The 71350-nt window shown below is 46.4% G+C and overlaps 2 protein-coding genes and 1 long non-coding RNA gene across 19 annotated transcripts; 1 reads left to right on the top strand and 2 right to left on the bottom strand.

Annotated features, from left to right (window-relative positions):
* The first annotated feature begins 38525 nt into the window (after positions 1-38525).
* Positions 38526-55565, top strand: LOC109760183 (F-box/FBD/LRR-repeat protein At1g13570). Of its 14 annotated transcripts, XR_012188446.1 has the most exons (9): positions 38537-38646; positions 38739-38857; positions 39486-39595; positions 44855-45109; positions 45211-46587; positions 47146-49117; positions 49678-50511; positions 54841-54993; positions 55065-55565. XR_012188446.1 is itself a non-coding variant. In XM_020319018.3 (7 exons), exons 4-7 carry the CDS (start codon positions 49040-49042, stop codon positions 55314-55316), a joined length of 1317 nt encoding a protein of 438 aa, XP_020174607.1. In that variant the 5' UTR covers positions 38528-38738; positions 38818-38889; positions 39486-39595; positions 47146-49039; the 3' UTR covers positions 55317-55565. The 14 variants fall into 14 exon arrangements, 11 of the variants coding, with proteins under 11 accessions (XP_040252426.1, XP_020174607.1, XP_073358952.1 ...); XR_012188445.1 differs by having other exon boundaries at positions 38532-38857; XM_020319018.3 differs by lacking the exons at positions 44855-45109; positions 45211-46587 and having other exon boundaries at positions 38528-38738; positions 38818-38889.
* LOC109760184 (uncharacterized) lies at positions 40299-46028 on the bottom strand. Of its 4 annotated transcripts, XR_002232312.3 has the most exons (10): positions 45765-46028; positions 45419-45650; positions 45248-45337; positions 44837-45027; positions 44620-44676; positions 44471-44515; positions 44303-44373; positions 43292-44007; positions 43143-43214; positions 40299-40575 (listed from the first exon to the last, which is right to left on the bottom strand). It is a non-coding gene; the product is annotated as an uncharacterized lncRNA (long non-coding RNA). The 4 variants fall into 4 exon arrangements; XR_005763449.2 differs by lacking the exon at positions 40299-40575 and having other exon boundaries at positions 42169-43214; positions 45449-45650; XR_012188449.1 differs by lacking the exons at positions 40299-40575; positions 44837-45027 and having other exon boundaries at positions 42168-43214; positions 45449-45650.
* A 3170-nt stretch (positions 55566-58735) lies between the features above and the next one.
* On the bottom strand, positions 58736-63114 carry LOC109734882 (ankyrin repeat domain-containing protein 2A). Its single transcript, XM_020294064.4, has 8 exons — positions 62914-63114; positions 61921-62039; positions 61445-61654; positions 61197-61345; positions 60947-61118; positions 60250-60342; positions 59164-59303; positions 58736-59083 (listed from the first exon to the last, which is right to left on the bottom strand). The coding sequence occupies exons 1-8, from the start codon at positions 62948-62950 to the stop codon at positions 58984-58986; spliced, it is 1020 nt and encodes a 339-aa protein (XP_020149653.1). The 5' UTR covers positions 62951-63114; the 3' UTR covers positions 58736-58983.
* Between the last annotated feature and the right edge of the window lie 8236 nt (positions 63115-71350).

Here is a 71350-nt window from a genome sequence, read left to right as displayed (position 1 = left end):
CCTAAACATGTATCCAAGGACGCATGTATGTTTTTTGTAGCCGTTTTGGTGCACTAATTTGAATTATGCACATTAAATTAAGGGCCAATTACATTTCAGCCATTAACTTGAGCCCACTACTCAAATTTGCCCCTAATTTCAAAGTGTGCTCAAATTTGCCCCTCCGCTGTCATGTGGCCTTATAGAAATGCCCTTCCATGTTGTTTCCATGTAGTTAATGCGCTTTGACCAGTAACTCGTCGTCTTTTAGACATTTCTGCCCCTGGTGCTTACATGTGGGCCTATTTGAATCTTTCTCTCACTCTCTTCTCTTTCTTCAACCTACCGACGCGTGCACTGGATCGGAGCACAGGCGCGTGACTAAGGCGATTGGCACCAGAGGCAGCTGGAATCGACAGAGGAGTGTGATGTGCACGTCGGGCATGGCTTCATCGAGCTCATCGGCGGCCGGCGAGGTAAGTGTTGCTCATCAATTTGGGGATTTTGCAAAATTAGGGTTTGTTCATCCAAAGTGGGGATTTTTTGTTGTTTAGGTTGATGGTGTAGGCATAGTTCAGTGGTCATCTGAGTTCTTCCTCCCCGATCCAACGTTCTGTGGACTTGAGGAGTGCACGAAGCACCGCTGCCTGGGGCATGGACTCGTTCCTGCTCGCCGTGTCGCCTGGGGAGGAGCTAGTACAGGGAGGCGATTTTTGGGCTGCCAACTTGATGTAATTGATTGGGAACTTAAATTCTGTTATTAGAATTGTATCAAGCTATAATTTTGGGCCTGATTTGGGTTTGATATTGCAGTTGCCCGATGGATGCGAGTGGATTGTTTGGATTGACCCGCCTCCGTTAGATCATGTTGGTCGTGCCTTCGAGGAGATGCATGTGATAACCCACAAGTATAGGGGATTGCAACAGTTTTCGAGGGTAGAGTATTCAGCCCAAATTTATTGATTCGACACAAGGGGAGCCAAAGAATACTCTCAAGTATTAGCAGTTGAGCTGTCAATTCAACCACACCTGGATAACTTAGTATCTGCAGCAAAGTATTTAGTAACAAAGTAATATGGAAGTAACGGTAACGGTAGCAAAAGTAATATTTTTGGGTTTTGTAGTGATTGTAACAGTAGCAACGGAAAAGTAAATAAGCGAAGAACAATATGTGAAAAGCTCATAGACATTGGATCGGTGATGGAGAATTATGCCGGATGCGGTTCATCATGTAACAGTCATAACATAGGGTGACACAGAACTTGCTCCAATTCATCAATGTAATGTAGGCATGTATTCTGAATATAGTCATACGTGCTTATGGAAAAGAACTTGCATGGCATCTTTTGTCCTACCCTCCCGTGGCAGCGGGGTCCTAGCGGAAACTAAGGGATATTAAGGCCTCCTTTTAATAGAGTACCGGACCAAAGCATTAACACATAGTGAATACATGAACATCTCAAACTACGGTCATCACCGGGAGTGGTCCCGATTATTGTCACTTCGGGCTTGCCGGATCATAACACATAGTAGGTGACTATAGACTTGCAAAATAGGATCAAGAACTAACATATATTCATGAAAACATAATAGGTTCAGATCTGAAATCATGGCACTCGGGCCCTAGTGACAAGCATTAAGCATAGGAAAGTCATAACAACATCAATCTCAGAACATAGTGGATACTAGGGATCAAACCCTAACAAAACTAACTCGATTACATGATAAATCCCATCCAACCCATCACCGTCCAGCAAGCCTACGATGGAATTACTCACGCACGGCGGTGAGGATCATGAAATTGGTGATGGAGGATGGTTGATGATGACGACGGCGGCGGATTCCCCTCTCCGGAGCCCCTAATGGACTCCAGATCAGCCCTCCCGAGAGAGTTTAGGGCTTGGCGGCGGCTCCGTATCGTAAAATGTGATGAATCTTTCTCTCTGATTTTTTTCTCCCCGAACTCGAATATATGGAGTTGGAGTTAAGGTCGGTGGAGCTCCAGGGGGCCCACAAGGCAGGGGGCGCGCCCCCCACCCTCGTGGAAAGGGTGTGGGCCCCCTGGCCTTGATTCTTTCGCCAGTATTTTTCATTATTTCAAAAAATAATCTCCGTGAAGTTTCAGGTCATTCCGAGAACTTTTGTTTCTGCACATAAATAACACCATGGCAATTCTGCTGAAAACGGCGTCAGTCCGGGTTAGTTCCATTCAAATCATGCAAGTTAGAGTCCAAAATAAGGGCAAAAGTGTTTCGAAAAGTAGATACGACGGAGACGTATCAACTCCCCCAAGCTTAAACCTTTGCTTGTCCTCAAGCAATTCAGTTGATAAACTGAAAGTGATAAAGAAAAACTTTTACAAACTCTGTTTGCTCTTGTTGTTGTAAATATGTAAAGCCAGCATTCAAGTTTTCAGCAAAGATTATGAACTAACCATATTCACAATAACATTTAGGTCTCATGTTTACTCTTGTCAATGGCATAATCAACTAGCGAGCAATAATAATAAATCTCGGATGACAACACTTTCTCAAAACAATCATAATATGATATAACAAGATGGTATCTCGCTAGCCCCTTCTGAGACTGCAAAACATAAATGCAGAGCACCTTTAAAGATCAAGGACTGACTAGACATTATAATTCATGGTAAAAGAGATCCAGTCATAGTCATACCCAATATAAATTAATAGTAATGGATACAAATGACAGCGGTGCTCTCCAGCTGGTGCTTTTTAATAAGAGGGTGATGACTCAACATAAAAGTAAATAGATAGGCCCTTCGCAGAGGGGAGCAGGGATTTGTAGAGGTGCCAGAGCTCGATTTTGAAATAGAGATAAATAATATTTTGAGCGGCATACTTTCATTGTCAACATAACAACCGAGAGATGGCGATATCTTCCATGCTACACACATTATAGGCGGTTCCCAAACGGAATGGTAAAGTTTATACTCCCCCTCCACCAACAAGCATCGATCCATGGCTTGCTCAAAACAACGAGTGCCTCCAACTAACAACAGTCCCGGGGGAGTTTTGTTTGCACTTATTTTGATTTGATTTGCGTAAAGCATGGGACTGGGCATCCCGGTGACCAGCCATTTTCTCGTGAGTGAGGAGCGGAGTCTACTCCTCTTGAGAATAACCCGCCTAACATGGAAGATACGGACAGCCCTAGTTGATACATGAGCTATTCGAGCATACAAAACAGAATTTTATTTGAAGGTTTAGAGTTTGGCACATACAAATTTACTTGGAACGGCAGGTACATACCGCATATAGGAAGGTATAGTGGACTCATATGGCATAACTTTGGGGTTTAAGGGATTGGATGCACAAGCAGTATTCCCGCTTAGTACAAGTGAAGGCTAGAAAAAGACCGGGAAGCGACCAACTAGAGAGCGACAACAGTCATGAACATGCATTAAAATTAATGAACATTGAGTGCAAGCATGAGTAGGATATAATCCACCATGAACATAAATATCGTGAAGGCTATGTTGATTTGTTTCAACTACATGTGTGAACATGTGCCAAGTCAAGTCACTTGAATCATTCAAAGGAGGATACCACCCTATCATACCACATCACAACCATTTTAATAGCATGTTGGCACGCAAGGTAAACCATTATAAACTCCTAGCTAATTAAGCATGGCATAAGCAACTATAATCTCTGATTGTCATTGCAAACATGTTTAATCATAATAGGCTGAATCAGGAACGATGAACTAATCACAAAACAAGAGAGGTCGAGTTCATACCAGCTTCTCTCATCTCAATCAGTCCATCATATATCGTCATAATTGCCTTTCACTTGCACGACCGAACGATGTGAATAATAATAATAGTGCACGTGCATTGGACTAAGCTGGAATCTATGAGCATTCAATAAACAGGAGAAGACAAGGCAATATGGGCTCTTGGTTAAATCAACAATAATGCATATAGGAGCCACTTCAACAATTTAATTATGGTCTTCTCCTATCGACCCCCAAAGAAAAGAAAAGAAATAAAACTATTTACACAGGAAATCTCCCAACAAGCAAAAGAAGAACAGGAAATATGTTTGGGTTTTCTTTTAATTAATACTACTACAAGCAAGAAAGCCAACTAGCTAAACGCTACAACTAAATTTTTTTTGTTTTTCTTAAGGTTTTTCAAACACACAAGAAGAAAGCATAAAAAGAAAAATAAACTAGCATGGATATTACAGTGAAAAAGTATGAGCACCGACATCTAGTAATGAGTGTGTAAACATAAATGTAATGTCGGTGAGAAATACGTACTCCCCCAAGCTTAGGCTTTTTGCCTAAGTTGGTCTATTGCCACAGCTGGCCTGGCGGATATCCAAAGCTGTAGCTGGGGTCGTACTGAGAAGAAGCCTCGGATTACCACTGGTTGGCAATCACATCCGGATCCCATTGGTAATCAGACTGTCGTGGAGGATCAAATTGTGGTTCCGGCTCCGGCTGTGTAGCTGATGTAGGGTTCCGGTAGGCGTGGATGGCCGCTAGTGGAACGAGATACTTGCCTGCAAATAAGTCAAACAAGGAAGGAGCAGGCAAGGTAATAGTCTCAGGGTGATTTTTATCAAATAACAGTTTGTACTTAAGCGCCTTTTCCCTATTCTTAACAATAAAATCATGCGCTACCATACTCTTATAATCTAGATAAACAGGAGGCAACAACTTTTCTTCTTTCTCATAATACCTAATAGGTATGTTATAGTATGCAGCGAGGCGCGAGGCGAAGATGCCTCCCAAGATGGGGCCCTTAGTACGGTTAAGATTTAACCGTTTTGCAACAATAGTGCCCATACGAAACAAGGCATGAAACAAAATAATAATATCAGGGACGCTCTGGTTTCCATAGTTTCCGCGACCAATTAAGCACCTACTAGCAAATAATGCAAATTAACGTAAAACAGGAAAATGTATGCTAGTGATTCTTGCATCGGAAACTTTCCTAGTTTCCCCTATAGCAATTGTATCAATAAACCCCTCCACATCGTCCAGATGTGCTTCCTCTATGATGCCCAAAAAGGGTAACTTGCAAACCTCACAAAATTCACGAAGGGTCATCTCCTTATACTCATCATATAAATAAAAATCCACCGTAGGTGGTGACCTCCTAGAATGGAAATAAACTTTTGCACAAAGGTATTAGTGAGTAAGAGATATTGTTCCCGTTGGTCACGGAGGAAGTCGGTGGGGCCTGCATTCTCAGCCAACTCATAAAAATCATCATAAATCTCGGCTGCTCTCAAGAAATCATCACAAGGCCATTCACACGGCCAAACCTCCGAGGTGCGAGGCAGATTATATTTGGGCCTCTCTTCTTCTTCACTTTGCTTATCTTCGAGCTTCGGCTCGAAGAGCCCCTCAAAACTCTCTTCATCATTTTCTGAAAATTTCTGAAATTTTTAGTAACTTCAAATAAAAGTGAACCAAACTCAACAAAACTGATAGCAACTACTCCCACAAGTGCCTAGAGACTATATCATGCATTAGAACTACTAGGAACCATAAAAATTTGACATGCAAGCTCAAGAACATGGTCACCTAGGCGGCACAAATTTGCAATGAATAAAGCACTAGAACAAAAACTAATTGGACCATTAGAGGAGTCGCATACCAAGGAACAATCCCCCAAAGCAGTTTCGTGAGAGGTGCTTTGAGAAAGGAGATCAAAAATTGCAGCAAAATGAGCTAGAACTCGTGCTTGAGCTGGTTGGTGATTTTTGTGGGAGGAAGAAGGAGTGTGTGGGTGCAGGAATAAGTGGAGGGGAGCCACCGTGGGTCCACAAGGCAGGGGCGCGCCCTGGACCCTCGTGGCCAGGTGCTTGCTCCCCCTGCTGTGTTCTCAGTGCCAGATATTCTCAAATATTCTAGAAAAAATCATATTTCAATTTCAGGGCATTTGGAGAACTTTTATTTTCGGGGTATTTTTTATTGCACGGATAATTCAGAAAACTGATAGAAAATACTAATTTTACTTTATTTCAACTAAATAACAGAAAATAAAAGGAGGGTACAGAAGGTTGTGCTTTCTAACTTCATCCATCTCATGCTCATCAAAAGGAATCCACTAACAAGGTTGATCAAGTCTTGTTAACAAACTCATTCCGAATAACATGGAACCGGAGAAATTTTGAATAACACTATGTTACCTCAACGGGGATATGCACGTCCCCAATAATAAGAATATCATCTCTCTTTTTGACAGTAGGAAGAGGAAATACAAAACCTCCAAAAATAATCGATGGAATTTTTCCAATAGAGTTGATACTATGAACTTGAGGTTGTTTCCTCGGAAAGTGTACCATATGCTCATTGCCATTAACATGAAAAGTGACATTGCCTTTGTTGCAATCAATAACAGCCCCTGCAGTATTCAAAAAGGGTCTTCCAAGAATAATAGACATACTATCGTCCTCGGGAATATCGAGAATAAAAAAGTCTGTTAAAATAGTAACGTTTGCAACCACAACAGGCACATCCTCACAAATACCGACAGGTATAGCAGTTGATTTATCAGCCATTTGCAAAGATATTTCAGTAGGTGTCAACTTATTCAAGTCAAGTCTACGATATAAAGAGAGAGGCATAACACTAACACCGGCTCCAAGATCACATAAAGCAGTTCTAACATAATTTCTTTTAATGGAGCATGGTATAGTGGGTACTCCTGGATCTCCTAACTTCTTAGGTATTCCACCCTTGAAAGTGTAATTAGCAAGCATGGTGGAAATTTCAGCTTCCGATATCTTTGTTTTATTAGTAACAATTTCTTTCATATACTTAGCATAAGGATTCATCTTGAGCATATCAGTTAATCGCATACGCAAAAAGATAGGTCTAATCATCTCAGCAAAGCGCTCAAAATCCTCATCATCCTTTTTCTTGGATGGTTTGGGAGGAAAGGGCATGGGTTTCTGAACCCATGGCTCTCTTTCCTTACCGTGTTTCCTAGCAACAAAGTCTCTCTTATCATAATGTTGATTCTTTGATTTTGGGTTATCAAGATCAATAGTAGGTTCAGCTTCTACATCATTATCATTGCTAGGTTGAGCATCAACATGAACATCATCATTAACATTATTACTAGGTTCATGTTCATTACCGGATTGTGTTTCAGCATCAGAGATAGAAATATCATTGGGATTCTCAGGTGTGTCTGTAACAAGTTCACTAGAAGCATGCAAAGTCCTATCATTTTTCTTTTTCTTCTTTTTAGAAGGACTAGGTGCATCAATATTATTTCTCTCAGAATCCTGCTCAATTCTCTTAGGATGGCCTTCAGGATACAGAGGTTCCTGAGTCCTTTTACCAGTTCTAGTAGCCACTCTAACTGCAAAATCATTATTCTTACTATTCAATTCATTGAGCAAATCATTCTGAGCTTTAGGTACTTGTTCTACTTGAGTGGTAAACATAGAAGCATGTTTACTAATGAGTTTAAGTTCACCTTTAAATCTAGACATATAATCACTCAAGTGTTCAATCATATAAGCATTTTGTTTTAGTTGTCTACCAAAATAAGCATTAAAATCTTCTTGCTTAATCATAAAGTTATCAAACTCATCCAAACATTGGCTAGCAAACTTAGTAGGAGGGATTTCAGCTTTATCATATCTATAGAGAGAATTTACCTTTGCTACCTGTGTCGGGTTATCAAGGCCATGTGTTTCTTCAATAGGTGATGAATTAAGACCTTGTATTTCTTCAACAGGAGGTGAATTCTTAACATCTTCAGCTTTTATACCTTTTCTTTCATAGATTTCTTTGCCTCTTGCATATCTTCAGGACTGAGAAATAGAACACCCCTTTTCTTCGGAGTTGGCTTAGGAGTTGGTTCAGGAAGTGTCCAATTATTTTCATTTGTCAACATATTATTCAATAGGATTTCAGCTTCATCTGGTGTTCTTTCCATGAAAACAGAACCAGCACAACTATCCAGGTGGTCTCTGGAAGCATCAGTTAGTCCATTGTAAAAGATATCAAGTATTTCATTTTTCTTGAGAGGATGATCAGGCAAAGCATTAAGTAATTGGAGAAGCCTCCCCCAAGCTTGTGGGAGACTCTCTTCTTCAATTTGCACAAAATTATATATTTCCCTTAAAGCAGCTTGTTTCTTATGAGCAGGGAAATATTTAGCAGAGAAGTAATAAATCATATCCTGGGGACTACGCACACAACCAGGATCAAGAGAATTAAACCATATCTTAGCATCACCCTTTAATGAGAACGAAAATATTTTAAGGATATAGTAGTAGCGAGTTTTCTCATCATTAGTGAACAGGGTGGCTATATCATTTAATTTAGTAAGATGTGCCACAACAGTTTCAGATTCATAGCCATAGAAAGGATCAGATTCAACCAAAGTAATTATATCAGGATCAACAGAGAATTCATAATCCTTATCAGTAACAAAGATAGGTGAAGTAGCATAGGCAGGATCATATTTCATTCTAGCATTTAGAGTTTTTTGTTTGAGCTTAGCTAATAATTTCTTAAGATCACTCCTATCATTGCAAGCAAGAAAGTCTCTAGCAGTTACTTCATCCATAACATAGCCCTCACGCACAATAGGCAATTCATATTTAGGGGGAGAGTCTTCATCATCACTTTCATCAATATTATCAGTTTTAATAATTTCATTCTCTCTAGCCCTAGCAAGTTGTTCATCAAGAAATTCACCAAGTGGCACAGTAGTATCAAGCATAGAAGTAGTTTCATTATAAGTATCATGCATAGTAGAAGTGGCATCATCAATAACATGCGACATACCAGAATGAATAGCAGAAGCAGGTTTAGGTGTCGCAAGCTTACTCAAAACAGAAGGTGAATCAAGTGCAGAGCTAGATGGCAGTTCCTTACCTCCCCTCGTAGTTGAGGGATAAATTTTTGTTTTTGCATCTTTCAAGTTCTTCATAGTGACCAGCAGATATAAATCCCAAGTAACTCAAAGAATAGAGCTATGCTCCCCGGCAACGACGCCAGAAAATAGTCTTGATAACCCACAAGTATAGGGGATCGCAAAAGTTTTCGAGGGTAGAGTATTCAACCCAAATTTATTGATTCGACACAAGGGGAGCCAAAGAATATTCTTAGGTATTAGCGGTTGAGTTGTCAATTCAACCACACCTGGATAACTTAGTATCTGCAGCAAAGTATTTAGTAGCAAAGTAAATATGGAAGTAACGGTAATGGTAGCAAAAGTAATATTTTTGGGTTTTGTAGTGATTGTAACAGTAGCAACGGAAAAGTAAATAAGCGAAGAACAATATGTGAAAAGCTCGTAGACATTGGATCGGTGATGGAGAATTATGTCGGATGCGGTTCATCATGTAACAGTCATAACATAGGGTGACACAGAACTAGCTCCAATTCATCAATGTAATGTAGGCATGTATTCCGAATATAGTCATACATGCTTATGGAAAAGAACTTGCATGACATCTTTTGTCGTACCCTCCCGTGGCAGCGGGGTCCTAGCGGAAACTAAGGGATATTAAGGCCTCCTTTTAATAGAGTACCGGACCAAAGCATTAACACATAGTGAATACATGAACTCCTCAAACTACGGTCATCACCGGGAGTGGTCCCGATTATTGTCAGTTCGGGGTTGCCGGATCATAACACATAGTAGGTGACTATAGACTTGCAAAATAGGATCAAGAACTCACATATATTCATGAAAACATAATAGATTCAGATCTGAAATCATGGCACTCGGGCCCTAGTGACAAGCATTAAGCATAGCAAAGTCATAGCAACATCAATCTCAGAACATAGTGGATACTAGGGATCAAACCCTAATGTAACAGCCTGAATTTTGGCCCTTTTCTTTTTCTTTTTGATTTATTGGTTTTTGCTCTGTTTTTCTTTTAGGAGTGGTTCTGTCGCATTGTCACCTGGGAAATCATCCTCTTTTTCCTTCCCAAGTGGCTCATCATTCTCAAAACCCCACCAAGATCTTGTCACTTCACTGCTTGACCAAACCCTAAAATGTTTTTTCTAGGGAATATTCCTTTTTCTATTAAAGGAATAACCCTGTCTGCCCTAGGTTGTGAAGCAACCTTTATTTCCATCACTCCTAAGATTCCCAAATAATTCCCACAAATTGTTTGGGTCATATCTTTCTCAAATATGGCAAAATATTTCATTTGTCATGTTTATCATCTTGCTCAAATAATTCATTTCCTATTCTGCCCTAAATGGCACATTGTGAAGCAAGTGCTATTTTCCTTTTCCCAATTGACCTCAAACTCCTTGTACACATTTTTCTGTCCATATCATTCCCACATGCCAAAATGCAACCTCATTTGCCTAGTAATTATTTAATTATGATTTTCCAAAGTTTCTTCCCGAAAATAAGCTTTGTGAAGGAGGTGCAAGCTAGGCATATCCAAATGAGTTGCCATTTTGCATGATCCCTCATATCATCATATCATAGCCCTCCACCAAAGTAGAGCTCATGTCATGCCTCCATGTGAGCTCATCTTCAATTCTTTGATTCTGCCCAAAATTTAAGTTTGTGAAGCAAGTATATTTTATCTTGCTCCATTATGGCTGCCAATTTTTCTAGGCCTTCTATTATCCATATAACCTACCTCCACCCATTTTGGGCATGGTTCATCAAGCCATTATTCCTCTAGAATTTTTGCAAGTTTCTGGTCAGCAAGGATGTTTGTGAAGCAAGTACCATTTTGGTGAATCCAATTGGTATGAAACTTATACAGCATCTTTATATGATCAAATCATGAAGCCTTGCCAAACTTGAGCTCAAGTGGCCACACAATTTGAGTGCATCATCCAAATCTCATTTCTGGACCATTTTGGTCAGTTGCAAAGCAACTATGATTTATCTTGATCCAAACCCCCCCATAGTTACCAGGATGTAAGTCCTTCTTTACCTCAACCTCTCAGGCAACTCCATTGGATCCAAAACCCTTCCTGTTGATCACTAGTGCTCACCCAAGTTTACTGCAGTAAACTTCAGAGGGTTCTTACCAGTTAACCATAGCACTTTTAACCGAGCTACCACCGGAGTTGAAACCTACACTGGATGAACTCACCACTAGACAACATTTTCAAGCCCCTCACCCCCTCCGGCAGCTTCCTCACCGACGCTCGCCGCCGAACGCCCACGGGAGCACAGTGCCCCGACGTGTTTTAATGGTGCTCGGCCTCTTCCTCTGCTCTCCGGCGTCGCCTACCCCTCCGTGAGCTCTGAATCAATAGCTCGTCGTGTTCCCGCGCCCTCCCGTGCTTGCTGGCCGTCGCCAAAGCCTCGGCCGGATGTGCCCGGCGGCACCCGAGCCCATCTCCCTCGCCCGGCTATAAATAGCCATCCCCAAGCCCTCCCAAGCACCTCACCAGCCTCCACTCGCTCCACTACACCTCCCCATCCATCTGCCCGAGCCTCTAGAGCTCTCCTGCTCCACCATTGCCGCCATGGCCGTGGGCCTCCTCATCCTAAATTCGCCCGGAGCCGAGCCCCTCTCCCACTTCCTCCTCCACCAGAGCACCTACCAGACCATGGCGTACCTCCCTCGCGTTCCCCTCCTCTGCCAGAGCCCCGTAGCCTCAAGTTCGACGGCGCCCGAAGCTCTTGTCCGCCGTGGCTGAGGCCCTGCTTCCTCCAGCTCTCGCCGACGCGCGTGAAGAGCCCATGCGGATGTGCCTCCCTGCGCTGGTCATTCCGGTGGCCGGGGCGTCGCCTGAGTCGACCCGAGCCGCCCGGACGAGCGTCGACGCCGGCGGCCTCCCTCTGGTCCACGGGCGAGCGCGAGGGAGATGAAGATGATGACACCCCGCGCGTGGGACCCACACGTCAGCCACTCCGCGTTGACCCAGCCCAGCGATGACGTGGATAAGTGGCCGGCCCCACCCGTAAGCCTCACATCTCTGACCAGCCCCGGGCCCGCGTGTTTTAAGTGAAAACATATTTCTGTGAATACGTTTTTGCCTCTGGAATACGCGTTCCCATTCTTCTTCAGCCCCGAATGCGTTTTCAGTTCAGTGAAAGCGTATTTCGCTGATTGCGCTTTCTGTTTTTCTGTCCAGGCCCAGATTGTGAAGTTTTTCTTTACAAAGAGGTCCCTAGCAGAAAAACTATCATAACTTTTTGCTCGCAACTCCGTTTGAGGTGAATCCAAAGCCCACTTCTTCGTTTTGTCGAGCCCATTCTGTTGGTATCATTTTCACCATGTTCTGACATTCTGAAAATGCCCATTTTTCCCTTGCCCTTAATCAGCCACTTCTGAGAGAGATCTGTTTCCCGCGATTCGTTCCGCGAGCTTCTCGCACTTTCTCCCGGTGATTTCTTCCACCCCAGGCAAGCCACACCCTCCATTTGCATGATTGCAATGCAGTGACATGGTTTATTCATTTGAACTTGTTTAAAATATTGTGTTAGCTATGTATGATTTGTTCATGGCATTTCTCAGAGTATATTGTTTAATCTTGATATTGCGATGATATTGCTTGGAGTTCTAGGATTAATATTTTGATGATTATGTGGATGACATGTGCCTTTGGATTCTTAGTGGCTATTATGTTTATTCCTCATGATGGTATCTGGTATTATTTTGGAGTATTACTTTGGATATCATGCTGCCTTTGGATTATTAGTGGTTAGTATGCTTATTTTCATGATGCTAGTTGATGTTCGGTTACTTGGAGTATTATTTTCGGAGATGATGTGTACATGTGGATCTTAGACGAATAGCTTTATTCTTGTTATTGGAGCAGTAGGACTATTGTTTTCCTATTCATCATGATAGTAGTGTTGTGCTACCCTTGGAGTATTTTGAGATGATGAGATTATGCTTGGATTATTTGTTGGATATTGCTATGACTTGGATTATAGGTTGATAGATGATATCGGAGTATCAGTCATTACTATTATATTTTGGGGTTAAATTCCGTCATTAAGTTGGCCAGGTGCCACCGAACCAGGCTTTTTCCAGTGCAACCACATTTGCCTTTTATGGGAAGGCCCTAATGCGGTCTATTGTCGTGCCTCTCGTCGGTGCCTCCGACTAGGGAAGGTTATGGGCATGCTTACCCTGGCCCCGTAAGCAGACATAACCTTGTGTGCCCGTTGTTGTTGTTATGGATCCGGTCCCCGTGAGGGACGTTTTGGCCACGACGGTGGTCGTTGTGTCTTTGGTAGACACGGGGCCACCCAGGACTAGCCCAGTGGGGAGTGAGTCGGAGTGGCCGGGAGAGTGTCATGGCAGTAGATCAGTTTTGCCGGAACGCCGTTGGTCCACCCGAATGGGAGTGCGAGGCCATGGGTTCCGTGGTGTGGGTAAAGTGTGCTACCTCTGCAGAGTGTGTGTATTAATCTATCGATAGTCGTGTCCTCGGTCATGGGCATGGGTTCGTACTAGGTCCCACCGTTCGATCAACACTCACATGACGGAATGACTTATAGGTGATTTATATGTTGATATGTTGAGCAGTACATTTTGGCAGGATGTTGATGATGATGTTGGAGACCAAGTGTTGGTCGTGGTTGTGATCGCCGGAAAGATCACAATTTGAGACCAAGTGTTGGTCATGGTAGTGATCGCCGGAAAGATCACCGTGTGGTTTTGATCATGAGTTGATCGAGATGGTATATTGCTTGGCCAGTTAGCCAAGAGAGATATGGTTATGGAGATCTGAGATGGTGATTTATCAGCATTGTATTAGTTTCATCTCATGCTTAGTAGTTGCTTCATCATGGTAGTTGTTAATTAATTAACCTGTTAATGCTATGTTATTGTCTTGCCTTGATGTTTATGGTTGTTGTGAGCTTGCAAGTACATTCAATGTACTGACCTGGCGTGTCATGCCAGATTGCAGGTGATGCCATGATTGCTTGATTGCTTGTCGAGGTTGTCGTGCGTGTGAGCTAGATCGTGTCCCAGCCAGAGTCCCTGCGGAGTGGAGTTCACCACCTTCGTCGTTGTTCCGCTGCTAGAAGTATTCCGCTGCTACGAGTTGTTTCGCTGCTAGCATAGAGCAAGTGTAGTATCGCAGGCGTAGTGTCGCCATGCTGATGTGATCATTGTAACATCACACCCGTGTAATTATTATTCTTGTAATAAGAGCTGATTTGTTCTATGTCAAGCAGTGTCGTATTCCAGAGACTTCTCCTCGATCTCTGGGCTGGAATACGGGGCATTCCGGTTTCTCTGAGCCGGGGTGCCACAGGCTTGGTATCAGAGCAGGTCTGGCTGTAGGACGCCCTAGTCAGCATGAGCGGTAGAAACCTGTAGAAATCGGTAGTTTAGAGGTGGTCTTGTTTGTCGCATTTGGTTGCTGCATTTGTTTGTTGCATAGCATGCATGTAGCCTTATTTTTTTACTAACGGTTTAATCTGGTGAGTGTAGATGGCATCGGTCCGGATCCACTACAGCTTAGCCTTTGCATTTCTCCAGATTTCTTTTCTTGCTCATTCTTCGGTGTTTGGCGTCATTCCTGTCCCAGCAGAGTGATGCCAAGTGATCCTGACACTGTTTGCAAAAATGGTGCTCAGGTATCGCGCCGAATTATTTCCTTCAGCCCCACCTTTTGTTTTGGTGGTAGACATGCTTCTATCACGGATCGTCCTTTTTCTTGTCATTTTGGCAACCCTTAATGATCGTAGTTATCAAGAAAGGGCAATGTCAGCAGCCTCAGTTTTTCCCCGCTATCCTATTTCTTGGACGAGTACGGGTCTTTTTCCGTCCGCTTGATAATAATGTGGTTGTGACCTTCGTGTCCCGCTACATGATTACCGAGTGCGTCCTCACCTCCGAGCTAGTCCAGGCTGCTACCTGGCTAAGCTAGCACTTGGTGTAGCGCTGTTTACACCAATTCTTCCACACATTTATTCATCCTCGTGCACACCGTCACAGCATGCTAGATCGTAGAACCGGAGATCCCGCGAGATTTGTGTGCTTAAGTAGGCATGCATATTGTGTGACTAGCAGTAAAATGTGACATTGATTGTGTGTGAATTGATTGTTGTTGTGTGCTTTTGTTTAGTTGAGTTTTCTTTTGCTTCTTTCTTTTTGGGCCCCGGTGTTACATTATTTTTCCCCTATAAAGAGTTGCTCATCAACTGACACCGGACTCTAAGAAGTAATAAGTATTTCAAATATTTGGAAGAAGCTCAGCTGAACATTATGGCCTTCTCAGTCAACTGCATGATATAAGGAATATCTGCTCGGAATACCAATTGTGTCTTGGGTTGATTATCCACATCAATTCTACAGCAGTAATGATCCAGCCAGCAGAAAGACAAGTCAGATGCAAGACCAACGCTATATTTTTCAGTCAAAGGTATGGATCATAGGCAAAGTTTTGGCTCAGCAATAAATGATACTTGAAATATGTTATACTCCAAGAGAAAGTCAGGATGTGATATGCTCAAGGAAGACAGTCAAACAAATTTTCTCATGCAAATGATCAGCCGCAAAATATTATGGACGTGTGCATGGATTTCAGTCTGCATATTAGTATGAAGTTTTGGATATAAGAAACCCAGCATTATTCCACACGCTATCGGGAGAAATTTATGAGGCAAGGCTCCTCAATTTTTCCTCAGCATGATATGTGAACTATTTCCAGCCCAAGGTACCCGGTCTTTCTCAACAAGATACCTCGGTAAAAGCTTCTGACCGACAGAAATGAATTTTTCTCAACAAGCAAACCCGAGGAGAAGCTTCTCAAGTATGGAACTCAAGTTTCTCCAGCACAATAATCCGACCAAGCTTCGGGTGTAAGCTATCGAGATTTCTACTGCACGCTACCCAGACAAAAGCCTCGAGCAGAATCTAAGAGTCTTCCTCAGCAAGCTACTTGGATGGCTTCCCTCGTAAGCCACCCAGTCCACGTTAGTACCACACTATGCACCGTTCTCAGAGATTATATGATGAGTTGGCAGTATATGGCAGTACATCTCAAGGATCAGATTCGCAATAATTTTGTCAGAGGAACAATTCAGTCAAAACATATGCCTGCCGCAATAATAGGGTATTCAGTTGCATATGATTATTATACATATGGTACGCATGTATCCCGGGTTAGATCGGTCACTTATACGGGATACGACACTGATCCAGCAGATATACCTAAGAAAGAAATGAGCTCCGTACAGCTACAAACCCCGAGTATATGGCATATATGTGCGAACACAGGTCAGAAAATAAGCAGAAGGAATAATGCCAACAATATTGCACTAGCCACAGTCATGGTCATACGAAGAATCAAGGACATGTGTGGCCAAGTTATTTCAGTAAGGTATCCTGACAAAGAAAATCATGACCGTTAAAGGGTGAGACTGGCAACAAATGTATGATGTATTTTGCACGACCATTAGGGTCCGGATACCCCAAGTCAGTTGGAGGCCATAATTCCATATGGATCCACAATGACATACACCTTCAGCGGCCTACTCTATTTACAAGGATTTTCATATCTCGCTGACCGCTTGATATGGTTAGTGCGGAATATCCAAGTCTGTTCTGTCAGATCCAAGATTCCTTTGCAACCTGAACAGTTTGACCTCAACGGCAGAGTTAAAACATATCACAGCGTATTACCAAAAATGGGTATACCGACAAAATGAGAAAGTCAAAAGCCGAATAATCAGCTCAGACCCGATATACTCGCCGACAGAATCAAGTACACAGTCAGTCTGTCAGGAAAAGCATTTGTCCGTCAGCCCCTGTCGGGCAAAGTCTCAAGATATAAATATTTGAGGCTTGAGCCAAAGGAAATAAATCAAGATAAATCAGTGCACCTATGAGCAGTCAGATCCCGTCAGAAGATGGCCATGATTAATTCTAAGCATTTATTGAACCCAGAAGGCTCGCAGCAACCCCATGACAGAAATAAAAAGGTTCTCATGACCAAAAGGAAATTTATGATCAGATCCATCGGACATCACCGCAGATATGAGAAAATCAACGTCAGCAAAAGGATTCGTATATGAGCAAAGACCCATCAAATTTTGGGGAAAAGCCACCCCAGAGCAAGGTAAGTTGATCATTTGAATCTTGGGGGAACAATAAATAAAGGAAAGAGGATGCCCGAGTTGGAAACGGTATCCTCAAGTCATACTTGTTCCCAGAGCAACTAAATCTCGAGGACGAGATTTCTTTAAGGGGGTAAGAGTTGTAACAGCCTGAATTTTGGCCCTTTTCTTTTTCTTTTTGATTTATTGGTTTTTGCTCTGTTTTTATTTTTGGGGTGGTTCTGTGGCATTGTCACCTGGGAAATCATCCTCTTTTTCCTTCCCAAGTGGCTCATCATTCTCAAAACCCAGCCAAGATCTTGTCACTTCACTGCTTGACCAAACCCTAAAATGTTTTTCTAGGGAATATTCCTTTTTCTATTAAAGGAATAACCCTGTCTGCCCTAGGTTGTGAAGCAACCTTTATTTCCATCACTCCTAAACTTCCAAATAATTCTCATAAATTGTTTGGGTCATATCTTTCTCAAATATGGCAAAATATTTCATTTGTCATGTTTATCATCTTGCTCAAATAATTCATTTCCTATTCTGCCCTAAATGGCACATTGTGAAGCAAGTGCTATTTTCCTTTTCCCAATTGACCTCAAACTCCTTGTACACATTTTCCTATCCATATCATTCCCACATGCCAAAATGCAACCTCATTTGCCTAGTAATTATTTAATTATGATTTTCCAAAGTTTCTTCCCAGAAAGAAGCTTCGTGAAGGAGGTGCAAGCTAGGCATATCCAAATGAGTTGCCATTTTGCATGATCCCTCATATCATCATATCATAGCCCTCCACCAAAGTAGAGCTCATGTCATGCCTCCATGTGAGCTCATCTTCAATTCTTTGATTCTGCCCAAAATTTTAGTTTGTGAAGCAAGTATATTTTATCTTGCTCCATTATGGCTGCCAATTTTTCTAGGCCTTCTATTATCCATATAACCTATCTCCACCCATTTTGGGCATGGTTCATCAAGCCATTATTCCTCTAGAATTTTTGCAAGTTTCTGGTCAGCAAGGATGTTTGTGAAGCAAGTACCATTTTGGTGAATCCAATTGGTATGAAACTTATACAACATCTTTATATGATCAAATCATGAAGCCTTGCCAAACTTGAGCTCAAGTGGCCACACCATTTGAGTGCATCATCCAAATCTCATTTCTGGACCATTTTGGTCAGTTGCAAAGCAACTATGATTTATCTTGATCCAAACCCCCCCATAGTTACCAGGATGTAAGTCCTTCTTTACCTCAACCTCTCAGACAACTCCATTGGATCCAAAACCCTTCCTGTTGATCACTAGTGCTCACCCAAGTTTACTGCAGTAAACTTCAGAGGGTTCTTACCAGTTAACCATAGCACTTTTAACCGAGCTACCACTGGAGTTGAAACCTACACTGGATGAACTTACCACTAGACAACATTTTCAAGCCCCTCTCCCCCTCCGGCAGCTTCCTCACCGATGCTCGCCGCCGAACGCCCATGGGAGCACAGTGCCCCGACATGTTTTAATGGTGCTCGGCCTCTTCCTCTGCTCTCCGGCGTCGCCTACCCCTCCGTGAGCTCTGAATCAATAGCTCGTCGTGTTCCCGCGCCCTCCCGTGCTCGCTGGCCGTCGCCAGAGCCTCGGCCGGACGTGCCCAGCGGCACCCGAGCCCATCTCCCTCGCCCGGCTATAAATAGCCATCCCCGAGCCCTCCCGAGCACCTCACCAGCCTCCACTCGCTCCACTACACCTCCCCATCCATCCGCCAGAGCCTCTGGAGCTCTCCTGCTCCACCATTGCCGCCATGGCCGTGGGCCTCCTCATCCTAAATTCGCCCGGAGCCGAGCCCCTCTCCCACTTCCTCCTCCACCAGAGCACCTACCAGACCATGGCGTAGCTCCCTCGCCGTTCCCCTCCTCTGCCAGAGCCCCGTAGCCTCAAGTTCGACGGCGCCCGAAGCTCTTGTCCACTGTGGCTGAGGCCCTGCTTCCTCCAGCTCTCGCCGACGCGCGTGAAGAGCCCATGCGGATGTGCCTCCCCGCGCTGGTCATTCCGGTGGCCGGGGCGTCGCCTGAGTCGACCCGAGCCGCCCAGACAAGCGTCGACGCCGGCGGCCTCCCTCTGGTCCACGGGCGAGCGCGAGGGAGATGAAGATGATGACACCCCACGCATGGGACGCACACGTCAGCCACTCCGCGTTGACCCAGCCTAGCGATGACGTGGATAAGTGGCCGGCCCCACCCGTAAGCCTCACATCTCTGACCAGCCCCGGGCCCGTGTGTTTTAAGTGAAAACGTATTTCTGTAAATACATTTTCGCCTCTGGAAAACGCGTTCCCATTCTTCTTCAGCCCTGAATGCGTTCTTAGTTCAGTGAAAGCGTATTTCACTGATTGCGCTTTCTGTTTTTCTGTCCAGGCCCAGATTGTGAAGTTTTTCTTTACAAAGAGGTCCCTAGCAGAAAAACTATCATAACTTTTTGCTCGCAACTCCGCTTGAGGTGAATCCAAAGCCCACTTCTTCGTTTTGTCGAGCCCGTTCTATTGGTATCATTTTCACCATGTTTTGAAATTCTTAAAATGCCCATTTTTCCCTTGCCCTTAATCAGCCCCTTCCGAGAGAGATCTATTTCCCGCGATTCGTTCCGCGAGCTTCTCGCACTTTCTCCCGGTGATTTCTTCCACCCCAGGCAAGCCACACCCTCCATTTGCATGATTGCAATGCAGTGACATGGTTTATTCATTTGAACGTGTTTAAAATATTGTGTTAGCTATGTATGATTTGTTCATGGCATTTCTCAGAGTATTGTTTGATATTGATATTGCTTGGAGTTCTAGGATTAATATTTTGATGATTATGTGAATGACATGTGCCTTTGGATTCTTAGTGGCTATTATGTTTATTCCTCATGATGGTATCTGGTATTATTTTGGAGTATTACTTTGGATATCATGCTGCCTTTGGATTATTAGTGGTTAGTATGCTTATTTTCATGATGCTAGTTGATGTTCGGTTACTTGGAGTATTATTTTCGGAGATGATGTGTACATGTGGTTCTTAGCCGAATAGCTTTATTCTTGTTATTGGAGTAGTAGGACTATTGTTTTCCTATTCATCATGATAGTAGTGTTGTGCTACCCTTGGAGTATTTTGAGATGATGAGATTATGCTTGGATTATTTGTTGGATATTGCTATGACTTGGATTATAGGTTGATAGATGATATCGGAGTATCAGTCATTACTATTATATTTTGGGGTTAAATTCCGTCATTAAGTTGGCCAGGTGCCACCGAACCGGGCTTTTTCCAGTGCAACCGCATTTGCCTTTTATGGGAAGGCCCTAATGCGGTCTATTGGCGTGCCTCTCGTCGGTGCCTCCAACTAGGGAAGGTTATGGGCATGCTTACCCTGGCCCGGTAAGAAGACATAACCTTGTGTGCCCGTTGTTGTTGTTATGGATCCGGTCCCCGTGAGGGACGTTTTGTCCATGACGGTGGTCGTTGTGTCTTTGGTAGACACGGGGCCACCCAGGACTAGCCCAGTGGGGAGTGAGTCGGAGTGGCCGGGAGAGTGTCATGGCAGTAGATCGGTTTTGTTGGAACGCCGTTGGTCCACCCGAATGGGAGTGCGAGGCCATGGGTTCCGTGGTGTGGGTAAAGTGCGCTACCTCTGCAGAGTGTGTGTATTAATCTATCGATAGTTGTGTCCTCGGTCATGGGCATGGGTTCATACTAGGTCCCACCGTTCGATCAACACTCACATGACGAAATGACTTATAGGTGATTTATATGTTGATATGTTGAGCAGTACAGTTTGGCAGGATGTTGATGATGATGTTGGAGACCAAGTGTTGGTCGTGGTTGTGATCGCTGGAAAGATCACAGTTTGAGACCAAGTGTTGGTCATGGTAGTGATCGCCGGAAAGATCACCGTGTGGTTTTGATCATGAGTTGATCGAGCTAGTATATTGCTTGGCCGGTTAGCCAAGAGAGATATGGTTATGGAGATCTGAGATGGTGATTTATCAGCATTGTATTAGTTTCATCTCATGCTTAGTAGTTGCTTCATCATGGTAGTTGTTAATTAATTAACCTATTAATGCTATGTTATTGTCTTGCCTTGATGTTTATGGTTGTTGTGAGCTTGCAAGTACATTCAATGTACTGACCTGGCGTGTCATGCCAGATTGCAGGTGATGCCATGATTGCTTGTCGTGGTTGCCGTGCGTGCGAGCTAGATCGTGTCCCAGCCAGAGTCCCTGCGGAGTGGAGTTCACCACCTTCGTCGTTGTTCCGCTGCTAGAAGTATTCCGCTGCTACGAGTTGTTTCGCTGCTAGCATAGAGCAAGTGTAGTATCGCAGGCGTAGTGTCGCCATGCTGATGTGATCATTGTAACATCACACCCATGTAATTATTATTCTTGTAATAAGAGCTGATTTGTTCTATGTCAAGCAGTGCTGTATTCCAGAGACTTCTCCTCGATCTCTGGGCTGGAATACGGGGCGTTCCGGTTTCTCTGAGCCAGGGTGCCACACGTAACAAAACTAACTCGAGTACATGATAAATCTCATCCAACCCATCGCCGTCCAGCAAGCCTACGATGGAATTACGCACGCACGGCGGTGAGGATCATGAAATTGGTGATGGAGGAGGTTGATGATGACGACGGCGACAGATTCCCCTCTCCGGAGCCCTGAACGGACTCCAGATCAGCCCTCCCGAGAGAGTTTAGGGCTTGGCGGCGGCTCTGTATCGTAAAACACGATGAATCTTTCTCTCTGATTTTTTTCCCGAACACGAATATATGGAGTTGGAGTTGAGGTCGGTGGAGCTCCAGGGGGCCCATGAAGCAGGGGGCGCGCCCTCCACCCTCGTGGAAAGGGTGTGGGCCCCCTGGACTTGATTCTTTCGCCAGTATTTTTCATTATTTCCAAAAATAATCTCCGTGAAGTTTCAGGTCATTCCGAGAACTTTTGTTTCTGCACATAAATAACACCATGGCAATTCTGCTGAAAACAGCGTCAGTCCGGGTTAGTTCCATTCAAATCATGCAAGTTAGAGTCCAAAACAAGGGCAAAAGTGTTTGGAAAAGTAGATACGACGGAGACGTATCAGCATGCTCGGCTAGAAGCAAGCTGGCTTAAAACTCATCGTTTGGAAAGGAGGGTGATGCGTTTAACTGAGAAAAAGAAGCAATTGAAGATGAAGTTGAAGAGGAACAATGAGTTGTTGGATACTAGTGGATTTCTCATAGTTCTAGTTGTAGTTGTTTTGGCCACTTTAGTTTCTGTGTGGTCTAAGAATTCATATTGATGTAGTTGTTTTGGCCACTTTAGTTTCTGTTGTGGATTGTGGTATGAAATGAAGTTTTCATATTTCAATGTGGCAGCAGATGAACTGAGTTGTGTTGGGTGTGAACTAGTAGTAGTTGTTGTGTCCTGGTGACAAAATGAGAATAAAACTGTTGTTGTGGCATGACCAAATGACAACAATATGTGGAGAAAATGACCAAATGAGGAACATATGGTTTCACATGCCAAAATGATCATAAATATGTGGTTTGACAGGCCAAATTGATCATTCACTACACCAACATACATAATGGGGCAACATACATGCCAAATCGATCATTCAGAACAACATTTGCACAACATATATATTGTAGTGTGAACAAGCACACAACATCAAGCACAAATAACATGTTTTTCACACCAAACTTGCATATAGTGCACACCAGCACTAATAACTAGCGGTTCACACTAACTTCACATAGTTAAGAACACAATAAACTACCAGTTTGAGAACTACATAGAACACAATAAACACCAGCACTAATAACAGCAGTTTCACTGCAACTTGGCCGTCTTGCTCCTGGTGTTGCAAGCTGGGTTTGTAGATAGCCTAGAACTGCTCCTCCTATTGTTGACAGTTTTCTTCAGTTCCTTCTGAGGAGGAACTATTTTGCTGAGCTGGTTGATACCTGTAACAGAGCCAATTGTGGTCTATTTAGCAAATGAAAGCTTCTTCTTCTTTGCTGGTGATGCTCCTCTCATAGTTGGTTTCTTATAATTTTTTCTTTGGCTGTCAAGGTAAAGAAAATGATAGTTAGCAAGCAGAAATAACATGCTCTTCAGAATTTAGCATTACATGTTATACCTGACTGCACTAGCCACTGTAGTTGCATCAATTGTTGGTTCTGGTACAAGATCAGTTGCATCAGCTCCTGGTTCTGCTACGGGATCAGTTGTTCTTGGCTTTAAAAATAAGACAAATGAGAAGTTAGCAAGCAAAAATTACATGTTCTTCGGAATTTAGTAATAAATATTATACCTGACTGCTACTGAAGGTTCATTTGCAATTGTATCTTGTGCTCCTGGATCTGCAACATGATATGTATCTTCATTTGCAATTGCATCTTGTGCTCCTGTATTTGCAACATGATCTGAATCTTCATTTGCAACTGCATCTTCAGTTTCAATATGTTCTTCAGATGCATTGTCTGCACCGCAATGTTCATCTTCCCAAAAGCAGGGTCTATTGATTCTTTGCAGTTTTTGCCACGGTGACCAAGTCTGCCACATCTGTCACATTTATGTTTCCTCCCCCCAAGTCCTTTTCCATCAGACTTTGCTCTAATTCGTGTCTTCCTCGGTCTTCCAGATGCCCTGTTTTGCAGTGGTGCACATATTTTGAAACCTGGGTCAATCACATCCCATTGTTGCTTTCCCTCCATTGCAGGAAAATTGTCAGCATAGGTTGCATTGAATCTTTTAACTGAGAAATAATCATGCACATACTGATCTATTCCACTAATTGGACCTTTGATTGAAGTAATTGAAAATAAAGCATGGATGCATGGATGTCCAGTTAGTTGCCACTTTTTTGCAACTACAAGTTCTAGTTTCCAAATCAACAAGATATCTTCACTCTCTCTTTTCCTTGTCAATTGTTGTCACCTCTGCTTCATATGTGCTTCTCATCACCATAGTCATGTCTAGGTCTTTAGATTTTGCATGTAACAGCTTCATGACTTTGGGAATTATAATGTGGCCACTGAAAGTGGCAGCTGCAATTTGTTGTCTTAGGGAAAACTTCTCCATAAGATACTGCCTTATCTTGTCAAGCAAATCCACAATGTGCAAACCTTTCCATTTTTTAATCTTGGAACTGAAAGTCTCGGCTAGATTATTATTAACATAATCTAGTTTGCAAGTCTCATTGAATAGTGCCCTGGCCCACAACTTACTGTGATGTTCCTCTAGGTATTCTTTGACACCTTCCTTACTATACAACTGCCTCAAATGGTAGTTGTGCTTCTTCAAGCTATATGTCAAAGAACAAGGACACATATTTTCATCCAAGAATTTTCCTCTATACTTTTTTGGAAAAATTGCTGCCAAGTGCCTCATGCATTCTCTATGCTCTACTCGTGGAAATACAACCTCAACTGCAGTCTCAAGATCTTTACAGGCATTTGTGTGAATTACCATACCTGGTGGGTGGCCTATAAGTTCTTTTAGGTTGTGGAAAAACCAACTCCAACTTTCTATGTTCTCAGCCTCTAACACACCATATGCAACTGGATATATCCAGTTGCATGCATCTACTGCACAGGCACTGACTAGTTGTCCTCTAAACCTCCCATCAAATGTTGTGGCATCTACTGTTAAGTATGGCCTACATCCATCCAAAAAAACCTTCCAACAAGCTTTGAATGAGGCAAAAACTCTCCTAAAGCACTCTTTATCTCTGCTTTGTCCATTTATTTTAAATTACACTGTGTGCTTATCAATGTTCACAACACTACCAGGAGATGCCTTCTCCACTTCAGCCTTGGAAGTGTACAATGACTCGAAAGAGTCAGACCACTTACCATATATGTTGTCTAGGGCCATCTGCTTTCCATAGAACACCCTCATATATGGTAGGAACAGGCCATACTTTTTCTTCAGATCTTTTTTGAGCTGTGTAGGACCAATATTTGAATTTTCTTGTACCCAGTTCTTAACAGCATCTGCAAACCTGCTCTTAGCAGACCTCAAGCTCTGCCTCCTGTTCACACTTGGACAAGTGTGAGCACTTTTATTAACTTTCACATGCATACCAATAAAATGACACATAAGACAGACATAAAAGGGTAAAACATATAAGGAAATCAGACTTATATGCTACAGTAACTGTTAGTATCTCCAATTTATGCCTGAAATAATGAGCTATGTCTCATTAGAGAGGCATGCATCCTCCACTTACATCTCTTATAAGCACAATGAACTCTCGGTCTAGTTGGATCACTCTTGTCAACTTTGTACTCACTTTGAGTTTAATTTACAAAAGTTGCAAGTGCATTTATACAATCTAAATCACTGGAAAATATAGTTCCTTCTTTCAGAGAACGATCATCTCTATTATATTGCACATCTGGCCTATCATCATCTGATGATTCTGTCGGCGTTCTGGGAACGGGGGTCCCCAGACTTGCCTGCCTGCGGCCCACGGCGTGGCTCCACTCACGGCCCAGTACGGCCCACCTTCACCTGCAAACACCCAAGACCCTCGCGAGGCGGACGACACAAGACCTCCTCAGGAGTGGGCTCATCTGGCTGGCTGGCGAGAGGCGGAGAGACCAAGGCAAGGCGAACCTCGCGAGGTTCCAATGACGTAAGCCATGACGATCAAGACCAGGAGGATGCCAGCGCGCACAGTGTCCTCGCTTCCTCTTTGGTGCTAAGGAGGCAAGCACATGCAACGAGTACCAAGGCCTCAGGCAAAGGTTTCCTTATCGGTGCAACGAGACCAAGACTAGCAGGACGGTAGGACGGAGGTCACCGTGGAGCCCAAGACGGCGTCACCACCAGAGCCTTGGCAGGCGAAGACCACCTTTAGTCAGGATAGCTTGTACTAGCTGCCCCCCTTCAAATTGGCCGTTGTGGGATCCCTTCCCGCTCAATATTTGGGAAGAGAACCAGGGCCTCTATAAATAGGACTAGCCACCACAGTAGGAGGCAACTCATCTCGGACGGATTCAGATCCATCCTCACCCACACAAGTTCACCAGGCACAAGAACACCTCTCCTTAGGAGGCTGTTCTTCCCTTGTACTGTTCATCCTCAACCCAAGAGGCAATCCACCGCACCACACTGGAGTAGGGTATTACACCACAACAGTGGCCCGAACCAGTATAAATCTTGTGTCTCTTGTATTGCGAGTTCGTCGAGCTAGGCTTTGAGACCGCGGCGAGGTTGAGGGCGTGATTAGGTAGGGAGAGATCTTCGTGCGCATCCCAGTGTTCGAACCTCAAGGGTTTTGCCGGAACCCGAAATCCGACATTTGGCGCGCCAGGTAGGGGTGCGCCCGAGCTTTCCTTCCGCCACTTGATCCACCGTCACTCCGCGGCTCCAATGTCCGGTGACCCGAGGACCAACGCCGACCGCTGGGTAGCTTGCCCAAGAAGACCTCAACCCCACGCCCCAGGCATCGCGCGCACCGCCAAACACCGCGGGGTGCGGGCGACGCGGTCACGCACTGTCCGCCCTTACTCCACGACAAGCGCGAGCAGCCGCAAGGGCCTCAAGCCACATCGCGGCCACGATGCCGCACACCGACGGGAACAAGCAAACATGAGGGCCGCGCGCACGGTGGCTCGGGAGCTGCTGCGATGCCGGTTGATGGAGAGCGGCCGGGATGCATTGCTGGAGCGCGTACCACCTGGACGCCGCGGCCTCGGGAGCGCCACCCTTCTGCTCCCTACTTGCACCTCAGGCAGCGGCCGGATCGCATGGCAGGCCTCGCCGCGCCCGCGTGCCCCCAGGCGCACCCTTGGGCTTCATCGACACCGGCGTAACCAACGGCACACACAATCGCACCCGCGCCACCCCCAATGAGCGCGGGTACGAGCACTGCCACCTACGGCCACAGCGGGATGCCACCCTACCATCCCTAGGGCGGCGGGGCCGGGCAACGTGGAGCGTGGGGAACTACGGCGAGGTCTTCGAGGCAACGGCTTCGGAGGCCTACGTGCCCCGCATGGTGGACCAGGAGTACACGCTGGAAGACGACCCCAACTCGTTCCTCGAGCCGGGCTGGGAGCAGGTGGCGCTAGAAGCTGAGACCTTCCAGGAGCCTACCGGGAGCCTCACCAACCACGCCGGCGACAACAGCTACCGGGTACCACTAGTCTCTCAGGAGCAAGCTTATGCTAACCATGGGTCGTAGGAGGATCATGTCACAGCGGCGGATGGCGGCCCCAGCTCGACAGCCTCCCTTCCGCCAGGAGGAGCGCAATGGGGGCTGCAGGAGAGGGGCCGGGAGCAAGGCACCTCCCCGCGCCGCATGGAGCAAGGCGTCCCCCGGAGGTAGGCCCTCTGTCGGGGAGGCGCTGGAGAGCCTTCCCCCCGGCAGAGGACCCGTGGTCGCCGAGGGCGCCGCTGGCGTCCCCTTTGCCCCTTGGTGACATCCTGGTTTCCAGACGCCCCCAATGGTGGTCGAGGGCGCGCAAGGCGGGGCCCTCGTCTGGCGATATGAAGTAAGGCTCGCGCCTATGAAGGTCTCCGCTCGTGACACTCTCACATAATAATGAGTGGGGTTGTACACGCCCCGGAGTCTCAGGAGCGCCGCCCTCGGGCCTCGGGGGCTCCCTCCCACGTCCTAGTGGCAGCACTTAGCTCCGCGTTGGTGAGAAGACAAGAACACTAGACTAGGCGCCGGACGCGACCATTTGCTTTTAACCTCTTTTCTGTAGCCCTGCTTTCTAGCTTTGGATTTAAGTTGAAGTTGAATTTTCATTGATATGCGCGGGGGGTGCCTTTTCTCGTTCGTGCGATTTCTTGCAATTTGGTTCCTGCCTCAATTCAGAGCTTGCGCCTACTGCCTCCCCCCTCGCGAGCGGGGGCTGGGCATAGCACGCGAGCGCTGCCCGCATGCCCTGCCATGACTGGCGCTTGCTTCTCATGAGGCCCCCTCGGGCGGATCGACAAGCTCCTCACAGACCTCACGGGCCAGCTCGGGGCCTGCTCAGGATAAGGTAAATTACAACAGCAAACTCGCCGCAGGGTTCACGGGTTCATGAAGACATATATTCAGCTTGGCCTAAGAAATAGAGACAACAATTTGTTTACACGAGGGGCTTCCCCTCCCAAAATGCTCTTACAACCTCCAGGGCCGTGCCCAAGTTTTAGCATGCAGGATAAACAATAGGGAAGCACGGGTTCAATCGGACATGTCGCTCACGGCGTCCCCCGGGTCGCCTTCAAACGCGTCGCTGGCGTCGCTGTTGCCGTCGCTGGCATTCCCATCACCGTCACCAGCGCCGCCCTCGCCGTCGTCGACCACGTCGCCTTCGTCCGCCGCGACCACCACAGCATCGTCATCGGAAGTGAAGGCCCTGACCAACGCGTCCACATTGTCTTCCACCCATCGCGCTAGGTCACCCCGGATGGCCTCGGGTACGGGAGCGATGGCGGCATCAAAATCAAAGTTGGGATCGGTGTTTTGGAGATGGCTGAAGACGCGGGAGAACGCACGCCCAAGCAGGCCGCGGCTCCTCTCTTCAACAAGTTGGCGAGCTCTCTCGAAACGATTCTCCAGGCGCGTCACCACGTCGGTAAAGAAGCAGAGGTGGCTGGCGTAGTCGTTCGTGTGGGGATGAGGGGCATTCTCATCACAGATGTGGCCCAACGCCGCGTTGGCCCTGTTCCTGAGGCCCTCGAGCATGGGGGCATGCACGCGCTCCAGCGTTCGCCGTTGAAGCACCTCCTCCCTGTTCTGCTGCGCGATGGACTCGGCGTTGGCGACCCGCTGCTGGAGAGAAAGCAGCTCGGCGCGGGCAGAGGCCAGCTCAGCCTGCGCCGAGGCCAGGGCGGCTGCGGTGGCCTCCTCATGCCGTTCCGCCTCAGTCAGCCTAGACTTGAGGGCAGCAATCCTGCCCGCGGCCTCGGCTGCTACGAGCTTCAGCTTCAGGTTGTACCTGCCCGCAAGATCCGCGCGAGCCTCGGCCACACGGCGGTCGGCATCCTCCGCTAGGGCAACTTGGTGCTCCCTCGTCTCCAACCGCTCAAGCTCGAGGCTACGCTCCATGGCTTCTAGCGCCAGCGCCTCCTCGCGCTTCAGGATCTCTTCCTCCTCAGCAGGCGTCCCTCTCATCGACGCAAGGGCGGCTTGGTGTGCCTCCACCTGCTGCTCCAAGGAGGCGCTCCAGGCCTGGAGCTCCCACGCGCGTTTCTTTGCGATCTCGCGGCGGCGATCGGCTTCCCGGGCTTTCCAAGGCTTGGAAGCAGGCCTCGCGCAAGGTTGCGAGAGATGCCTCGGCCTTCGCATTGTCAAGCTCGCGCTGGTGGCGCCCGAGGTTGATGGCCACCTTCAACTTGTGCCGCTCCTCCATCAGCCGAAGACCCTCGGGCTCAAGGCGCGCGTCTACGTCCGCAAGTTCCCCGCCAAGCCGGTTCATCGCGCCCATCGCCTCTTGGAAAAGCTCGTGGCGGACGACGCTTCATTCGTGCGCAAACTTAAGCGCGCGGCCGATTCCATCCTCCACCACGGGAGCTGCCGACGGGGTCCGAAGCGGCTCACCCCCTCTCAGCAGGGGCTGGGGGCTGGCGCCCCCTCGATCACTGGCCAGGCCCCGCGAGGGTCCCGGGTAGGCGTAGACCTGCTGCTTGAAGGGAAGCCCAAGATCAAAGCCATCCAACCGCCGTCCACGACCAGAGGAGGAGCCCTTGGCACGCCGGCCGCGCTCCAAGCAAGGCCACGGAGGAGAGATAGCAAGGGCATGGGCCCGAGGCGCGTTGCAGGCAGGCTTGCTTCTCCAGCCGACCCCGCGCCGGAGGCGGCACATCGGCTTGGGGCGCTCAAGACTAGCGAGGAAGATGAGGCAAGAGGAGGTTGCTCCTCAGGAGGCTCCATGGCCTTGGCAGAAGGGATCCTGGAGAGCCACCGTCAGGAAGGGAAGCAGCATTCAGGGAATCACAAAGATAAGGTACTTACACGTCTATGGCGATGTACTTCCTATGTTTCAACGGCCGGACGGTGCCACTGCTGCAGCTTGGAGACCCCTTCCTCTTACGGAGCGCCGCGAAGTCACGCGGAACCGGCCCAAGCACTGTACGTGGCGGGCAGCGCGGTGCGCGACTGGTGAAGCGCCCAAGGAGACAACCTGAGGAGCACCAGGCTGGGGAGAGCTGTCGGGCTCCGCCTCGCGACGAGCTACCGAGGCCTCGGGAGCTTCGACCTCAGGAGCAGCGGGCTGCGTCACCCCCTCAGCTGCCGCCCCAGGATGAGAATCACGGATTCCCGAGGATGACACCTCGGGAGCCTCATGCGGCATCGATGCCTCGGCACCCGCGCCTCCGGCCTCTAGCGGTGCCTACCTCCCTACGTCCACTCTTGGGGCAAGCTCAGCGCTGACGACAAGGAGAGGAACCACGGTGACGGGATTCTCACAAGGCCCCACAAGGCCGACTGGACGCATCCCCCATTCATCGAAGGAGGGCATCTGCCCCGCGAATTCCACCCTGTTTGAGCAGTTGTACAAGCAACAACCCCCCTGCGACAAATCACCCGACGAGGGGTCACCGGCCAGGACTTTGAGCACCGTTCTTCGTGCCTCGGCTGGAAGCCCCGACTCCTGAAGTCTCATGCGATCCTGGTCGCCGGTCAGAGCCCACATTGGCTGGGAATGTCACTGGAGTGGGGCGATACGGCGCCGGAGGAACTCCTTCATCACCTTGGGCGCGGTCACACCAAGATCCTTCAGCCTCCTCAGCCGGAACCAGACGAAAGAGAGACGGGAGCTCACGAGCTCCTCATGACCCCAGCCGGAGCTGGGGACGGCGGGGGACGACGGAGGCGAGTAGGGGACTGAGTACTCCGACATCAACATACACACACCGCATCCGAAACTCGCTCGTAGACGGCGGGATATCGAAGTCAATCCCCGAGTCGGCTGTTGCCGCCACAGCCTGGAAGCTCAGGCACCCCGAGCACTGCCGGAGGTCGGTCAGGTGCAGCGAGAAGAAATGGCGCAAGAGGGCCACCGAAGGAGCAATGCCCATCATGGCCTCGCAGACGAAGGCGAAGACGGCGAGAAGGGCGACAGATTGGGGATCAAGATGCAGCATATGGATCTGGTAATGGGAAAGCACGGCATTGAAGAAGGTGGAGAAGGAAGGAACCAGGCCAGCCCACAGGGCGTCGACGAAGAACTGGACCTCGGTGGCCGTCCTATAAATGGAGGCTCGGGACGCAGGCCAGGCCAACGTCCCTCCCCATTCGTTGAAGCTGGTAGCAAGCGCATGGCGGACCTTATCCATGGCCTCCTGGTTGAGCACCCGCGATCGGCTGATGGCGGGCTCGACGGCCGGAGGTGAGCTGGCTGAGGACAAGGGCTTCTTCCCTTTCTCCGTCCGGTTCGGCGCCATGGCGATTGAGAGGCTGAGCTCGAGTCAGATTGGAAGAGGAAGCAGAGGTACAAGGAAGCGAGGAAGTTGGGGAGTGCGTTGCCAGCAATAGGGAAATAACTGTGTAGGATGTCGTGGCCGCCTAGCCAGGCGGATTTCAAGGCTACGTGGGGAAGCGGGGCCGCCCACGTCCAATCAGTCGCCATGCGTCGACCAAGGCCGCAGGCTATTGGGGCCCGCGGTGCTCCGCACTTGCCCTTTGGCTTCGCCTCGAAGCCAAGTCCGAGCGCGCCTTGGGCCCGGGGGCTACTGTCGGCGTTCTGGGAACGGGGGTCCCCAGACTTGCCTGCCTGTGGCCCACGGCGTGGCTCCACTCATGGCCCAGTACGACCCGTCTTCACCAGCAAACACCCAAGACCCTCGCGAGGCGGACGACACAAGACCTCCTCGGGAGTGGCCTCATCAAGATGGCTCACGAGGGGTGGAGAGACCAAGGCAGGTGAACCTTGCGAGGTTCCAATGACGTAAGCCATGACGATCAAGGCCAGGCGGGCGCCAGCGCGCATAGTGTCCTCGCTTCCTCTTTGGTGCTAAGGAGGCAAGCGCAGGCGACGAGTACCGAGGCCTCAGGCAAAGGTTTCCTTATTGGTGCGACGAGACCAAGACCAGCAGGACGGCAGGACGGAGGTCACCGTGGAGCCCAAGACGGCGTCACCACCAGAGCCTTTGGCAGGCGAAGACCACCTTTAGTCAGGATAGCTTGTACTAGATGTCCCCCTTCAAATTGGCTGTTGTGGGATCCCTTCCCGCTCAATATTTGGGAAGAGGACCAGGGCCTCTATAAATAGGACTAGCCACCACAGTAGGAGACAACTCATCTCGGACGGATTCAGATCCATCCTCACCCACACAAGTTCACCAGGCACAAGAACACCTCTCCTCAGGAGGTTGTTCTTCCCTTGTACTGTTCATCCTCAGCCCAACAGGCAATCCACCGCACCACACTGGAGTAGGGTATTACACCACAACGGTGGCCCGAACCAGTATAAATCTTGTGTCTCTTGTGTTGTGAGTTTGTCGAGCTAGGCTTTAAGACCGCGGCGAGGTTGAGGGCGTGATTAGGTAGGGAGAGATCTTCGTGCGCACCCCGGTGTTCGAACCTCAAGGGTTTTGCCGGAACCCGAAATCCGACAGATTCAGAGTACCCCATGTCAATGTCCTCAGCCAACTCATCTTCACCTGCCTCATCAAACATTCCTTCAGGTGGTTGAATGTAATCCCCCCACCCCCAGCTGCTTTGCCCACGGACTGCTTTCTTACAAGAAACTCTGGATAAAGCAGTTCCTCCTCATCATCAGTGGGCACATCATCAGCAAGGCCATCTTCCATGTTAGCTTCAATGTTAGAATTACCAGAATCTATGATATTACTAATGCCTGCTTGAGTGGGCACTTGTTCACTTGGACTTCCTGGTATCTGCACAGAGCTGGATGATGATTTTCTCCCCCTACATTCACTACTTCTACCTCTAGAACTGCAAGGTTGTAACCTCCTTCCTGCACTGCTTGTTTCTCCCCTTTTTCTCTGAATGACATTAATTTCCAATTGGACAGGTTTGGAATCACCATTTGTTCCAAAACATTAATGCTAACTCATCATCACACTGAACTGGGACCCAAATAGAATTAGCAATGTCACAGTACCTAAACTCCACTGCATCATATATTCCCCATGGATATATTTCGCAGATTGTAGCCCTGCATTGAAGGAATGATGATGTACTGTCCACAACAAGAGGAAATGTGAAGCCAGTACCAGATCCCTTTGTACCAGAGCTTCCTAACAATGTGGTTTCCATTCTACAGTTCAGATAAAATGCAGTACTCGGATCCATCCTACCAACAAATCGAAGACAACAACAAAGAAAAGGGAGAGGAACATGAGCACTACGAGCGCAGGTAGTACATAATCGACCTACACAAAGAACAACAAACACAGAGGAAAGGGAGAGGGAGAGATACCGGACCAGTGATGTGCTCCCGTCTGTGTCACCGTCATCGCCGCCTTCACGCTCGTGCGCCATCCCGTGTGGACTCCGTCTCCAACCCCACCGCATCAATGCTCTGAGAGGGTTCAGATCTACAACTTCTCACCAGCAACCCTAGCCACTCGATCTCTAGCCACCATGGCAACAAATCGATGAGTTTTAGGGTTAGGGTTCGTGCAATTTGGGGAGAGAGTGAGACAGTGTAGCGCGAGAGAGAGAATAGATAGGGTGAGTGAGTGCATGAGCGCCCAAATGTAAGCACCAGGGGCAGAAACATCTAAAAGACGGCGAGTTACCGGTCAAAGCGCTTTGACTCGACGAAAACGGCACAAAAGGGCATTTCTATAAGGCCACATGACGGCAGAGGGGCAAAGTTGAGCACACTTTGGAATTAGGGGCAAATTTGAGTAGTGGGTTCCAATTACGGGCACAAATGTAATTGCCCCTTATGTCTATACTCAGATATTGTTTCTTCCACTGACTCATTTGTATTCGAGCTTATGTATTCGAGCCCTCGAGGCATCTTGCTTGTAATATAAAGCTTGCATGACTTTAATTTGTGTCTAGAGTTGTGTTGTGATATCTTATCATGAGTCTCTGATCTTGATCATGCACATTTGCGTGTATGATTAGTGCAGGATTGAGTCGGGGGTGTCAAGGAAGCTTGGGAGTGAGAGAAGGAGATTGCAGGGAGCAGCGTGCAAGGGAGGCGAATTGTGGGATGGAAGGCAATGACGGTGCCTGCACCACGCGCGGGTGAGTTTTATGGCAGGCCGGACAGTTACCAAGGCGTCGTGGAGGAAGTGGGGGTGCCGCCGCCCCATCGTGCTGCCATGCGTCCCTGCGTGGGCCCGACATTCTACTTAGGCCCCGTGCTGTTTGGTTCCCAGCGAGCGAATACGTGTGCGCCGCGGGCCCGGGGGCTACTGTTGGCCTAGTGGGAACTAGGGTACCATGGACCATCTGCTTGCGACCCAGGAAGCGACACCTGATGAAGAGATCAAGAGGCGGCCCAGCCGTGGGAGCCGCAACACAAGACGCCTCACAAGGGTCAGGCCTCACGAGAACCCTCTCCACAAGGGGAGGCTCTACTGAAGGCCATCTCCCGCGGCAGGCAGCCTCGCGAGTCCTCCCTCGTGAGGCGGCCTCCCGCGAGGCCTCTGCGCGGGGGAGCTGCGTAGCTGCGTGTCCACCACGTGGGTGATGCGCTTGCACAAGACGACGACGAAAAGAGGTTGTGCCAGCAAGCGCGACCGGGGAAGATTTCCTCTTTGATGATAAGGGAGAAGCGACATGTGCCTCCCCCAAAGCAAGTCCCAAAGCTTACCACTTCAATGCAAGAAGACCATGATGGCACAACGCGCTAGGGCAGATGTCATCGCCGAGCCCACGAGGGCGTCATGGATAGCGCCTTTTCCAAGCGAAGACCACTTTTGTCAGGATAGGACTGAGCGCATGTCCCCCTTCGAATTCCCGTTGTGTTGCAGCCCTTCCCGCCAATATTTTCAGGGAAGAGAACCAAGGCAGCTATAAAAGGAGCAGTGATGCTACCGTAGAAAAGGATCGGGCAATTCCACCTTCGTCTACCTTGTAACACACAACACTATCACTAGAGTAATCCCAGACAAGCAGGAGTAGGGCTTTACACTGCTTGGTGGCCCGAACCTGGGTAGCTCCTCGTGTCCTTGCCGTGCTCTCCGCATCTCCCCGTCGAGCCTCGCTTGCCCGTAGCCTCGCCAAGATCACCGTCCCATCGATAGGTAGCGAAAAGAGCCCCCAGTGTTTGAACCAGGGTTTTGAAGGGTTTCCCTTATCAATAATCAATTCCTCGACAACATCTAAGTCTTAGAATGTGTGCCAAGTCTTCGGAAGATTTTAGCTTGATTCTCCTGGGGGCCGACGAATGTGGCCCACTAGATGGCTATTTTGGGGGTCCTCTCCCTGGCCCATATGCCTGGCTGACATGGCTAGCACCCCCCTATCCAGGACACCACGAACACCCCTTGTGACCATTCATAAAGGCTAGGGCTATCCTTTGTGACGACTAGTTTAGCTCTAAAGGAGTTTTGGTCCATTCCCTAATATGGTCGTTCTTTCTATTCCGATCGGTGGCAAATCCTATAGGTGCATATGGCTAGCTACTTGATGTTACATGATGACACATTGATTACATGGAATAACTTGTGCGCTATGAGCAGTTAACTGACGCCCTTGATTGATAGTGGAGGCGCCTGGTAACGCTTGTCTTAAATGCGTGGTGATGCGCCTCGCATAACACCTGGTTTAAATGCTTTTGGTCATTGGTCCGACGTAGAATCTAACTAGGGGATAACTGAATGACGGCCACACCGACTGATTAGAAAAATGAGTGACGGTGAATCTGATTGAGGCATGCTTTTCGACTGGTGCCCACTTTGACTGATGGCGCCCCCTCTGGTACTGATAGTCTCTTGGACCTTAGTATGCATGGGTCTGGGCCTGTCTAGGTCCTTGGCAAGGCCTTATGTCTCTGTGGACCTACCTGGTGGGAAATAACCTCATCAAGTTGCATCACAAAACTTGTGGATTTAAACTATTTCTTTGCCATTCTAGGGTCTCACAACGACTTCAATGTGCTATAGCGGTCTCCAGTGTCTACAAGGTTTTGTGAGGTCAAGGCTCCATATTGCAACTATACAATGGGCATGACTATACCATGGGGTACTACCTTGCCCATGGTCTATCCTCTGTGGGCGACATTTATCAAGACAATCTCCTATGTGAAGAGAAATTTCACTTTGCCCAAAGGTAAGGACGTGCTAGGATAGATGTGGAGAGGACATTTCAAGCACCCTTTTCAATTATCTATGGACCTAATAAACAGTGGAATCCCGAGGCGTTATGGGAGGTGATGACATATTGTGTGATCATGCACAACATAATTATAGAGATGAGGGTGAGGGTCTTCATAACATTGACTTTAAACACATGTGTGATCTTATCAACCTCCCACAACAAGATGTTGTTGAGTTTAGAATTTTCTCGAGATGCATAGTAGGATTAGTAGTCGAGAAATTCATACACACTTGTCAATTATCTTGTAGAGCATTTCTGGGTGTTTCCTGAAAGTCAATAAAGCATGTGCGGCTGAATAAATTGAATTTAAATTTGAATGTAATTTGGGAACATTATGTTTGTATTGTAATATTTACATTTGTTATGGTTGCATCATAATATTTATCTTTGAATTATTTTAATGTACGAAGCAAAATTAAAGTTAGAGGGTGGAGAAGTAGGGGGTAATTGAGGGATACTGTTGGGTACCATGGCGACGCCGAAAAAGCATGTTCGGGACAAGTAGAGGATGCCCAATAAGGGATGTTGTTTGGATATTCCCTCACCATGGTAGTTCACGACACGAGGCCAACGGGTGGACCGAGTCATCTTTGAAAATGTGAGTTGTGGCTTCCTCAAAATTGGCCACTGGGTAGTCGTGCGCATCCTCACACCACTCGAGCTCATGCACAGGACATATAAAGGGCAGAAGATAGAGGAAGTTGACATGGGCATGCTGATGTGTCAAAACCATCCCAAAATGGAAAATGTTGATATGAATGATTTTGAGAGTTCGAGGTTGTATTTTAAACGGTATCAGAATTGAGGTTTGTATAAGAGTTTGAGTTTGAGGTTGTATATTGAAGGACATCATAATTGAGGTTATATTTTAAACAATGTGTCTAGTTCGAGTATCAGGGAAAACTCTAGGTCTAATTCGCTGAATTGGACGGCGGCGACGTCTCAACGTCCTCCCCTTCATGACGGCGTCGCCTTGGTTGCTCGCGGTGTGCTTAGCGTTGGATTTGGAGATATTGAAAGCTATCTTGGGTTCAGGTTGCTCCTCAAGGCTTCCTCGGCCACTTACGTGGTACGTAGAAACACTCTAGAGGCCTGGAGTCTGACAAACAGAAAAAATCCAACAAAATATTTTTTTCCTAATCTCGCTTAGTTTTGGCCTGCGGGTATTTTATAGAGATGTTTCTGGTAATCAATCTGCAGCCCTAAGATTTTTTTTTCCAAAAAACCGCTTAATGCTTCTGGTAATCAACCCACATGCCATTTTAAGTCAGATTTTTGTTTTGGAGGAAACCCTTGATATTTGGGTTAATCAATCCGCAACACATATCAAATACTTTTTAAATATTTACATGTCTTTTAAACTATAATTCCAAATTTAACATGTTATATATGTAATTTGATTAGAAAAACGTGTATAATCTGAATATGATGTTATTTTTACATGCTGGCCATTTTAAAATGCTATTTAGGGTGCAACCTTAATCAATAACACATAATTCGTCTTTCTTTCATATCGGTGCCGATCCGGATTGGAAATGAACACCTTAGCAAAATCAGAATTAGAGACGAAAAAACATCTATAACCACGCATACATGCCTCGCCAAAACCTCACAAAAAAAATCATATTCTCATTTATGCTAACCTCGCCAAAACCACGCAATCTACCCTGTTGGAATTTTATTTTGAGTCCGAACTCGAGCCGAACACAAGTTTAGAGAGTAACCCGTAATATGTTGATTTCTCTCGACATTTGGTTCACGGGTGTATCTACACCTTATACAAAAAAAATTAGTAATTAAATAAAAATTCAAAAAATTCTGAAATATTTAAGAAATAAAATTGACCTTCCATTGTAGAGTACTTGTGAAACATATTCCACAAAAAGAAAAGCCCCTTTGATTTCTTAAAAAAAACATTTTTTGGGTCAAAATAGTGCGGATAGTGATCTACTCTCTCCGTTCCTAAATATAAGTCTTTGTAGAGATTTCACTATGGACAACATACGGATGTATATAGATGCATTTTAGAGTGTAGATTCATTCATTTTGCTCCGTATATGGTTCATAGTGAAATCTCTCCAAAGACTTACATTTAGGAACGGAGGAAGTATAATGGTAAATAATTTTTGGTTTTTTGCCCTGAAGTCACGCTGATTTTTTATTCGTGAAAATTTATATAATAGTGCAAAAGAAAGTCAAGTTTATTCAAAAAACTTATGAAATATTATGGTTTTTTGTATTTTTTTTCTCATATAGGATGTACTAGATATACAAGAACCAAAGTGAATTTCCCGATTTCTCTCGTCTTTTTTCCAGCCTGTCTCGCCGTGTTCGTGGGTTTTCAGTGTGGTTCCTCCTGCGTCTGCGGACTCCGTTTTCCTCTTGCGGCGGCGCTGGCGCTGGTGCGATTCCACCCCCTTCGCGCCTTGTTATACGCAAATTCGAACTCCGGGATCTGCAGATATCGTGACTTTGGGCCCAAATAAGTTGATAGGTACTCCGTAGATTGAAGGTCGATTACTCCTCTAGTTATCATGGGGATGCCCATGCTGAAGCGGTTCATGTCCATGCAGTCGGAGCGGCGGCATCGCCAGATCCGAGCCCGTGCCCGTGGTAAGCCCCGCCGTGCCTGTGGATATCTATAGGTTTGTTCTTCAACACCGCCAAAAAGATATCTTTTTTTATTGTGTTTGCTGTTTACTTGGCCTTTTCTATGTGGCGAAGATAGCAAACTGATTCATTCTGATTCGGATTGCTTTGAGCCGGCTGACCATAAAAGAAAGTACTGGATTGCGAGATTGCTCCTCTTTCTGTTTGAGTAGTCCAGGATTCGAACGGAGCTCCTTTCTGTTCTAATGTGAGAAGAGATATCAATATGTATAAAAAACATCCAGTCATCAAATAATTCTAATAGCCTATGCTGGCTCCTCTGGAGCCAGCAGCTTCCACTGGAATAAGTATATGAAATCCATATGGTTTGAGATACACCGTGTTTAGCCAGTAAGAGATCGAAGGCAACCTTTGGAGATATTGTATTGCTCTGCACAAAATACTTTTATGGACAACTGAAGCTCATTGCTGAATTCACTCAATCGAGATTTAGTATGTAAATTCACATTCTTGCACAGAAGTTGGATACAAGAAACATAATTGATTTCTCTGTGTGCGTTTGTGTGCTCAAATTTGTTGTTTCCCTTTTTTAGAAACTGTAGTATTCTTAACCATGTATGATGTGCTGCAGCTGGATGTGTTTCTTCTTCATTGGCTAAAAGAAAAAAGGAGGTCTGCCAACATGACGATGTTTCTCCGAGTGATAAACGATTGAGATGTTCAGGGGTGAACCTTCCAGAGGTATGGAATTATTTGCTGATAATGCAAGAATTATATTGACGGAACTAGCAGTAGCTCTGTTTTTGCATTAAGAGGGGGGAACCCAAGTTACAAAGACTGAAAACAACCTAGAGGAAAACAGGAACTGACAGTAGAAGTAAAAGAAAGCCTGAATATGCGAACTGCGGTTGGGCTGTACACACAGAACAATTAGTCGCACAAACCTCCAGAAGGAGGCTGACGTTGTTCTGATCAAGGAAGTAATTGTGGTTGGGCTCATCGATTTGCTGTAAAAAAAATCCACCTATTAAGCTCTTTCCAAATGTGCCAAATGATATAGTAGGCGACAGAGATCTCTTTCTTCCTGGATTAGATGCCCTTTTGAAGCTTTTAAGCCACTGTTCTCTAATGCTAAAAGCCTCCTTGGAAAATGCAAGAATTGTTGCAAGTGCAATACCATCACGAGTCCATCACCAGTTCACTTCTGGTAAAATAACTTACAAACAGATTACATATGATTCAGCATTTATAGTCCTATTGTGCTAGTAGTTTCGCTTTGTGCTTAACTGTTGCAGCTTTAACTCCAACAGAAAATTGTCTGTTGTGAGTTTAAACACCAGGTATTGTGACAGGGATTAGCCTTTTTAGATGTTATCCCTCCTGGTACAGTGCATTATATCTTTTTCTTTCGTGGATAAAGGTAAATGTGCTATAAAAACAAGTCTAAAAAATACCATGGAACTGCATGTTAGCGACCCTTTCCACTGTGCGGCCAAGTGGCAGACGAAGGCCCAGCCCACCACCATTCCCTACATATACGCGAGAGAATGGAACGAGCAACCATCCTGGCTTGGATCACGACTTTCAACGGTGGCTCTTCTTCTCCCACCTCTGGCTCTCTTTCTCAATCCCCATTTCATGCTGCAACTTGTATCCCGAAATTAGCTACCTATCCTTGTAATCTGCTACTGTGATTGATTAGTGAGAGTTGGTCCCTAACACTGCAACATGGAAATGTAAGAGTATATGTCAAAATTTGTGCAAAACTGACTTGTACATTGTATTGTATGAAAAACCAAACCAAGTACTGTTATTTCGAGCCCCCGCGTCGTCCCCGCTAGGGCGACTCGGGCAGCGCCCTAAACCCAGCCGCCGGGGGCGCACACTCCCTCCTCCCCTCCCTCCGCCGCCGCCAGCCTAAGACCGGGGACCGACGGCGGTGGCGGTGGACATCGCCTCTCTCCCGCAGCTCTGAGGTTGTGCGGGCCCCCGAAACGTGTGGAGGCGCGCCCGTTCCGATCGGCAATGGCGATGGCTGTGGCGCGGCGGCGCGGGCTGCGGGCGCGGCGGCCAGCCCTGTTTGGGTGGCGGCGGCGGCGGCGCGCCATCTGCCTTTGGATCGGCGGCGGCGGCGCGCAGGCCTGGTGGTTGCATCGGCGGCACCTCCAGTCAGATCTGTTTTGACCGGTGCAGCCGGCGGTGGTGGTCATCTCTTCCGTCAAAGGTGGTCGACCTGCGGCTGGGTGGTCGGATCTCGAGGTTCATCATCTTGTCCCGGCTACGAGTCGGGGAGACATAGTTGCCGATGAAAACTGAGCCGTTGGCGGGCGATGGCGGCGTTTTGCGCCGTTACCTTGATGAAGGCATCGTCGTGTAACTGTTGTCGATCCACACGTGCTGCTTTGGGGCAAACCCTAGGATTTGGTCTTCCAGATCGGACGATGGCGGTACTACGGTGCCGTTTCTCTCTTGGGAGCATTGTTTGTGGAGCAGCGCTAGAAGATAGAGGCAGGAGGTGGAGCGGCTTCGTCTTGCACGGAGCTTCGGTGAAGCTGTAAAATCATGCCCGGCCGACAGGTGCTACGCTGAGTCATGCCTAGTTGGCAGGTGCTACGCACGACAGATCTTCCAGAGTCTTCGCGTCTGGATGGACGAGCGCAGGGCGGTGGCGCTGTTGGGCGCCGTGGTGGCGTCGACGAATGTCTGGACTAGCAAAGGATGATGCAGATCTCTCTCCTGAAGATGGGTCAGTGGTCCGATGATGATGGCGGCTTCTAAAATGTGTGCATGTGGTGTGTGCTTTAGGTAGGCTGCACCGGCTGTTGGTACCGATACGTTATGTGGATGGATCGGCGACGACACCGGTTTTAGATATGGGGAGTGAGAGCACTCCACATTATCGAGTTTGTAGGTGTGAGTGGTGGTTTTGGGTGGATTGATGTATGTTCTTGTTAGACCTTTGTGGAATAATTAATAAAGATGGCTGCATGCATCGATTGATGCAGAGGCCGGGGGCTTAACCTCCTTTTCTAAAAAAAAGTACTGTTATTTCAATGTTACTGTACCCATCTTTTACCCCCTTTTGCATGGTATTACAGTATACAATTACAAACCATGATTCTTTGTTTGATAGGTGTAGATATCATGCATTGTACCACCTTTGCTTCTCTTCATAGAGCTATCTCAAGTGGCTGTCTAGATCCACTATCCCTTTGTTTACGCATAATCGTACAAGCATTTGCAGCCATGACAAGTGCACTGTGTTTAATGTTTAAGTTATTATTCGTATTACAGGAATTGGAAAAACGATGAATCTTGACAACTTGAGGTGGTTAAAAACGTAACTGATTTCATTTGCACCAGATCATTCCTTTAGCCATTGAGTTCCCTAATCCAGTGCAAACGGCTGATTGAAATTGCCCCACATCTATTTTGCGCAATCCCACCTACGGATTGTATTGCAAATGTAATTTATGAACATATAGCATATCTTTTGGGCTAGTTTTGGTTCTAGCCCAAGCTTTACATACCAAATATTTGGCTAGTCAAAATTTTGGTTGAGCTTTTGATTGGCTATGGGTTGGCTACTTGGCTAACATTGGCAAGAAATATGAACTAGATTGGGTCAATAGCCATTGGCATGGCGAAAAAATTGGCAATCATCCAAACAAAGGCCAATTTTTTGGTCATGGCCAAAAATCGATAGGGTCAACTTTTGTTACCATCCAAACATACCCTAAACTATTGCAGCCTTCACTCTCGAGGAGAATATTGTCTGGCATGAGTTTAAACCCCAGGTATCGTGATAAGTAGGGCTTCGTAGACGCTATGTGTCCTGATACAATTCATCTAAAATCATCATTGCCCCTCCTTAATTTTGTTCCAAGCTCCGCCAGCAGCCGCATTTATATTACTAGATAATTCCCCCGCGCGTTGCTGCAGGACTATTTTGAAATTATTTTGCTGAAATTCGGTTGAGCAAAATAGAAGTAATGAATTTATTTGACTTGATTATTTGATAGATTCGCCAAAAAAAGATTATTTGATAGACGCATAGCAGTTTCATAAGATAAATATCATAATATGTGGTTAAATTTCCTTGGAGTTGTCAATGCTGGTGCCTTCTTCCTTGTGAACAAAATGTACATGTGGGATTCCTTTCTTGATGTACTCAAAGATGTATGTGCCAACCTTCAATGAATGATTCTTTGTGGTGTCGTCTTGAAAAGAGGCGCTAGTTATTGTCAGTTTCATAGCATTCTTCATGTTTGTAATAGCCTCTATGTACCTTTTGTGTGCTTCTCTTGTTGGATGTGTTGCTGAAGGTGGCAGAACTTTTCTTGGTGCATCAGATCGCATGCTGTAGCAAAATAGGTGTGCATATCGTTAATTGCATAGCAGGAACTTAGAAAACAACTATGTACGTAACAGTCGTACCTGTTAGCCAACTTCCTTCTGGTTGTCCATGTACTTGCAAAAGCCAATATTTAGTTGTAGGGATACAATGGAAAATGGTATAGTTGTTCGTAAATAGAGATGTGTGGTAGTCATAAAACGTGTAACTGAAAGATATTGCTTTTAAAATAGTTAATACACAACAAATATAACAGTGAATATATATAAAGTTATAGATGGTATTTATATTGGGGTTTTAATTAGCAGGTTAATGTACGTATTAATATCGCACATGCATGTAAGATTTGGGCATGGTAATTGTTGGTTGGATTCCTAGCAAAGAAAATAATTGGGGGTTGGTATATAAAATCTAAAACTTTCTAAGCGGTGAAGGCTAGCCTGGGCGGCATTTTCTGCAGTTTATGAGAGTTTTGAAGAGATACATACTCTGTAGCAGGAAAAAACAGAGATGACATTATAATAGATATCCTCATGTTAACATTCAAAGTGTAGTACAAACCCAGTTTGGTATTTATAGATTTATCACTAAAAGTACCCTCGTACACTCATACACGTTGAGCAATGGGTACTCTGGTGGTTCAAGGGGGGAAAGGAGAAAAGACAAAGAGAAACTCGGTGCATTCAAGCATTATCCAGTAATGAAGATCCTTCCTGTATGATTGTCTCCTCCACATGTTAACATCTGCCATGAATAGCAAGACCCTTCCTGTTTGATTGTCTCGTCCATATGTTAACTTCTGTCATGAAGAGTAGTATAAGATTTCAGTCTAGGTGTTTCATGGATGGCAAATCTAAAATTTATAAGCCCTCAAGGACAGAGCAGCAAGCAAGGGCATGATGCATGAAGCAAAAAGGTTTCTGGGTTGCAATGGAAGCTCAGCAAAATGGGTATGAAATGAAGAAATTATTTTTTTGCTGGTCGTAGTTACAGGACAGTGGAAGTTTCCATGCGTGTATTGCGAAGCATAGCATTGTTAAAGTTGGAAGTAACAAATAGGACGATATAAAGGTTGGAATTAAAAATTGAAGTACCTATATGGTATGCATGTTTGGCTTACTCGTGCTATCCATAATTGGTTGTTGGATCTTTGTTGTCTGTTTTGCTGCGTAAGGAGAACATCTGGCATTGTAATTATTTTAAGGGGAAATAAATAAATTTTGTGAGAATTATTTATATAGGCTGTGAGAAGTAATACATACTCTTTCTTGTATTCTTTGGAAGGACTATGTTCATGTTCCTTTGATCTGCACTCAGAGAAGATAGATCTCTGAAGGGGTAAGCGAATCGATCGATAAAAAGAGAGCATGTATAAACCTGGTGCATCATAGGCATGCGAGTATTGCCATACCTGATAGATTTGTTGGCATCATCCTCGGTAAAGTCTATTCTTCGTTTTGCTCCAGACCTGATTAGAAGGGAGATTAATCAGAGCGTTATAAGTCTGATAAATCTTGCTCTCGAGATGCTATTGCTTGATCGATGCCAAGAAGTAGATGATAGAATGAATGTCAAGATATATTGTGCAGAAGAAAACTTATTTGAAAGAACATTTGTGCCTAACAAACCTCTGTTCCTGTTTCTAGCCATACGTGTGCGACGGTTATCGGCAGGAACATATGGGCTTGCTCGAGGAGAAGGATCGGGTAATGACGTACGACGTGGCCGTCCACGTCCACGTGAAACTTCTCGTGGATGACCAACCCCATGCCCAGTTGGATAACGCGAAGAACTTTCTGCGTTATCCATGTCAGGAGGCCTAATAACCCCAAGGAAGTGGAATTGGATGAAGGGGCCAAGAATGTAAAACGTACCAACAGAATACGAATGCAATGCAATGTGTATGTGCTCAATTTTTCCGTATAGAGAATTAGAGTGCACCGTTATATATTGAACTTAGCAAAATTATATTGAGATTGATGTTGAGCAAACAAATTTACAGAAGGAGCAACCGAGGAGAATTTGGGGATATTATGTACCTTTAGGAGGCAGAAACCAAATGAGCCTGTGTTTGCAGTGAGGGAAACCCAATGAAGATGACTACTTGGGCATCATTGAGCACGCAGTACCTGAGAAGTTACAAATTTGTGATGCAATCAACAATATATCATACATAGAGAACATGGAGGAAATGGCAGGGAGTTGCTCACCGGAGGTGGTATGAGTGGTGTGGTACAGACCTGATGGGAAGGAAATGAGGTGAGGCCAGACAGACTTTAAAGAGCAATCCATCAGTTTCTTCTAGAGATGGTGGGGAGAGGAAGTGGAGCGGCTGGAACATTAGTATTAGGAGAGGGAGCGTCCGACATCAATTAGTCCTGGCTGTTCGCTATCCATTGTGACCAGGGAAGACACACAGGGTGGGCCGGTGGAAGCAATGGGCTGCAGAGAGGATGCATCAGTAGGCTGTGTAAGGTTGCTATGGCCCTTTTCATAAGAATATATGTAGGATTATAAGAAAAGAGAAATATTCTTCTGACAAACAGAGTACAGTACCTTGTGACGAACAGAGTACAGTAGCTTCAAGTCGACATATAGCATGGCCGTAGTCGGGAGCTCGATGTCGTTGCCAGCAAATCAGTAACCAAGAGGAAAGTGCATACATCTGGGCTGAATTAGCCGGGGCGGCATCCGAGGGAGGAGGTGCTTGCTGACGCCGGCACCAAGTTGGGATGGGCAGCAGCAAGTCCATGGCAGAGCAGCTCGAAATCGATCCCCAACGACGACACCACCGGCCGCTGCTCCATTGCGAAGTAGCCGTGGCAGGCACCGCAAGTATGGAGGAGGTTAAAGGGGAGAGGAGGAAGAAGGTGGCCGCCGAAGGGGAGAGGAGGAAGGAGGTGGCCGCCGCGGAAGGACTGGTGTGCAGCGGGAGGAAGGGAGGGTGCCGGCTTGGGAGTGAGGCGTGGTGGAGAGGGAGGGAGCAGCGCGGATCCTGGGTGGGCGGCGAGGCAGAGTGTGCCGTGCGCACGGGGGAGCCGGCCCACCGGGATCCCGTGCTGGCGCGCCGCGGTGGACAGGGGAAACCGGTGGAGACGGGGGGAAACGGGCGAGGGAGTCACGGAGGAAAGCGGTGGAGACGGGGGCGTTCTCGCAGGAAAAAAATGGAAGTGGAGGCCGATGGGCGGGCTGGGCTGGGATTACGTCCATCGTGAGCTTCTCTGGCTGGGCCTACGAACAGTAACAGAAGCCGACGTGTGCAGTAACTGAAGCCAACGTGTTCGTTTTTTGGTATGACGGGTCCCGCTTGTAAGCCTCTAATTAAACGCTGACGGGGCAGTGGTGCTGATGTGGATAGCCTGCATGTCAAGAGAAATAGGTTAGTGGGGATGAACTATTTAGGTATTATAGATAAGCACTGTCTTCGCAATTTTTGCTAAAGCACTCCTTTAGCTATTGTATATACTTCCTTATTCAAATACAAATAATTGATTGAAAAATTGCACATTGTACATTATATGCATCTTTGTTAGATTGCATTGGAGCGCTCTAAAGTAATCTTCCCCAATTTCAGTTTTACTTCCTAGCCCTGCCCTCTAGACTTGTCACTGTGCATCACAATCCACTTTGGATAAATTCAACATAGGAGGATAAATAATCTCAGCTGATTGCACTAAGTACTGAATACTGGTGGATTCTGGAAGATGATTAGTGGTTTCTTGTCTTGGGTATAGAGGTCTGAAGAACACTTCCAAAATCATTTCTCAGAAATCATATGTTCTCCTGGGTCCCAATCTACCAGTAGTGAATACTAGTGGATTCTGGAAGATGATTAGTGGTTTCTTGTCTCTGGTATAGAGGTCTGAAGAACACTTCCAAAATCATTTCTCAGTACTTATATGTTCTCCTGGGTCTGAATCTTCTCTTCTCTGTGCAGCTAACAATGTGTTCCAGTGAAGGGCTTGCAGCTGCTGTACGTTTCCATTGTTACAAAACAGTTTAGAGTCAGAGAGAGAGGATTCTTGCATACTATCTTTGTTATGGAACTGGCTGGGCCTTCTAGCGTATAAATTGGAGACATTTAGGGATTGACAACCCGCTGCCTTCTCATCATCATGGCGCTGCTGCCCAAGGATGCAATCAAACACATTAGAGCACTTGGAGGTTCTTCACTTCCTTGTTTCTCCTCTTCATATGTCCGTTGCTCAAGAGTGATATTCTGTCAACCATTGTCATCTTGATCATACACATACACTGGCATGCTGTTGAACACGCTGGAGTCGTGCGCCCTCGCTGGCAGCTACAGGGCTGGAACGTGCATGACCAGCAGTGTTGTAGCAGCTGCATCGTGTTCCTGGTAATTGTTCTCACCTACAGAAACACTACCAATACAAGGAGAGGGACAGAGATCCTGCAGCTCACTTGTGCAGGTTTGACTTCTAGGTTGGGGATATCACGCTGTTGCAGTATTTCCTCAAGATGCTGCCCACTGGACTTGGTGTTTCATCCTTGAGAACATGAGTTCTGACTTGTTGCTGAGCAGTAGGTCCACTTCCCTTGTGCCATACTACTTAATCCATGATACTCTGCTGCTCTGAAAGCCATGCTCTGGTTTGGATAACATGGTGGACAGTAAAGAGGAGAAGCCTGATAATTATGGCGGTTGATGTGTTGAAGTATGTGTGGTTTGGTTGATCGACACTGGGGATGCTTGCGATGGAGGTATGGGAGGAGGTGGAGGGTAGTAGCAATGAAAGGGATAATAGTGAGGTGGGTTTGAGTTGCCAGTCGGCTGTGGCATTGTGTCAATGCATCTGGTGGCTCTCACTTGGTGTTTGCCTTCCATCGAACACCTGGTGGGTGCTAAGTGCTGTACCTGCTCCGCGGATGAGTTGAGGCACGTCTGCTCCATACATGGCTCCTGTATGTCCTATCCACGAGCGCTGGCTCACGGAAGGTACAAAACCAGCACCATAGTCGATCTCACATCAAGCGGAGAGGCAGAGCACTTACTCAGCAAATTCCTTGTTGATGAACAGCCACAGAGAAATCAGCACCAATCAAGGGATTTTACAGTACTGATTTGGATATCAGTACCAACCTTCACCTTGAATGAATGAGCTGCGGCACAGCTTGCAAGCGCCAACCACAAATGTCGCTGCCGCCGCCAACCCACGTGAACGCCCCTGCTGCCGCGTTGAATTTGGGAGGAATGGGTTGTAATCACTGGCAGATTGTCGCCACCAACACCACAATGGTTTCGCTGCCACAGTTCACCGGTTGACGCTGGGAGGGAGGGTGGGAATTTGCTAGGGACCAGATTGATGCTGGCTCAGGGAAGAAAAGGGCATTTTGCACTCACGTCCAGAAGATCAGCAAAACTCTCTGGGGGGTAAAATGGAGAGCAGAGGAAGAGGGAGCCGCCGATGCCATGGAGAAGAAAAACGTCACCAGAGAAATCGAAGATTAGAGAATTGATGAAGATCCTAACTGAAGCTACTGAATAATTGCAACTACTGAAAGCAAACAGGGATAAGATCAAGTAATTGCAGGGAATTGTAGATATATTGATAAGAACAGACACAAGGTTGCTACAAAGAGGAACAAGGAAATTAGGATTTTTGTTCTTGGTTGATTCTGAACAAGGCAAATGCTTGGCTTATATGGAGTCTAACCCTCAAGACCATAACTAATAGAAGTCTACGCTTTTACCCTTACATCTAAGATTCCCCTAATATCTCATTATCCTAATGCCTTGGCAACCCCCTTCCACCGTTTTCTGTTGACTTGGTGTTGGTGTGGCTTTTTCAGGCCATTTCAGCAGATAATGGATGGAACAGTTAAAGTTTCCTGCGTTGCAAACTGTGGCAAGTTCAGTGAGCTGGAAAAGTAGCATGAAAGTTGGATGGGTTAAGTTAGACAACACTATAACTTTAGGAACCCCAATGCAATTTAGTCTTTATTTATATGGTCTGTTGAATATATTGTCTCTTCACCTTAGTTGCAAGGTTTTATGTCTTTTTCATTAGCTTCTGGATGATATTCATGGGCTTCCATCTTTTCACTATTCAGATCAGATGTTCTATTTGTACCCTGCAGACGTGTTGATTTCTACCACTTCACCTTATCTATAACATTCTGTTGTACAATAAAGCACTATTTTGTGCAGAAATGCATAAAAACATATAGCTACTCTGCCCTAATGCAAGTAAAATTATACTGTAGTAAATAGTGCTAAGCCATTAGCAACTTTCTTTTTTCTACGAATGACAGTAATAATACTGTGGTAAGGAAAACTTCTATATCTACATATGTAATGCATGGCACCTTGTTCAGTCATGCGCTATTCGGTGGAATGTCCATCATAATCCATATGGTTCTGCTATTTTTTTCTTATATTTCCAACCGAAGTAACCATCTGTCTGTACAATCTGAATTCTGAATTTCTTTCACATGATTATTCATGCAGGATATCTGGCACCACATCCATTCCCTACTGCCACTACGGGATGCTGCCCGTATTGCCTGCGTGTCCCGCACCTTTTTACGATCCTGGAGATATTATCCCAACCTCATCTTTAATAGGCATATACTGGGCTCAAATAGCGATGGACGTGGAAGGGATTTCATCAGAACAATCGACCACGTTCTGAAAAAACACTCAGGTGTTAACGTAAAGAAACTCACACTGGACATGTATAATTTTCCCGAAGTCACCAACGCCTGTCGGCAGCGGCTAGATGGTTGGCTTCAGATTACTATGAGACCAGGGATTGAAGAAATAAACCTCCTTAGCCTGGCTAATGAAGCATACATGTTTCCGTGCTGGCTGTTATCTGATGATAGGATCAAGGACTCAATTCGGTGTCTCAATCTCAGCTCTTTTGCTTTCCGCCCCACAGTCAAGCTCAGTCCCTTTAAATGTCTGGCCATGTTACGTCTCAATTATGTGTGTATTACTGGGTACGAGTTAGGGTGCCTTGTTTCCAACACTCTTACCCTGGAACGGTTGGAACTTAATGGTTGTGGCGACTTGGATTGCCTGAAGATACCTTCCCAGCTTCAGCGGCTTAGTTGTCTGATGGTTTCAGGTTGCTTTAGGCTGGATGTGATAGATATCAAAACCCCGAACCTTCGCGTTATCAGGTTGGATGTAGAAAAGGTTAAAAAACTCTCACTTGGAGTATCATTGGAACTGAATGAGCTATGCATACCCGGTCCAGACTTTGCGAGTTATGCCCGTTTGAAGCTCCTCTCCAATGCGCCAAATGTCGAAAGTCTTTACCTGAAGTTGATTGATGAGGTATTTTGATAGAAGTTTGGCCGATTATGGACTATTTTCTGCGTATAGTTAATGGCAGTCATACCTTGGAATGTATATGTCACAGCCCCAGATCAGCCCTTGTTTAACTTTGCTTGTTCCTCATGTCATCATGTTTAATTTTCAAAGAAACTTGAAATGGGGATGTTGAAACCCTAGCACCAAATGCATTCAACTAGGTTCAAATAAACAATATTTTCAATGAACCCAAATGCCCTTTAGAAATGTTCATGATTTTTGATAAAGGTAAAAAACCTCTGCCAAAAATGATGCACCTATTTCTAGGCCATTCTGGATTTTTGAATTAAGTCTTATTGTATTTGACTTTTGGGCATTTAAATACTATAAATAATTTAAATGTTCAAATAATGTTGGAACTATTTTTGGGCCACTGAAATAATTCAGCAAGTGTCCATGAATATTTTCAGGATTTTAGGAAATGCCTTGGTATTTTTTCCTAAGCTCAAAACAGAGGCAAATAATTAGAAAACAGAAGAGAGGGAGAGCTTACCTGGCCTCACCTATGTAGCCACCAGAGGGGCCAGCCCACCACTGTAGCGACCCAGCCCACCTCCTCCTCCCCTGTCGTCTTCCTCCCCCTGCCAGGAGGACGGCGCGTGCCCGACGCGCGCACGCACGCGCCCCGGCCACCTCCTGCTTCCTGCCGCTTCCCCCTCGTCGCCCTGGGCCTCCCTCGCGACGCCACGCAGCCCCGACCGCTCTCTCCTCTCTCTCACTTTCCCCTCTGGCCCTCTCTCCCGCAAAAACAGAGCGCCACCGAGCGAGCTCGCCGACGCCGATCGCCGTACCCGCGGCCACCGCCACCACCTCGCCTCTCCGAGCTGTCCAAGAGCTCCGCCTCATCTGCTTCTTCCTCCTCGACGATCCTCCCGGCCTCGGACGCGCTGCTTCATCGCCACCGTCGCCGTTTCCGTCACCGGCCACCGAGGCTCCTCGTCGGTCGATTCGCCGCCGTCTCCGCCTCCCCGAGCCCGCTGAGGCCTTCCTTGAGATCACTGTGAGCCCCTGAACCGTTTCCCCCTACTCCCGTGCTCGATTTCGAGCTCTAGCTAGACTAGCCACCGTGCCCGAAGCTCGCCGCCGCATGAGCTCGTCGCCGCCGTGGCTCCGGCGACCAAATGGCCCCGCGCGTGCGTCCGTTGCACTCGCGACGTTCCGTAGAGCAACTCTAGCGCGATAGCCCGTTTGTTTGCAAGCCGCAGCGCTAACCCCGCACCCACCCGAACTCCGGCGGCCGCGAAAGAGCTCGCCGCCGTCGACTCCGGTCACCACAGGCCCAGCCACTACCACCATTCGACGCGCGCCTGCAAGAGCTCTCCAATGAGCCCAAGAACGGCCTCGTCCGTGCCCTGTGGGCGCTTTCCGAGCCGCGCCGCCGTCTCGGGCCTCGCCGGCGTCGAGTCGCCGGCGGGTTTGACCTCGTTTGACCCGGTTTGACCCCAGTTTGACTCTCCCTGAGTCACTGACGTGTGGGCCCATGCTCCTAACTAAACTAGATTAGTATTAGTTTAGCGCTAATTAATCTGGATTAGTTAGGTTAGTCACTGACAGGCAGGTCCCACGGGTCAGGTTTGACCCTGGCCAGCCCGTTGACTCGCTGACGCAGTGATGACGTCAGGCTGACGCAGTAAAGCATTATCTGGATTTAAGTTTATTCAGAAAATTCCAGAAAATAGTATAAACTTCTAAAAATCATATAAAATCAACCGTAGCTCAGAATGAAATAATTTATATATGAAAAATTATCAGAAAAATGCAATCTATCCATCTGTATCATTTTCATGCATGTCAAACTAAGTTATACCTGCTGTATAGGTGAAAACATGATAATGACATTATAGATGCTAAATATGGAGTTTGCATATGAACCCTTAGCTCATATGGACCTCATTTAAATTGTTGCTAGATGCATTAGTGTAAATCATAACATTCTTGACATGTCATAGTCATGCATCATAATTGTTGCATTGCATTGATTGTGTTCTTCCTTGTTTGCCGGTGATTGTCCCCTCTCGATAAGCCGTGATTCCGACGATGAGTTCGATGACACCGATGAAGAACTATAATATCTTCAGAAGTGCCAGGCAAGCATAACCCCCTTGTTCATTCCGATACAATCCCACTCTCTCGCTCCTGCTCTCTTTTACTACATTAGGACAACAACGATTCAACCGTTACTTGTTGCGGTAGTTGAACCCCTTATCCTCTGCATGACCTGTCATTGCCACAGTAAATAGATGAAACCCACTAGCATGAGTAGGAGTTGTTTGAGCCCTGGTGTGCCTACTCATTCATGCTTGTTTGTCATGCCTGCTATTGCTTAGAGTTGTGTCAGGTCTGATTCATCGGGGATGAGTTGGAATGGTGATGAACATGTCCTACTGTGTGTGAGCTAAGTGTGTGAACACGATTTGGTAAAGGTAGCGGTGAGAGGCCATGTAGGAGTACATGGTGGGTTGTCTCATTGCAGCCGTCCTCAGGAACTGAGTTCTGTGTTTGTGATCCATGATACAGTTACTACCACGCATTGGGCCCGAAACCAATGGACCCTCTCGGCTTCTTAATCACCCTTGTCCTCTGTCCAGGAGTTGCAAGTAGTTTCTGGTGTTCGTAGTATGCTGGAGGCCGTGGGCAGCGCTGACCGGAGGGGTGGGCTGTGATGCGGTAGGCACGTGGCCGGGCATGCCGGGCGCCCCTTTGGTGTCCCGGAACCCCGCACACATCGTTCGGGGCCGTATGTGGAAACCTCGGCCGGACTCCCTGCGGATGGAACCTGAATAGGCGATAAACCTGGACTAGAGACTTGAGTGTTTAGGTAGGCTGTGGCCGACACCCTCGCTGGGCTTCCGCTTGAAGGTTGCCGAGTACATGTCGTGTAAACGGCGGTAAGTGGTGAGAGCGTGTGTGTCGAAGTACACCCCTGCAGGGTTAACATCATCTATTCGAATAGCCGTGTCCGCGGAAATGGACTTCTGGGTTGCCTATAACAGTTCATAGACAAGTGAAAGTGGATACTCTAAAATGCGCAAGATAAGCGTGAGTGCTATGGATGGCGTTCTCGTAGGGAGACGGGAGTGGATCCATAGTGGTGTATTGGTATGGTGAATTTGTGGACTCGTGTGCGCCACCTCAAAAGAGTTACTTGCAGTCGTAGTTCAGGATAGCCACCGAGTCAAAGCTGGCTTGCTGCAGTCAAACTCCACCACCCCCTTTTGTTGATACCGATGCATATGTAGCTAGTTCTGATGTAAGTCTTGCTGGGTACATTTGTACTCACGTTTGCCTATTTTATGTTTTTGCAGAGAGACTTCAGTCTCGCTAGTAGTACCGCTTGGACTTCGACGTTTAGCTTGTTACCTCAGCTACGATCTTGTGCCCTTGGCAGGATCTGGTAGATAGTCGGGCTTCTCAGCCTTTTCATTTGTAGATGTCTGTACTCAGACATGTTAAGCTTCCGCATGTGTTTGACTTGTATGCTTTGAATGTTGGGTCATGAGACCCATGTTTGTAATATCTGGCTCTTCGGAGCCTAATGAATAAATACTCTGAGTCGTAGAGTCTTGTTGTGATGCCATGTTGTATTTGCACATATCGAGCATATTGTGTGTATGATTGAAATGCTTGGTATGTGTGGGATCCGACAACCTAGTTGTGTATCCTTGGTAGCCTCTCTTATGGGGAAATGTAGTCTTGTGCTCCATGAGCCATAGTAGTCCGCTACAGCCCGGTTCACCGGAGTCCTGCTAGCCCAGCACTACTGCTCCGGAACACTTGACTGGCCGGCATGTGATTCACTCCGTTCCTGTGTCTGTCCCTTCGGGGAAATGTCACGCGGTGACATCCGGAGTCCTGCCTAGCCTGCTACAGCCCGGGTTCCCGGAGTCCTGTTAGCCCAGTGCTACAGCCCGGATTCACACGCTGCTGACCGACATGCTCGATGTTGATTCATGTTTGCCTGTCCCCGTAAGTTAGTGCCACTTTGGGTTCACGACTAGTCATGTCGGCCCGGGTTCTCTGTCATATGGATGCTAGCGACATTATCATATACGTGAGCCAAAAGGCGCAAACGGTCCCGGGCCATGGTAAGGCGACACCCGTGGGAATACCGTGCGTAAGGCCGCAAAGGGATATGAGGTGTTACAGGCTAGATCAGTGTGACTTAGAATCGGGGTCCCGACAGTATATTTAATTTTTCGATAAAGGGTGTATTTTATTGGCTCAAAATGGAGCATCAAGAGGATACATGTATATTTAATTATTTATTAATGAATTATGTATGTGTTCGTGCAGGTTCCTCCAGCTGATATGCTACCGAGCAAGTTCCTCCACCTCAGAGACTTCTGCCTCTCACTACCCGGACGGGCTGTTTCTCCGGCATATGATTATTTTTCGGTGGTTCCGTTGCTTGATTCCTGTCCTTCCTTGGAGACCTTTTGCTTGAATGTAAGTCACTGCAAAGACAGTATCTAGCATATGATTATTTCAATTCAAGTACATTGAATTATCATCTTCAGGCATCTCATGATTGCGTGGGGCATGAAACAACGAATTCCGAAGACCCCTCGCACCCGAGGCAGATTCCAGGACAGCATCATGGTAAACTTAGGAGTATGACGATCTTGGGCTTCTGTTCCGCGACAAGCCTAGTCGAGCTAACGTGCTATATCGTCGAGATGGCTGCGTTGACATTGGAGTGTCTAACCCTGAACGTCCATGTACGTATTATGGAGTTAGCAAACTCATGCCCATGTACGAGGGTATGCTGACGGAAGCTCCTAGAACGCTCTTGGCCATCAGAAGGTACATCCAGCCGAAAATCCCCTCCACAGTTAAGTTGAATGTTGAGGAGCCTTGCGGCCCATGCACTACTAGTGTTGGACATTAGGTGTCAACTCATAATTGCTTGTAATTTTCCAGTTTGCGACCAGGTAGTTTAAATGCACTATGTTGTCATTAGAAGTGCCCGATGTTTAGTTATGCACTGCCACAATTAAATTCAAGTTTGGTTTGACTCTTGTTTTTTCTCAACTGTGTGATGCTTGCCAAAACCCGTGGCATGAATACACCCCGCAAAAAAGAAAAAAAAACCGTGGCATGAATAGGCAAGGCGGCCCAAACCCTAACCCTCCAGAGCCAATGCACCCTACCCGCAGTGGAGTTGTGATCTAAACACCTTTATATTTCTTTATATTTTTTACAGAGAAAATAGTGATTAGTGAAGCTCGAACAAGCCGCCGCTTGAGAGCGAGAGGAACGTCGCGCAGGCCTCTCCCAAACGGGGCGGACCGGCGTCCGACAATGAGCTCATGCCATTGCCGCTCCACAGGCTGACGACGACCCACGTAAGCCACATTAGCTCTGTATGTAGACCAAACGTATGAGCGACTGAAACTTGCGAATCAATCTGTGATTGGATGGTTAGGGTTCAAATCATGAATTTATTTTAAGATTTGCGAATGTATGTTTAGTGAGAGGAGACGTTCCCGTCGACTACGAGATGCCTACGGTTTGACTTTGTAAAATCTTAAGATGATATGTCGCATCAGTTTCTTGAATGTGCTCATAGGATAGGGTGTGCATGATGAGTGTATGTGCGTATATATGAGCGCTTGCATATGTACTATGTTCAAAAAAAGAATGTGAGTCATTTAAAAGCAGGTACAACCACAGCTGGTATATTCGAGCCTCTATATGCTCGCGGATGTGTCCGTACACGCCCGCTGGCAATGTCCAGGCAGTCCCCATTTCCCCTGTCCACATATGCAGTCTCGTAGTCGAATAGCAATTTTCATAAAATGGATGCAACAGCATAAATCAACATATGCAGTCCCCATAGTTGAATACCAAATTTCATACAATGCAACGTAAGCAACGTAAATCAACATCAAGATCGAACGAGGAATATAGATAGACTGTTTTATCGGACATAGTTCATTGGATACAAAAGACATTGTTTGTGGGATTCTACTAGATACAAAAAATTCATATAGGAGTAAAATGCATTTGTGGTCATCAAACTTGTGTTGAAAGTTCGGTTTGGTCACCGTACTCAAGAATATGATCAATACGGTCACTATATACGTCATTCGGTGATTATACGGTCACTGGGTCACCGTAGAGCTTCATATTTGATCTATTTTGACCAGTCAAACGTCCTGCCTGGCCTAGTCAGCAATCCTTATGCAGGACCCACCTGTCATTGGGCAAAAACAATACTAGTAATAAAGAAAATAAACCAAAAAACCATGTAACGGCAAGGTTTCTTTTTTTTTAGCCGAGTAACGGTAACGGTAAGGTTTGAACCTGATAACCCCACGCCTACGCCCCCATGCGTTCTAGCCACCTGAGCTTCATTTAAAATGAGCATAGTGTTGTCCTTTTATATGAGTACATATATATGAATAACACACAGACACAGTTCATTCGCAAAAAAAAGAATAACACACAGTTCTCGCGCGCGCACGTACGCACTGCAGGCATACTCACGCACGTGCAGCACAAATGCACGCAGGGCACACGCCCGCCTGCATTGCCACCGTCTCCACGCCCAAGTGCCTCCACTGCCTCGCCATGCAGCTCATGGAGTCGTCGCCAATGCCTCACGAGTCACGAGCGCTTCGCCGCGTCGCGGTACTGATCGATGCCGGCCGATGCTTACAGCCAGAAAAGGGGCGCAACGCATACTAATTTCTGTCTGCATGAGGTGGCCATATGGCTGACTGCGACGACACCCACACGAAGTGGCTCTCCTCCCGTGCACAGGCACGATGGGGAACGGCTGCCGGAGCACAACCTGGCGGTCTCAGCTTCGTCGCCGGTGTGTGCGTCCTATGTGTTAGGCTGCTAGCTAGCGGGTGTAAACACGCAATTAAATAAGGAACGAAACCAACTGAACTTTCTATCAGATCGGGCGATAATCAGGCTGCATCATTTGCCGCGCAGGACGTTTGACTGGTCAAAATAGATCAAATACGAAGCTCTACGGTGACCCGGTGACCGTATAATCACCGAATGACGTATATAGTGACCGTATTGATCGTATTTTTAAGTACGGTGACCAAAGTGAGCTTTTGACACAAGTTCGATGACCACCAATGCATTTTACTCTTCATATAGCTAGCTAGATGATGAGCAGAGGTGGAGATCACCATTTCGGGCCCTCTTGCCCTTGTGGTCACCGGTGCAACGGTCCATCTCCGTGTACATGTCCGCGACGGGAGGATCGTCGTCGTCCGCGCCGGTGGTACCGCTCTTCGATGCCGACGAGAGGTGGCGGGTGGCGCGTGCATGCTCCGTCGCGTGGCGAGCCGCGTTAGCCATGGCGGATTCCTTCTCCTCGCGAGGCGCTCTGACGCTTGGAGCCCGAGCCTGAGCGCCTCGCATTTTTGCGTTGGAGGCGCCTGGCGTCCGACTCCGCCGTGGTCAGAGACTGACGCATGACCTCATGGAGGAGCACCTCCTTCGAGTGGAGGGGGGCGGAGCGGGCGCGTTGGCGGGAAGAGCCGGGCTCCGCCGCAATTGAGACGGGCGGCCTTGGCCTTCGACTCCGTCATGCGCATTCGCACGGGGCCGCAGGCACGAGTACCCCGAGTTGCCTGGGCGGTGTTGGCACCAGAGGGGAAGGGAAGGGGCCACCCTGCTTCGAATCTGGAGCGGTGCCGAGCGGGACGGGCGATCGCGGCCCGCATTGTGGCGGCGGGACACGGAGGAGCTGGCGGCGGAACTCAAACTCCCGCCGGTGTCCAGGCACGACCGCTGGATGGCAATGCGAAGCTCCAGCTCGTCCTAATTTGGCGAGTCACTTCCGGAGCCAGAGTCCTCCTTCACACGGTCGTTTGGGCTGGTTGCGGGGAGCCCGGTTGGGTGCGGTTTTTTGATCCAGGCAGCCCAGACATTTGGGGCGGCCTTGTGGCTCTGATTATAGATGCTCTAAGACACTTTAGTACCGTATTTAAGGTATTGTGAAGGACCGTGACTAAAGTGAATTCCACTAATAAGACACCTTGATGACCGTATTTAGGTATTTACGTTGTTGAGAAGTACCATGACCAAAGTGAATTATACAACCGTATTTAGGGTATCGAGAAGGACCGTCACCAAAGTGAATTCCGCGATAGATACATTGACGGTGAGTGAATTTTTCTCTTGCAATTTCTCCCGATGTAGTACATCAAACACCCGATCCTCAAACGACAAAAATAATCTTGGGTACATCTTGGATTACTCTAGTGGAATCAACAGAAACAAAGTGGACGATACACAGGTCTCCATATACAGTAACATGCAGTTCTAACCTCAGCCAGTCGGCCTGCAGGCTAGCTAACAGTAGATTCTTACACAACGAATAAAATGCCGATTCGTGTATGACTATATAAAACCAATGCCAAGGGATGTAAAACATGATGTCTCTTCATGGGGGCCAAGTGAAGTGATTTACAGGAACACGTCCTTCTCGAGCAGCTTGAGGACCTCGTCCTGGTTGTTGAGCTTGGCGACGTCGATGGGCGTCTTCCCATCCATGTTTTGGAGAGTGCTGCGGAACATTGGAGATGGTCAAATAAGCATCAAGGGATCGGACCTTGTGAAGGGCAGCGGAGAATGGATTTAACTTACACAGCAGCACCGTGCTTCAACAGAAGATCCACACACTCTTTCCGGCCATAGCCAGCAGCGTAATGCAGTGGGGTGTTCTTGTTCTTATCCATGGCATCTACAGCAGCACCCGCCTCAAGGAGGATTTCCGCACACTTGAACTGAAATCCAAAATTCATACAACTCCTTATCACTGAATTAAACTACCTAACAGTCATCAAATATACAAGGAGACAATACAGTTACCAATGGCATTTGACCTAACTCACAATCTAGATTCCACAATGTAACATATAGACTACAAACAACAACAGATGATGGTATGCCATTCATTGATTTTGTGTTCCAGCATTGAATGCAACCTTCACAAGTGAAGCTGTTGAAGTGGCTTCCTAAAGACCATCAACTGGGAGAATTTAAACAGTTGGAGATGGAGATATGCAATCTTGATACAGTGCAGATAGACCAGTTATTATATTTCTATAAGTAGGTAGTCCTTGGCCAACTGGTCATTACCAGCTCATAGCAAGTTAATGATGATGGCTCACAAATATAAATCACAGAGTAAATACTACAGCTTGACCACTCATAGAGGTCGCTAGGCACTGGCTACTCATGAATCAACTCCCCCAAAACTATTTTTTCTTTTGACAAATAAGCATAAAGCTCTCCGTTCTATCAATAAAGTTGCTTAAAAGCAAAAGAAGAAAGTAAAATAAAATTCGTATAATCTGTGAAAATAACTTGGTCTAAAGGTTGCTAAAATAACTTGATCTAAAAAATAGAAGTCTGTAGTCCCTAGACAGGCTCATTATTCTCCTGCAAAAAAAGCTCACTATTCCAAGTCTAGCTGTTTATTGAACAGTAACTAGAAAGCTTCCACTAGTATTAGGGTCACTGGTCACGACAAAATATTTGCACTACTCAAAGAGTAACTACCATGGACTTCCCATGGAACTGGCAACTCTATATAGTATGTTTTTTCTTAGCTTGCCTAATCATTTGTTGTAGTAATGAAGTAGACAAAATAGTATATCAATCACAAGTTAAATTTACTGGATTACTGTTATAGGCTAAGAGAGTTGAGCAATGAGCAGGTCTTCATACCTCACCATATCCACATGCAAAGTGCAAGGCCCTTCTTCCCTCAGAGTCTTCTTCATCCTTGTCTGCTCCACCATCTAGAGCCTTCTTCAGACCCTGTTGGATGACTTATTTTGTAAATAAAGGCGGCAATGTAATAATAAATCCAATAGAAATAACAGTGGCAGCTATATTTGAAAATCTAGAGAAGTTGTTTTGAAAAACAGCCATCACGAAGACTGTAAATGAAGCTGCTCTAGTTGAACCTTGCATACATCTTACCAAAATTACATTATATTCATGAACACTAGGCACAGCATTGCAGGCTCCACAGGAGAGGCCAAAAAACCAAACTGTGTAGCAAGAATAGTAAACGATTCTGCGGGGCAGATGCAATGGAGGGCACACAGATTGCAAGCTGGCAAATTTCTTGAGCATACAAAGAGCATAACCTACGTGCCAAGAGCATGTCATTTCTCCAAATACCAACGTAAGGCTGGTTCATGTATTAAAGCATACACAATGTCATGGAAGCAAAATTGTTTCCACTACTACCACCCAAACAAAACCGTAAAACCTGTAGCAACTGTGGTCAAAATGGACACTGACTAAGCAAATTATACAGTGTAACACCAACACAGCATATAAACATATGCAAGTATATATCAGCTCAAAACAGACTTGAAATTCGAATCCACAGTTCTACTGTTAGCCCCATTACCTCACCGTCACCAACACTGGCAGTGTGGTGGACAATGGATTCGTCTTCATCTTCACCTTCTTCTTCAGTTTCTTCAGTACCAGAAGGTTCAGCAGTAGAGACAGTGCTAAACGGCATGGTAGTTCCCATTGCCTGGCCAATCTTTTGAAGAGTTTCAGGGTCATTCCAGTACCTACATGAGCAAATGAAAAGCACATCAAGCAAGTTGTATGCAGTCTAATATGATATATCACTAGAAAATATGCCCTACTTTATCATTGCAGCAGGACCACCATTCTCTAACTCATCAAGAATTGGCTTCAAGGCTGGATCTTCATTAATCCGAGACATGCGCTCTTCAAGCTCCTCCTTATGTGTTGGACTAGTCAAATTTTCCAGCATACTGGACATAGCAGGATCCTAAGTCAATCAAGTTGATAAGACAATTAGGTCAATGTCAGCAAAAATAAACAGCAGAAAAAAAATCCAGGGGAGTCCTTTGGGCAAAGTAGATGGTACCTGCATAAGAGCAGTCCCGAGGCGCTCTGCCATTGTCATAAACTGAGGGTTTTCCATGACCTTTTGCATTGTTTCCATGTATTGATGAGGATCCAATGGAGGCATGCCCTGTTCTCCTGCAGTCTGAGCACCTTTCTGTAGCTGCTCAGCCATCTGATTGAATGCAGGGTCCCTTGCAATCTGGTCTGCCATCTCCTTTATAGATGGATCCTGGAAACCAGAATTCATTTAGTTGAAGAATTGAAGTCAAAAGATAATTCTCAGTTGAAAAGTTAATTAAAGTGCAAGTATCAATGAATCTGCCACAGGCAGAATTATGTAAAACGAAAAAAGAACACATAAATAATACCCAGCAGGTAAATATTTAATTGATGAAAAATCAATAGGATAGTCAGCATGTACTAGACTTATTATGACTGAGGTATGGTGAGTGGGGTTGGGGTTGGGGTTGGGGGGGGGGGGGGGGGGGGGCATACATTGAGCAAACTTTGCATAGAAGAAAAATCGAAAGGACCCGACAAGCCTGCAGCGGCAGCTGGAGGAACCCCTTGACGTTCGTTGGATGATCCTTCTGTTTTCGTACTTTTGCTCTCATCTGCAAAAGAAATGGTTCAGAACAGAAGCATACATGACATAGTAAAGAAGTTGAGCAGAAACGCTGTGATAAATTCTGCATAGTTCTGAGATTTATTTACGAGAACACAATGTTTTATCTGTACCAACTACATCAGATGGCAGGCAGTTAAATAAACAAACTCCAACCTACATCAACAATGTCAGTCAGGTGTAGGCAACATTGTCAAATGAAACTGAGCCTTCTGTACACCTGCATCTTTCTTGCTCGCCAGCATGAGGATACCGGGCGAAAGAACTAACATGACATCAAGCATCTTGGTCTTTGGTTCCATTCACAACAAACTAGCCGTGCTTCTACAACGCATCACACACGAGAGTAATAACAGCCTAACAGGAATTGTATACAACAAACCGCCTAAAAGGAATTCTCTAAGACAAAAACAAAAAATAGCACAACAGGGGAAGATATGAGTAGGAGAATCAGTTGGACGAAACACTCCCTTATCGTCAAACAGTTGCCAGACATTTATTTCCTTATCATCAATTAACTTGGCCATTGCTCCGCGTGCAGGGGCGGACTTAACGAGGCTCCAATTTTGCGTGAATCGAAACTGATAGTGTTAGTAATTTAGGGTACGAGACACCCTCACTAAGATTTCCATCCTGCACGCGCGCGCTTAAGAAGAAGACGAACCGAATCGAGGCATGGGCGGGCGTACTAGTACCAGACCAGTACTCCGCGGCAGAGCAAACAAATCCGTCACTAACTGGATGGATTGGAGGGACTGGAGCACGCTAGTCCAGGAACCGAGATTGGGCTCGATCGCTCGCCGCGGAGGAGAGATCGGAGCAGAGTAGAACAGGTAATCCAAGCAAGTAAGGGCATGCCTCACCAGCAAACCCGGATGGGAGATCTCCACCCGACGCCATCGCGGTAGATACGAGGAGTAGGGGAAGAAGAATTCGTCCGAGGTGGCCTGCTTGCGTCTGCCGGAGGCGGAGCTCGGCGGCGCGGTGGGGGAGGAGAGAGTGCTTGCCAAGATGGCGTGCGAGACTTGGTTTGACGACTGCCACGCGAAGTGGGAGATGTGACAAGGTATGGTGCGGGCCGGGCCGAGCCGGGCCGGGTCGATCCAGTGATAGAGTACGGCCAGGAGCCCGTTTCAGGTCTTTGGAATGGGCCGGCACCGTAAGTTCTCAGGTTGATGATTTTTTTGAGAATATCAAACGGAAACCAACGTGAAAACCACGTTTGAAAGTTTCGAAAAAATCTGAAAAATGTGTGATGTTAAGAGAAGGATGTTCTATTGTCACGTAAAATTTCAAGTAAAAATACATTATGGGATGTGAGCTATGAAAAAGACAAATTCAGAAATGGATAGTGACATTATTGTTCGGCACTATTCAATGTTGATTTTGTCTTTTTCATAGGTCACATCCCGGGATGTGTTTGAACTTGAAATTTTGCATGGCAATAGAACATCTCATATTTTTTTGAGATTTTTTCAAAACTTCAAAACATTGTTTTCACTAGTTTCGACCGAATAGTGGTTTCCGTATGATATTCTCCCATGATTTTTGGGCATGGAGCGGGAAAGGGAAACTTTACAGTTAGGTCCGCATATAGGATGATTTGTCTATATCTAAATCTATACTTATACCTAATATTAAAAGAAGGATTGTTTCTTCACTTTTTTCGCCCTTCTATTTCTTTTGTATGTCTTTCATTTTCCGTTCCGTACGTCCTTGTTTTTTTTTCTTTCGTCCGGACAAGAGTTATATTATTATTAATAATCCATCTATACCCGGACGTGGTGTTTTGGCTCCTAGGTGCATATGCACGCACATAGAATGTCCGGATATACACGCGGGATTTTTGTTTAGAATTTTTCAACTTTTCAAAATGTGTATTTAGACAATGGGTGCATATGCACCTAGGAGCCATTGCCAATTTCCGATCTATACCCCTAATATTAAAGAAATGATTGTTTCTTCATTTTTTCGCACTCATATTTCTTTCGTACATCTTTCCTTCTTTGTTTGGTACATCCTTAGTTTTTCTCTTTTGTCCCGACAAGAGTAATATTATTATTAATAATAAAATAATAAAACTTTTATTTGTATGAGCTTAGAGTCGAACCAGCGACGTCGAGCTTCGTCGCGCGCAACACAAGTGTTCACCACCAGAAGAAAAGACAACACTTTGTATACCTAAAGAAGGTTTGTTAATTTATAGGTTTAACGACTGTAATTTGCGTAGATAAGCAAACCACATCCCCCTTCCCAAGTACATTGGCCAAGTGAAAGGATCGACATGGTTTACTAGAGGAGGGGGGTGAATAGGCAACTAATAGTCTATCTTTTTCAATCAAATTAGGGTTAACAACAAAATAGGTTGTCTAGATGAAAAAAGATATGTAACTAGGTGGACAACCTATATGACAAGCACAATAACAAGCTCACAAGCAAGCACAAGATACAAACACAATATAAGCTTGCACAAAGTAAAGGTAAGAGGTAACCACAGGTGGAGTCGATGAAGAGGAGGATGTGTTAGAGAAGTTCCCTCCCTTTAGCCAGAGGTACGTTCAACGTTAGAGTGGTGTGGAGGCACAATGCTCCCAAAAAAGCCACTAGGGCCACCATATTCTCCTCACACCCTCGCGCAATGCAAGATGACATCATTCCACTAGTGGCGCCCTTGAAGGCGGCGACCGAACCTTTACAAACAAGGTTGGGCTCTCTTCGCAACTTAATTGGAGGCTTCCAACACCACCACGAAGCTTCACCACAATGGATTGTGGCTTCGAGATGATCTCTTCCATCTAGGGTGCCCAAGCACCCAAGAGTAACAAGATTCGCAAGGGATTAGTGGGGGAATCAAATATCTCTTGGTGGAAGTGTAGATTGAGGCCTTCTCCTCCAAACCCTAGAGCAAGAACAAGATTTGTTGGCCAGGGATAGAGATCAGGCGAAAATAAGCTTTAGGGAAAAAATGAAGCTTGGGGGGATAAGTGGTGAGTCTTCTTGGGGAAGAAGACTCCATAGAGGGGACAAATGTGATAACCCGATCCTAGTAGGGGCCCCGAATCTCTGCGCTTCATGTGTCAATCCCTAGACCGACTGCTGGCACGCATAGTTCACGATGAAATACCAGAAATAACACATGTGAAAGTATTACATCGCAGGTCCAGTCTTAAATACAATACATACCTGCTAGCTCAAGGCTAGCTTGATACGTTATGCAGCAAAAATACAATTATATATTGTGGCATCCATCAACTCACATGCATCAGTTGAGTATATCATTGTAACCCTACTTCGTATCTCTTCTTCAACAAGGAAATCCTGCAACATGATACGTTGCGGCCACGAGGGTTAATACATTGAATGTATTGGCAAGCTACACCTAATAACAACATATCCTCCAATGTAACGAGTGAGTAAAGGAGTCTCCAACTTGTTGTGTGACAAAACCTTCTCCAAATCCAAACCAACTATTTTTTTCAAGCCAGGGTGAAGAAGACATGTCTACCGTTCCTAGCTATTGACCAGAATCATATCGATTCCCATAGATGACAAGGGTTTTGTTTTCCGAGCGCGCTCTGTCAATAGTGCAACACTGGGGACTCCAGAGCGCATCTATCGTCGATGCATATCACTCGAAAAGGAAATTTATCAAAGTACAAGTGCGCAGTCTATCACTGGTGCATTCAATGGGGAGTCCAAAGCGCATCTACCAATGACACATTCACCTATTGTCATGTCCCGAGCCTACACTACGGCGTAGACTCAACATTCAGGGTAAACATGTGGCTAACCTATTCTAGGTTCAACATAGTATGACAGCAAAGTGAAACATAGGAAGTTTTATCGGAAATGCAACTTGTGTGGTAATCGATGAAGTTCTTCAGATAAACAAATCTTGGTAATTGATGAAGTTCTTCACACACACACACACACAATCTTGATAAGGCTACTCTTCGCTCCCTGAACAATCTATCATAAGTAAAGAGCAATCATAACCAGCCATACAATACAATCAAACATACACCAAGTGTTGTGCATGGTATCAGTGTCATTGTGTTGTGAGATCATGTGCCAGAGTTAACTCATAAGAGTTTGGAAAACAACATAGTGGTTGTCACTTGTGAAAGGATCGATATAGTTGACTAGAGGGGGGTGAATAGGCAACTAAGAATTTTTAGCTTTACTTTAACAATTTAAACTTTGCATCAAAGTAGGTTGTCTAGATATGCAACTAGGTGGGCAACCTATATGATGCAACAACAACAAGCATACAAGCAAGCAAGGGATGCAACACAATATAAGCTTGCACAAGTAAAGGTACGAGATAACCAAGAGTGGAGCCGGTGAAGACGAGGATGTGTTACCGAAGTTCCTTCCATTTGAGAGGAAGTACGTCTCCGTTGGAGCGGTGTGGAGGCACAATGCTCCCCAAGAAGCCACTAGGGCCACCGTATTCTCCTCACGCCTCACACAATGCGAGATGTCGTGATTCCACTATTGGTGCCCTTGGAGGCGGCGACCGGACCTTTACAAACAAGGTTGGGGAAATCTCCACAACTTAATTGGAGGCTCCCAACGACACCACGAAGCTTCACCACAATGGAATATGGCTCCGCGGTGACCTCAACCGTCTAGGGTGTTCAAACACCCAAGAGTAACAAGATCCGCAAGGGATTAGTGGGGGGAACCAAATTTCTCTTGGTGGAAGTGTAGATCGGGGCCTTCTCAACCAATTCCTAGAAAATCAACAAGTTTGAGTGGCTAGGGAGAGAGATCGGGCGAAAATGGAGCTTAGAGCATCAATGGAGCTTAGGGATGGAAGAGGTGGTCAACTCGGAGAAGAAGACTCCCCTTATATAGTGATAGGACAAATCCAACCGTTATCCACTTACTCAGCCCGCGACGTGCGGTACTACCGCACCAGACATGCGGTACTACCGCAAGGGCCTGCAGTACTACCGCGGGGCACCGTGGTACTACCGTATGCGCCGCAGGAGCTAGACCAGCCCTGATGCGTTGAAGCATAGAGCGGTAGAACCGCCGAAGCGGTACTACTGCTCCCCCTTGCGGTACTACCGCAAGGCAGGGTTTGTCTGGGCTGGGAAGGCACGGACGAATAAAAATACATCTGTGGCTACTTCTGCTGAGAATCGATCTGTGCATAAATCCGACGCGGTACTACCGCACACCAGGAGCGGTACTACCGCATAGGGTGCAGATGTAAAAAATTACATCTGCCCCTACATCCGCTCGTGCTGCTGTGCCTGGCCTGAGGCCACGGTACTACTGCGCCCGTGGAGCGATACTACCGCAAGGGCCTGCGGTACTACCGCGTCCCTGGACGGTACTACCGTGGGCCTCTGTGGTACTACTGCTCCCATGAGCAGTACTACCGCATGCCATAGCACAACAAACACTAGGAGTCCTACATTTTGCAGAGACACGGATAAACGGTGGTTGCTCTAAAGAGTCAAAGGAAAGGTGGTGCAAAAGGGACAGACGTGTACGTGATGATTCCACCCAAACCTTTCCAAAGCGGCCCCTCTTAATAGTACAACTTTCCTAAGACTCAAATCCATCGAAAAGAAACGTAGAGAAAAGTCCGTCTTCACTAGACTCCGAGGGGCAACGAATCGTCTTGGCCTAAACATGAGGTATCTGAAAATCTCAATGCACACGATTAGTCCACAAAAGCATTGTCATCAATCACCAAAACTACATGGGATGAAATATGCCTTTACAATCTCCCCCTTTTTGGTGGATTGATGACAATACGGGATTTGCACATAAGAGTACACAAAAGAATATAAGCAAACCCTGAAGGAAATATGCCCTAGAGGCAATAATAAAGTTATTATTTATTTCCTTATTTCATGATAAATGTTTATTATTCATGCTAGAATTGTATTAACCAGAAACTTAGTACATGTGTGAATACATAGACAAACAGAGTGTCACTAGTATGCCTCTACTTGACTAGCTCGTTGAATCAAAGATGGTTAAGTTTCCTAGCCATAAACATGAGTTGTCATTTGATTAACGGGATCACATCATTAGAGAATGATGTGATTGACTTGACCCATTCCGTTAGATTAGCACTTGATCGTTTAGTATGTTGCTATTGCTTTCTTCATCACTTATACATGTTCCTATGGCTATGAGATTATGCAACTCCCGAATACCGGAGGAACACTTTGTGTGCTATCAAACGTCACAACGTAACTGGGTGATTATAAAGATGCTCTACAGGTGTCTCCGATGGTGTTTGTTGAGTTGGCATAGATCGAGATTAGGGTTTGTCACTCCATGTATCGGAGAGGTATCTCTGGGCCCTCTCGGTAATGCACATCACTATAAGCCTTGCAAGCAATGTGTCTAATGAGTTAGTTGCGGGATGATGCATTACGGAACGAGTAAAGAGACTTGCCAGTAATGAGATTGAACTAGGTATTGAGATACCGATGATCGAATCTCGGGCAAGTAACATACCGATGACAAAGGGAACAACTTATGTTGTTATGCGGTTTGACCGATAAAGATCTTCGTAGAATATGTAGGAACCAATATGAGCATCCGGGTTCCGCTATTGGTTATTGACCGGAGATGAGTCTCGGTCATGTCTACATAGTTCTCGAACCCGCAGGGTCCGCACGTTTTTAACGTTCTGTGACGATTTGTATTATGAGTTATGTGATTTGATGACCGAAGTTTGTTTGGAGTCCCGGATGAGATCGGGCACATGACGAGTAGTCTCGAAATGGTTGAGACGTAAAGATCGATACATTGGAAGGCTATATTCGGACATCGGAAATGTTCCGAGTGATTCAGGTATTTTTCGGAGTACCAGAAAGTTACGGGAATTCTTATTGGGCCTTAATGGGCCATACGGGAAAGGAGAGAAAGGCCTCAAGCGTGGTCGCGCCCCTTCTCCATGGACTGGTCTGAATTGGACTAGGGAAAGGGGGCGCCCCCTTCCTTCCTTCTCCTTCTCCCTTCCCTTTTTCCTATTCCATGTGGGAGGTGGAATCCTACTAGGACTAGGGAGTCCTAGTAGGACTCCACACTTTGGGCACGCCCTATGAGGGCCGGCCTCCTCCTCCCTCCATCCTTTATATACGTGGCCAGGGGGCACCCCATAGACACACAAGTTGATCATTGATCTCTTAGCCATGTGTGGTGCCCCCCTCCACCATAATCCACCTCAGTCATATCGCCGTAGTGCTTAGGCGAAGCCCTGTGCCGGTAGCTTCATCATCACCGTCATCACGCGGTCGTGCTGATGAAGCTCTCCCTCGAAGCTCTACTGGATCGTGAGTTCGTGGGACGTCACCGAGCTGAACGTGTGCAGATCACGGAGGTGCCGTACGTTCGGTACTAGGATCGGTCGATCTTGAAGACGCACGACTACATCAACCGCGTTGTCATAACGCTTCCGCTTACGGTCTACGAGGGTACATGGACAACACTTTCCCCTCTCGTTGCTATGCATCACCATGATCTTGTGTGTGCGTAGGATTTTTTTTTGAAATTACTACGTTCCCCAACAGTGGCATCCGAGCCAAGTTTATGCGTAGATGTTATATGCACGAGTAGAACACAAGTGAGTTGTGGGCGATACTAGTCATACTGCTTACCAACATGTCATAATTTGATTCGGCGGTATTGTTGGATGAAGCGGCCCGGAACGACATTACGCGTACGCTTACGCGAGACTGGTTCTACTGACGTGCTTCGCACACAGGTGGCTGGCGGGTGTCGGTTTTCCCAACTTTAGTTGAATCGAGTGTGGCTATGCCCGGTCCTTGTGAAGGTTAAAACAACACATACTTGATGAAATATCGTTGTGGTTTTGATGCATAGGTAAGAACGGTTCTTGCTCAGCCCATAGCAGCCACGTAAAACATGCAACAACAAAGTAGAGGACGTCTAACTTGTTTTTGCAGGGCTTGTTGTGATGTGATATGGTCAAGACGTGATGAGATATAAGTTGTTGTATGAGATGATCATGTTTTGTTGAAGTTATCGGCAACTAGCAGAAGCCTTATGGTTGTCTCTTTATTGCATAAGATGCAAGCGCCAAATAATTGCTTTACTTTATCGCTATGCGATAGCAATAGTTGCAAGAGCAATAGTTGGCAAGACGGCCATGTGACGACACGTTGATAGAGATCAAGATGATGGAGATCATGGTGTCATGCCGGTGACGATAAAGATCATGACAGTACTTTGGAGATGGAGATCAAAGGCGCAAGATGATCATGGCCATATCATGTCACATATTTTGATTGCATGTGATGCTTATCTTTTATACATCTTATTTTGCTTAGTTCGGCGGTAGCTTTATAAGATGATCCCTTACTAAAATTTCAAGGTATAAGTGTTCTCCCTGAGTATGCACCGTTGCGACAGTTCTTCGTGCTGAGACACCACGTGATGATCGGGTGTGATAAGCTCTACGTTCACATACAACGGGTGCAAGCCAGTTTTGCACACGCAGAATACTCGGGTTAAACTTGACGAGCCTAGCATATGCAGATATGGCCTTGGAACACTGGAGACCGAAAGGTCGAGCGTGAATCATATAGAAGATATGATCAACATAGTGATGTTCACCATTGAAAACTACTCCATCTCACGTGATGATTGGACATGGTTTAGTTGATATGGATCACGTGATCACTTAGATGATTAGAGGGATGTCTATCTAAGTGGGAGTTCTTAAGTAATATGATTAATTGAACTTTAATTTATCATGAACTTAGTCCTGGTAGTATTTGCATATCTATGTTGTAGATCAATAGCTCGCGTTTAGCTCCCCTATTTTATTTTTGATATGTTCCTAGAGAAAACTAAGTTGAAAGATGTTAGTAGCAATGATGCGGATTGGATCCGTGCTCTGAGGATTATCCTCATTGCTGCACAGTAGAATTTTGCCCTTGATGCACCGCTAGGTGACAGACCGATTGCAGGAGCAAATGGAGACGTTATGAACGTTTGGCAAGCTCGATATGATGACTACTTGATAGTTTAGTGCACCATGCTTTACGGCTTAGAATCGGGGCTTCAAAGACGTTTTTGAAACGCCACGGAGCATATGAGATGTTCCAAGAGTTGAAATTAGTATTTCAGACTCATGCCCATGTCGAAAGGTATGAGACCTTTGACAAGTACTTTGCCTACAAGATGGAGGAGAATAGCTCAGCTAGTGAGCATGTGCTCAGAATGTCTGAGTACTACAATCACTTGAATCAAGTGGGAGTTAATCTTCCAGATAAGATAGTGATTGACAGAGTTCTCTAG

This window comes from Aegilops tauschii, chromosome 7 (assembly GCF_002575655.3).
Source record: "Aegilops tauschii subsp. strangulata cultivar AL8/78 chromosome 7, Aet v6.0, whole genome shotgun sequence".
In the NCBI taxonomy this organism is placed as follows: domain Eukaryota; kingdom Viridiplantae; phylum Streptophyta; class Magnoliopsida; order Poales; family Poaceae; genus Aegilops; species Aegilops tauschii.
This window is presented reverse-complemented; position numbering and strand designations above follow the sequence as displayed.

Coding starts and splice junctions, on each gene's coding strand:
- LOC109760183 (XM_073502850.1), top strand. CDS start 38,779: ATGGGGATGCCCATGCTGAAGCGGTTCATGTCCATGCAGTCGGAGCGG. Junction 38,858..39,485: donor GATCCGAGCCCGTGCCCGTG/GTAAGCCCCGCC, acceptor GATGTGCTGCAG/CTGGATGTGTTTCTTCTTCA. Junction 54,994..55,064: donor TGGAGACCTTTTGCTTGAAT/GTAAGTCACTGC, acceptor TATCATCTTCAG/GCATCTCATGATTGCGTGGG.
- LOC109734882 (XM_020294064.4), bottom strand. CDS start 62,950: ATGGCGTCGGGTGGAGATCTCCCATCCGGGTTTGCTG. Junction 61,655..61,920: donor CTATGCAAAGTTTGCTCAAT/GTATGCCCCCCC, acceptor TCTGGTTTCCAG/GATCCATCTATAAAGGAGAT. Junction 60,343..60,946: donor CCAGTGTTGGTGACGGTGAG/GTAATGGGGCTA, acceptor GTCATCCAACAG/GGTCTGAAGAAGGCTCTAGA.